This window comes from Carica papaya, chromosome 7, assembly GCF_054855325.1.
Source record: "Carica papaya isolate Zhongbai chromosome 7, ASM5485532v1, whole genome shotgun sequence".
Lineage (NCBI taxonomy): Eukaryota > Viridiplantae > Streptophyta > Magnoliopsida > Brassicales > Caricaceae > Carica > Carica papaya.
Window position 1 is genome coordinate 9925932 of NC_142315.1, and position 53590 is coordinate 9979521.

Genomic DNA, 53590 nt, shown 5'->3' on the forward strand with positions numbered 1-53590 from the left:
GAGCCAAATATTATATGTAAAGAAAGTTGAACAATTACTTAAAAGTTTGAAATTTTCAAAAACTGAATTCATTCTCATTTCAAATTATCCTAGGATTTGGACGAACATTCCTTATTTCTCATAATCTTATATAAATTTATACTTAGGTGAAGCCAAGTCAGAGGCCATTAAGTAAGTGTGATTTGATGAAGACATGAAGTTAAGGATAGTGATTGTTGAAGGTTGTGTTGGCGTGAAGATAAAGAAGATAAGGAAGAGTCATCAATTGTAGAGGTGGCTAAGTGTTGTATTGGTGGATGGGTGGCACAAAGATCAAGAAGTTGTGAATATAAGTATGTAGATAAAGAAAATAAAGTTGAGTCGTGGAGCAGTGGAGGTGGCAAAATCCTATGTTTGCCAGTGGTAGACCTATTGGCGGGCTTATGGGATGGAGATGAAAAAGGTGTGGTGAAAGTGGCGACTACTGACTGGTTATTGACGTGAGTTGTGAAGGAGCAATGATATGAATCATAAAAGATTTTAGTTAGCAAGTTAGTTTTATTTGTTGTAAATCATCCAAGTGTTTTGCATAAATTAGTATGATTAGTTTCTTTCAAATTAGGTTCATGTACAAAATATATATAGTTCTCATGTGTTATATATTAGATATCATAAAAAAAAACATTTTTTTTATTTTTCTTCTCTTTTCAACATGGTATCAGAATAGAGATTATACGACTATGTAATTCAATTATCACAGAACTTGCAATAAAAATGATATAATTACTAAACCTCAATTAAACACATAATCAAGTCTCAAGTTATGAATCTTCAACACATTAGAATCAAGTTAGATGGCACCAACTATGCACAGTGGTCCCAAATTATCGAGATGTATATCTCAAGTAAAAACAATTAGGATACATAAATGAAGATCTTCCAAAACCTCCATAAACGGATCCTGTATTTAAAAAATGGAGAAACAAAAATGCAGTGGTGAAGGGATGGCTAATCAATTCTATGGATCCAAAATTAGTGAGTAACTTTATCAGATTTCCAACAACTAAAGCTATTTGGGATAATATTACTACAACATAATTTGATGGCACTAATACATTAGAAGTATATGATCTCAAAAGAAGAACAATCATACTCAAATAAGGAAGAAGATCTATTGAGTCATACTATAATAATCTACAAAGATTATAGAGAGAAATCAATTTTTTACTAAACAAATCCTATGAAATGTGATATTAATATACAAAAATATAGCTCAATCTTGTAGGAAGATAAAGTTTATACCTTCTTAGATGGGCTTGATGATTGTCTTGACAAGATCTGAGCAGATGTGCTCCAGATACAACCATTTCTAATAATGGAAAAAGCTTACGCGCTAATCCGAATAGAAGATTTGAGGCAATCTATAATGATGGCAAAATAGGATACCATATCTAGTGGTGACATATTTTTAAGGCGAGGACATAAATCTCAACAATAATTATCTTTCCAACTATTTTCAAAGAGAAAGCTAGTTACAAAACCAAAGTCACAAGGGGAAGGAGAAGGCTGCACACATGGTGGGAATACAAAACATATTAAAGAAACATGCTTTAAACTACATGGTTATCCAGATTGGTGGCATGAACTCAAGGCAAAGAAAAAGCATGAAGCAAGTGGAGGAGAAATTCTGGTCATGCAGCTCTTACAAACATAGAGCCTCAACTATCTCTTCTAACAATAAAAATCTCTCAGTGAATAAATTGTTTAGAATGACTCAAGTAGCCAAGGTTGTGTTTTTTTGTGCTTTAAAACGGGGAACCATAATGGTTGAATCATTGATTCTGGGGTAATTGACCACATAAAATTTGATCCCTATTACTTCTTCGAAACCACACAACCGAAATGAACATGTATTACCAATGCTAATAGAGTAACGTATCCAGTAACAGGGGCTGGAACAATTGTTTTTTCTCTTTTTTTTATTACTAAATACTTCACTAGTTCCATCACTTTCTAATAATTTGTTATCCATAAGACAAGTGACTAGGGAATTAAATTATTGTGCTCTAATATATCATAACTTATGTTTGTTCTAGAATATTCTTACCAAGGAGATTATTGGTCGTAGTACTAAAAAGGAAAGATTGTATTATATGGATCATTTCAGTTATGGTAGAACGAATAACATACATTATACTGGAGTAATTGAAAGGTAGATTTGATTATGGCATAATCGATTGGGGCATTCCTTATTTCAATATTTGAGATATTTATTTTCATATTTGTTTATAAAGTCTAATGAGTCAGATTTTAAATGCGAAGCTTGTATTCAAGCTAAGAGTTATTGTGTAACTTATCCGATCAGTTTGAATAAGTGTGATGCCCTTTTTTTATCATTCACTATAACATTTGGAATCCTATTCCACTGTTACATAGCTTGTAATCTTTGTCAATGATTGTATATGAATGACTTGGTTATATCTGTTGAAGAATAAAAATGAAGCATTTGAAGTATTTTGATCATGTTATAATATGATTAAAACACAATTTTCTACTAAGTTATTGATTCTTCAATCTGATAATGGTGACGAATATGATAATGCACAATTTCATATATATTTTTAGGAACATAGTTTATATCATGAGACATCTTGTTCTCAAGTACCACAGTAAAATAACCTTGTAGAGTGCAATAATATACACATTTTGAAAATCACTCGAGCTTTCTTGACAGCGACATATGTACCTAAACATGTTTTGACAGATACAATGATGATTGCTATATACTTGATGAACAGACTACCATCACAAGTCTTAAACTATAAAATTTATCTTCAAATTCTAGCAAAACATGTGACATTACCATCAGTATAATGCTTCTTCAAAAAAATTTTAATTGTGTTATGTTAGAAAATTAGGACTAACCTTAATTCGGAAGCAATAGGACAAGATGCTTAGTTTTCTGTCCATGATCCTTAATTGTTGATGTTGTTTGATTTCTCCCAAATACTATTAGGTTTTGAGTAATCTTCACACCCCAAAAGCCAAATCTGTTTATATTTTAACTTAACGTGAGAGAGAAAATGGTAATATTTTTTTTTTCGTGAATGTTATCTTCTTCCTTGGAATTTTTTACAGAAGCAATTTTTACTCCCTTATATGCTCACCAAAAGTTATATTTTTTTACAAAATGGTTTCTTCCTTTTAGGCTCACGAAGAGTTGTATTTTTTTTATAAAAGGTGTTGTAGGCATTTCTAATTTTATGCAACATCTCTCACTCGGCCATACAAGCCACACTAACCACAATATACTATTATATCAATGTATCTCTCACGCTTCATACAGAAAATAGGGTGTGTGACTAAAAGGTAATAAGTAGTGTTATATTAAGTCACTATCTAACTAATACAATACTTTCATATTTATAATACCTCAGATCATTTGAACATCACCATTAGCATATATTGTCCTTATATGCTATAATTATATTACTTGGTTATATACAAAATATAACTGTCCTAGCTTATATGATGATGTCAAAAATATTCTTCCTTAGACACTCATGATAGTCCAATCAACTTTACTACTTTCTTAACATGATATGCTGGACCGTATAGGTCGTGGCCCTTGGAAACATGTTAAAGTAACAACATCAAATCTTGACTTCATGTGATAGCTCTAAGTTAAAGGGTATCATATAAGGTGGACACAAGAGTCTATAGGTTTCACACAGTGACAAAGTAGGGAATTATTTTGTCATTCCCTATATCAATCGTTACATAACACATACAGTATGATATGTATGTCATAACATAGCTTTCACTAAGTTGTACATGTCACTCTTCTATGTCGTGCGAATCATAAGTTCAGATACTATTCAGTATCTAACTCGAGCCACTTGATCAACATACTCAATGTGTGAGTTCACACTCGATATTTGGCTCTAAGGCTTTAGTATGAAATCAAGTATATTTCATACCCAACTCTCTAGAGTCTCATCTTAAATATACTAAGACAACTATAAAATTTCAATATTTTGTCATTAATAAACACAAGTATAAAGACAGTTCATATTGTATATACTTAACATCAATATGATTTAATCTTATCCTATCTACTACTTAAGTGTTAGGAAGATCATTCGTGTGATAAGGTCAATCATAAAGTCTGGTGATATTATTACATGCTTAATCATGTAATTATGTTCATGAACATTTCATAAGAAAATAACAATTTTTGTTTCATAAATGATCAATACACAAAAAATATATGTCCATTATGTATCAAATCTCACTCAAAAATTAAAGCTTACACAAACATAGACTCTTCACATGACCCCGAAAAGCATATCCAGGTATGGGTTTAGTCGAAAGATAAACAACCATTTTGTTAGTGGATATATACTTAATAACAACTTTTTCTTTTTTTATGGTGCCTCGAACGAAGTGATAACGCCTCTAAATATGCTTAGTTTTCTTATAAAATTTCGGATTTTGAGCATATTGGATAGCAAAAATATTGTCATAATGCATTTCTGTAGGTTCATCAACTTTAGGGGTAATGTCAATATCTTACAGAAAGCTTCTCAACCAAATTGCCTCTTATACAGCAAGACAACTAGTAACATACTCTACTTCTATTATAGATAAAGCAATGCAGTCTTATTTTTTAATACACCAAGATATGGCACTTCCATCAAGGAGAAAAACATATCCTGAGGTCGACTTAGACTCATCCCTATTGCCATCCCGATCTGCATATGAATATCCTTTTAACCTTAAGTCCCCTCCTTGATAACAGAGGACTAGGTCATTTGTACCACGAAGGTAGCGCAAGATTCTCTTTACTGTTTGCCAATGAACAAGACCTGAATTGTTTTGACAACAACTTATCAAACCAATCGTAAAATAAATGTTTGGCCGTGTATACAACATAGCATACATTAAACTGCCTATTGCACTAGAATAAAGAACGTTACTCTTTTTTTTCTCTTCATCTGTCTTTGGGCACTGGTCAAGACTTAAGGTTAAATCCTTCTTAATAGAAGTGTCAACTAGTTTAGAGTAATGCATCCGACATTGTTATAAGACTTTCTTAGTGTATGCTTCTTGGCATAGTCCTAGAAGCTTTTTGAGATGGTCTCTCATTATTTTCATGCAAGGACAAACCTGGCTTTACTCATGTCCCTCATCTTAAAAACAGAGGATAATTATTGCTTAGTGGCATTGATCATCTCCATGTTGTTTTCAGCTAATAATATGTCATCAATGTATAAGGTAAGCAACATAATCCCTCCCGCTATTTTCTTGACATACACACAATGGTCTTCATCTACCATGGATAAGCCAAACGAAGTAATGACTTCATGGAATTTGAAATATCATTGTCTAGAAGATTGTTTGAGACCATATATGGATCTTTTAAGATGACAAACTTTGTTTTCTTGACATTTTGAGACAAACCTAATAGGTTGATCCATATATATTTCTTCCTCAAGTGTATCATTGAAGAAAGCAGTTTTAACATCCATTTAAAATAACCCTAAGTCCAAATGGGCAACCAGGGCTAGAATGAAGCGAATAGAGGCAAATCTCACCACAGGAGAAAAAGTATCTTCTTAGTTTATACCCTCAATTTGGGTAAAATCTTTTGCCACCATTCGGGCCTTAAAATTTTTAATTGATCCATCTGTTCTACGTTTTATCTTAAAAACTCACTTGTTTCCAATTGATTTACAACAAGGTGGGAGATCAATTAGTTCTCAAACCTTATTTTTTATCATTGAGTTCATCTCATCCCTCATGGAATCAATGCATTCTTTACTGTTTAGTGAATTGATAGCCTCCTTAAAGGAGGTGGGTTCCTCAATTTCTAAAGGAGTGCAAAGAAAAATTTCTCATTCGATTTGGAAATATCGTGAGAGAATTTTTTCATGTTCACTCCTTCATATTCTAGGACCTTCATCACTTGTCTGACTAGATAATAAATATCTCCCACTATCATTTGTTGACGTGGAATTTGGAACTTGAGGACTAACCTCATGTTCTAAGCTTGGATCTTGAGGACTAACCTTTATTTTTTTGTGGATTATCATTTATAAGCAAGTTTTCACTATCTAGAATAGTAGGATCACTCCCACTATCTCTTTCATTTAGTGGAATATCATTATTCATGGTGACTTGATAGCTTCTCAATACCTCCTTCTCACCAATAGATAATTGCATGTCCTCCTATAACTCACATAGCTCGAGATTTCCTTTTATTTCACTAATGCTTGGGAACTCATCCTCAAAAAGATCAATATTGCAGGAGTCAATTTCGGTCATACCATAATTCGAGTGTTCTCCAAATATTACATGTTTAGAATATCTAATGAACACCATCTTAATTCTCTTGGACCTAGTTTTCTGTGTTTGTGGATTGGGTTATACACATAGCCAGCCGACTCCCAAGGACATAAATGATCCAAATGGGCTTCTTGTTATTCCATAACTTATATAGAGTGACGAGTACACTTTTACTTGATACACGGTTAAGGATGTAAGTTATTGTAAGCAACAGATCTCCCTAAAAATTATTAGAGTTTAGGATGTGTCATCATTGATTTAACCACGTCGAATAATGTATGATTCCTTCACTCTACAACACTATTTTCTTACGAAGTATGAGAAATTGTAAGTTGCCTATGTATACATTTTTTCTCACAATATTTTTTAAACATATCAAAAAGATATTCACGACCATAATCAGTTCGAAGAGTCTTTACTATTCATCCATTTGATTTTTCACTTCCGTTATAAAATGTTTGAACATATCTAACGGTTCATAACAGTGAGAAATTAAATATACATACCCACATCGTGAAAAGTCATCTATAAAAGTGAGAAAGTATATAACACTATGACATGCTTTGATATTTAAAAGCCCGCAAATATCAGAATGGATTAATTCTAAGAGATTTGACGCCCTTTAAACCTTACCAAAAGGCTTCTTACTCATTTTACCAAATAAGCATGACTCATATTTAGGCAGTTTAACCTTAGTAAACCAGTCTAAAAGACCTTCTTTACCCATTCTACTCATTCGGTCTTGGCCAATATTGTCAACTATAGCATGTCACTTAATAGATTTAAATCACAATCAAAGTGAGAAACATAAACAAACATAGAACTATTATATATATTATCATCCAAGTCAGGAATAAAAAAATTGTTTATTAAAGATCCATGACCAAATACATCGTCATGATATAAAATATTTAAAGTACTAAGCTTAAAGTTAAAAGAAAAACTCAATCTCAATAAAGAAACAAATGAAAGTAAACAACATCATACGGGGGTGCATAGAGAGTATCATAAAGGAGTAAAATATCTTCTCCATGTAGTTTGAGCTGGTATGTTCTGATTCTAAAGACGTCCTCTTTGCTGTCGTTGCCCAATATAATAGGTTGTGAACCCAGCGAAACACGATTGTAGTCTACGAATTTAGCTCGATCTTGAACTACATATTTGTTTGCTTCTGTGTCTACAATCCAATTAGGAAAAGAATTAGCAGCTAATGCATGAGAACAAAAAAATAAATCAAGAGGCAAAATAGAGAAAGGTACATTCTTCGACTCAAAACAATCACGAGCCAAGTGACCCTTGTTGTGTAGTTGTAGCACTTCATACGCAATACATTTTTCTCTCTATAGCCCTTAGCCTTATGTTGTTTGGTCACACTATCTTTAGGTCCATTAGCTTGAGAGGAGCGCTGACTTTTATTAAATTGTTTTGCATTATTAGGCTTGTTTCCCTTGTGTCTGACCCCATGGGCAATAAGCACTACATTGGAAGGATTAAGTGCCTTTTGACACTCAACCTTCATCTCAATGTGCCTAGCAATTTCAGAAAAAATATTAATGTGTTCACTATAAATCATCAGGAGTTTAAAATTTTTTCAACATTCAGGTTTATCTGGAAGTGAACGAATCATATTCAGAACATGCTCCTGATATCTTATGTCACGCCCTCCAACCTTAAGGTCGCAAACCATAGAACTCATGACACATAAGTTTTCAGCTATATTGTGCTTTGGATCCATTTCATAATTCATTTACTTTAAATCTAAGGCACAAAGCCTTGTAGTGAATGCCTGGCCATAAGTGACCTTAAGCTTGTCCCACATATCCTTAGTCATGGAACAACTCTCAAATTCTTCAATGAGATCGTTATACATACAATACAACATAGTATAGCGCATATAACGATCCTTCTTAGACCATTCCTGATATGTAGCCAAATCCTCATTGTATTGGTCACTACTGATATTTTTTTACTCAGGTACAATAGTGGTCAAGGTTTCCAAAACCTTGCACTCATTAAGAAGATACTAAATATTCCTATGTCACATATCATAATTTGTCCCATTCAACTTCTCGTTGGTAAATAAATCAGTAATCATGTTCTTGGTTGTCATTTCTACAAGTATATAAAAAAAATGTTATTGTTTATATCACATATTTGAAAACTTTACTACACTCATAATCATCACTTATTATACAGATTAGAAATATGATAATTTAATTATCATAATAAAATAAAAATTAAATGAAATATATCCATGTAATTCTTTAATTTTGCCAAACTAATTAGCATAAAAAAATCACATAGATATATGTAGAGTTACCTTTACTTAACAAAAGATAAATAACTAACTAATGTACACAAACTAACTAATATACATTAATACAGTGATGATAAAATAGTATAACAAAATATTAACATGCCGTCCAAATAAATAAAATAATATGCATACATGGATTATTATTAAAATACCCATACTGCCAACTAACAAATATGCTCAAAAACAAAAATATTCATGTATATTTCATAGCTTAGTTGATTAGAACACCAATTTAGTCAGCGAAAGGTCTTGAGTTTGACTTTCAATCTCAATATTTAATTTTTTTCTTTTTCTTTCTAAAGAGAAAAAAAATAAAATTGATGAAATCATCATCATGATAAGAGAGAAAAGAGAAAAATAATAATAAAATAGAGGGATTCTTGCTTCTTTTTTTCATGCATCACATAGTGATGCAGAACTCTAAGACCCTTGCTTAAACCTTAGAACTCTTCAATCGATTTAGAACGGAATTTAGATCACAAGTAAAAATAGAATCAAATTTGTTCAATAATCCAAATGGTAGAAGTTAAAGAGAACCCAAGAAAGATAAATGATATCCCTTGAACCCAATCCAAACAAGTACCAAGAACAATTGAAATATGAAATCAAAATTGAAATACAAGTGATAACAATTATATTCCAAATCAACACCTTGTGCATAAAGTGAAAAGAAAGCCAAAACGCTCTCAACTCAATTCTGAAATGTTTGATTACAACTCTTGATGTCCACAAAGAAGAGTTTCTTTGGTATTTATAGCCAAAGAAATCAATGATAAGTTACAATACAATAACTATAATTGTAACTCCCACAGTAACTAGGTTAATTACAATTGTAACTCTAACAATAACTAGACTAATTATAGGCATGTAATTGTTATGTAACTCCTTATAACTCCAATCTTCTTAACCAATACTATTAATTGTTTATGACACTATATAGTTATGAGTTCATTCTTGTAATAACACTAAGATAAGACTTAAGCCCAAAATGAGTTATACTTAACTATATGGGTTTAATTAACTGAAACTAAAATAAAACAATCTAAAATACTTAAAACAACTCAACTAATCCAGCCCATATACAAGGCTTATTCATCTATTATCAATAAGACTCAAACAAGCCCAAATTATCCCAAATCACTTAAATCCAATTAAAGTTACAAATTTGCGATGTTCAAAAAGCTCATATTTGAACTTCTCACAATTGGTCAGCCCATCATCCACATGTTTTTGAGTAAAAACTTGAAGCAACTCTTTAAGCTTCTTTGCTTTTGATGTTGTTACTGGTCTGCTGAAACTTTCCAGGTTTAGAACTCTATTTGTGTTTACATCATTTAAAATTTGCTCCAAGTCACCTTCTGATGCTCTTTGAGTATCTTGAGTGTTTTTACCCTTGTTTGCATCATTCCCCCTCCCCTCAAAAGGATTCGTCCTTGAATCAATTCCTTCTTGAAAGTGCATCAGCTACCACATTTTCTTTTCCTTACTTATATTGGATCACATATGGGAAGGACTCTATGAATTCTACCCATTTTGCATGTCGTTTATTAAGCTTGCCTTGCCTTTTCAAATGCCTCAAAGATTCATGATCAGTGTGAATCACAAATTCTTTTGGTAACAAATAATATTGTCATGTCTCTAATACTCTTACCAAAGCATAAAACTCTTTGTCATAGGTGGAATAATTCAATTGTTCACCATGGAGCTTCTCACTGAAGTAAGCAATGGGTCTTTTATCCTGCATAAGAATAGCACCTATCCCAAGCCCATAGGCATCACATTCAATTTCAAAAGTTGAATCACAATTAGGCAATCTTAATAAAGGCACATTACATAACTTTTCTTTCAATAAGGAAAACGCATGTTCTTGTTCTTTTCCCCAAACAAACCCCTTATCTTTTTTCATGAGTTCAGTTAAAGGGGTAGCAACGACACTAAAATCTTTTACAAATCTCTTATAGAAACTTGTCAAACCATGAAAACTACACACCTTACTTACACTTTTAGGTGTCTGCCACTCTTGAATAGCCTTTATCTTTTCACTATCTACCTCGATTCCTTTTGCACTCACGACAGATCCTAAGAAAATGATGCGATCAATGCAAAATATATATTTCTTCATGTTAGCATATAGTTGAAATTTGTGCAATGTGTCAAACACTTGCCTCAAATGTATGACATGCTCATCAATAGATTTGCTATACACAAGAATGTCATCGAAGTAGACAACCACAAATTTTTCAATAAATTCACGTAAAACATGGTTCATTAACCGCATGAAAGTACTTGGTGCATTAGTTAAGCCAAATGACATAACCAACCACTTATATAACCCTTATTTTGTTTTAAAAGCAGTTTTCCATTCATCTACTGGTTTCATTCTTATTTGGTGATAACCACTTTTAAGATCAATTTTAGAAAATACACAAGCACCATGCAACTCATCTAATATATCATCAAGTCGAGGTATTGGGTGTCGATATTTTACCGTTATTTTGTTGATGGCTCTACAATCAACACACATATGCCAACTGCCATTTTTTTGGGTACTAATAAGACGGGCACTACGCATGGACTTAAACTTTCTCGAATGTGCCATTTTTGTAAGAGTTCCTCCACTTGCCTTTGAAGCTCTTTGGTCTCCTCGGGATTGTTCTTATAGGCTGGTCTATTTAGTATGGCCCCGGGAATGAAGTCAATTTGATGCTCAATCCCTCTCAAATGTGGTAAACCTTGAGGTAGATCATTGGGAAAAACATTGCTAAATTCCTGCAAAACTTCAACCATAACACTTGGCAAAGAAGGCTCAAGTTCGTTAGTTGAAAAACAAGCTTCCTTGCACATGAGTACAATAATTGGATTGTTAGAAAATAAAGCTTTCCTCACATCTCTCATTTTATCATAAAAGCTCATTTTCTTTCCCACATTCTTTTCTATGGTTGAATGCATCTCTCTTTCTTTTTCCTTTTGATCTTCATTTTTCCACTCTAATTTTCTCTCACTCTCTTTTCTTCTCTCTTTTTCTTTTTTTCTCGGTCTCTCTTTGTGTGAATTCATTATGGGACTTTTCAAGCTGTATTTGGTCTTCAAAAAATTGTTTAGGGGTTAAAGGAAGAAGAGTATACTTTTTGCCCTCTTTTCCTACCATGTACCTATTGAGATACCCATCATGCATCACTCTCTGATACCATTGCCATGGTCTACCCAACAAAATATGACTAGCTTGCATAGGAACTACATCACATATCACCTCATCACTATACTTCCTAATAGTAAAAGACACCCTCACTTGCCTATTAACTCTCACCTCCCCACTATTGTTAAGCGATTGTAGCTTATAAGGTTTAGGATGTTTTATAGTTTCCAAACCCAATTTATCAACAAATAAGGTACTAGCCACATTTACACAACTACCCCTATCAATAATCATGCTACACAATTTTTCATTCACTAGACATCTAGAATGAAAAATGTTCTCTCTTTGCAACATAACCCCCTCATCATCATTCCTTACTTGCATATTCAAAGCACATCTAGAAAGCAACAATCTACCTTCCATAGGCGTTTTCCCATTACTACAATCCTCCAAAGGAGGCATTTCATCCTCCACATCATTCTAATCATCTGTTTCAACACCATCACCACGTATCACCATTACCCTTTTATTTGGGCATTGAGATGGAATATGACCAAAACCCAAGCATCTGAAACACTTGATATCTCTATTCCTAGGAGTTTGAGAGTTAGAAATACCTTTGTTTTTTTATTATCATTAACATCTTTTGGCTTGGTTTTGTCATCTCTTTTGAATTAAATAGCCTTGTTATCTCCCCTCCAATTCGGTCTCCAATTGGAATTTTGGGCCGAGTAAGTGTTGGTTTGCCTTGTGTTCCCCTTTCTCTTTAATTGTCTTTTAATCTTTATAGCCATGTGCACCATATCATCAATCTCCACATAATGTTGAAGCTCTACAATGTTGGCTATGTCTTTGTTAAGGCCATTTAAGAACCTTACCATAATAGCTTCCCTATCCTCTTCAATATTAGCCCTTATCATGGCTATCTCCATCTCTTTGTAGTAGTCTTCTACACTCTTGTTCCCTTGTATAAGACCTTATAATTTTTTATGTAAGTCCCTATAGTAGTGAGTAGGAACAAAGCGTCTTCTCATGATAGCCTTCATTTCGGCCCAAATGGAAATAGATCTCTCTCCATTTCTCCTTTTATTTGTGATGAGTTGATCCCACCACACAATGACATACTCTCCAAACTCCATAGCCGCAAGCTTTATCTTTTTCTCCTCCGAATAATTGCGGCACTCAAAAATAAGCTCCACCTTGCACTCCCATTTAAGATAAGCATTTAGATCATTCTTGCCTAGAAACGATGGGATTTTCATTTTGATGCTCCCAATATTTTTATCAAGATTGTTTCGACCCCTACCATAATTTCGACCTTTATTGACCAAAGTAGCTTGATCATCAAATTCTTCCTCCAGTTCCTCATCAAAAGGTGGTGTTGGAAGTCTTCTTGCCCCTGGATTGGTTTGGGAAGCTTCCCCTCTCATGGAATTTAACTCACATTATTGTTTCTCTAGTTTTTCATTCATGTTGCCAATAGCTAGTTGAATCCTCTCAAATTGTTGTTGCATTGCTTTGAGGATGAATTCTTGATCTTTTGATGTTTTTTCACTCCCTTGTGGCTCCATCTTCAAATCTGAAATTTTAATGACAAACAAAATAGATTGCAACCTCACAAATCACTCCTTCACGTGTTTATTCTCATAGTATGGGCACTCGTGTTTCACTTAATTTTGGCTTTTACCCTCTTTTGAGCTCACACTCTCTTGCTTTTTAACACTCAAGCAATCTTTTATAACTTTATACAAAATGGTCAATTCAAACAACAATTAATTATCACTATATACTCAATTTTAATTAGAGATAATAAAGAATTCCTAAAGAAACAAGATACACGAATTCAACTCTAAAAGCAAACTAGAACAATCTAAATAATGAAGAGCACACACTTGATATAGAAATAAGTGTATGATGATTTTTATGTTAATTAGGCAACAACAAATCAATATTATTACCTCAAGATGTAATAAGAAGCAAATAGACAGAAATATTAAATGAAAACTAAAGATGCAAGAAAAAAAAATAGTGAATATAGAATTTAATGCTCGAAACTTGTAATTCTCTAATAGAACCACAAATTATCACCCAAAATACTCAAATTAAGTGAAACAAACAGTTTTTGGATGAAACAAACTCAATTGAGGTGAGTTGTTTCCAAACAGCCCTAAAAATTACACAAACAGCCTTGAAACGAGTTTTCTTTTTAAATTTTAAATGTATTTGAATGTTATATGAGATAAATAAAAAGGAAATAACAGCAGTTGTGTCAATTACACGAGGTAAAATATGTGAAAATGTGTTTTGCACAATTAAGCAAATTATGCTAATCTGATTTTTTTTTTTTGCTGAATGCAAATTTGTCTCTTTTTTTTTTGTAAGAAATAATGAAAATAAAGACAATAAAATAAGGATAGACTAATTTACTTGGTGAACCAATGCTCTGATACCAAATGATGCGAAACTCCAAGACTCTTGCTTGAACCTTAGAACTCTTCAATCTGTTTAGAACGGAATTTAGATCGCAAGTAAAAAATGAATCAAAATTGTTCAATCACCCAAATGGTAGAAGTTAAAGAGAACACAAAGAAAGATAAATGATATCCCTTGAACCCAATCCAAACAAGTACCAAGAACAATTGAAACAGAAAATCAAAATTGAAATACAAGTGATAACAATTGTATTCCAAATCAACACCTTGTGCATAAAGTGAAAAGAAAGCCAAAACGCTCTCAACTCAATTCTAAAATGTTTGATTACAACTCTTGATGTCCACAAAGAAGAGTTCCTTTGGTATTTATAGCCAAAGAAATCAATGATAAGGTACAATACAATAACTACAGTTGTAACTCCCACAATAACTAGGTTAATTACAATTGTAACTCCAACAATAACAGGCTAATTATAGGCATGTAATTGTTATGTAACTCCTTATAACTTTAATCTTCTTAACCAACACCACTAATTATTTGTGGCACCATATAGTTATGAGCTCATTCTTGTAATAACACTAAGACAAGACTTAAGTCCAAAATGAGTTATACTTAACTACATGAGCTTAATTAATTGAAAGTAAAATAAAACAATACAAAGTACTTAAGACAACTCAACTAATCCAGCTCATACACAAGGCTTATTCATTCATTATTAATAAGACTCAAACAAGCCCAAATTATCCCAAATCACTTAAATCCAATTAAAGTTACGAATTTGGGCTGTTCAAAAGTTCATATTTGAACTTTTCACAATTGGCCAGCCCATCATCCACATGTTTTTGAGTAAAAACTTGGAGCAACTCTTTAAGCTTCTTTGCCTTTGATCTTGTTACTGGTCCGCTGAAACTTTCCAGGTTTGGAACTGTATTTGTGTTTACATCATTTGAAATTTGCTCCAAGTCACCTTCTGATGGTCTTTGAGTATCTTGAGTGTTTTTAGCCTTGTTTGCATCACATAGTGTATCATCCTCCTTTTTTTTCAGTTTTATATATATATATGCATACATAGATAGATCCTTAATATTCTTCTTTCTCTCCAAGTTTTTTTTCTTCCTTCATACACACACAGTGCATCCTTTTTTTTTCCTTCACGCACACACAGTACAACTGCTCTCTCTATTTTTTTTTTCTTTTTAATTTTCACCTATGGCTAAAACTCTTTTTTTTTTCTTTTTAAATGCCTCTCTGGGAAAACTAAAGTACCTAGTTTTTTTTATTATCAGTAACCATAACCACCAAAAAGTACCCAGTTTTTGCATTTATGAGGCAAGTCAGAAGAAGTTAAACACACCACTTAAGCGGTGTTTTTTTTTCTTTCAGATTCTTAGAAAGCAATTTACATGAAAAAAAGGGAAAAAATAACATATTTTCTGGATTTATCATAAGAAAATTAATAAACTTAATCCACATTGGAGTATAATTATTGCGGGATCAAATGCAAGCAACTAGGCTCTAATGCTACTGTTAAAAATTATAACTAACCTTAATTCAAAAGTAATAAGAGATTATTGTTTTTCTGCCCACGATCCTTAATTGTTGATGGTTTTTGTTTTCTCCCAAATGTTACTAGAATTCTAAGTAATCTTCACACCCCAAAATCCAAGTTTGTTTATAATTTAACTCAACATGAGAGAGAAAATGGTAATATATATTTTTTTATGAATGTTATCTTCTTCCTTGTTATTTTTTACAGAATCAATTTTTACTCTCCAATATGCTCACAAAGAGTCATATCTTTTTACAAAAGAGTTTCTCCATTATAAGCTCACGAAGAGTCGTGTCTTTTTACAAAGAGTATTATGGGCATTCCTAATTTTATGCAACATGTTACATATGTTCATCTACATAAAAATCAAAGAATGAAGCTAAATCCATGTACTGCCTCGTTGTGTTTTTCTTGACTATGGATTTTATAAGAAATGATATCAACGTTACGATCTAGCTACAAGGCGACTTAATACCACAATGAATATCACTTTTACTGAATCAAAGAATTTCTTCACCTTTTGATCCTCCCCCTCCTATTTTTAGGGAAAGATGATAAGTGAAGAGTATACTTGAAAAAATTGGCCAAGCTTCGAAGAAGTTTTAAATGATTTAAAGGTGGAGGTTCAACCAAGATAACCAATGAAAATGTTGATAGATCAAAGAAAAGAAATTAAAAATGTTGAAAATGATGAGCATGTAGAGGCATAAACATATATAAGTGAAGAATATATAGAATTTAAAAGTGAACAACCCTTCCGTGACTTGATAGTGCCTCAATCGGACCAATCTGCTGAGAATATTCTTAAGGTATAGTTCTAAACTCTACTCAAAACATTTTTGTTGGTTATAAATTACCTTTTTAGGCATAATCGTAGACAATCACTAAATATCTATTCATCTTACCATGGAACCAGCAAGTCAAAACATCCAATTGCCAACCACGTCTTAACTTAAACATTATCTAAACCTCTCAAGGCATTAGTTTATAACTTATTTATAAATGTTGTTCTTAATACAGTAAATGAAGTTATGAATAATCCCTAATGGATCCAAGTGATTGAGGAAGAGATGAAAGCACTACAAAAGAATGATACTTGGGTGCTTATACCATTATCCGAGGGAAAGAAAACTGAGGGATGTAGATAGATCAATTAAAAGATATAAAGTAAGACTTGTTAAAGAGGGATACACTAAGACATATGGGATAGATTATCATGAAACTTTCTCATATATAGCAAAATTAAATACTATAAGAGTACTAATCTCATTTATCGTAAACTTGGATAGCTCATTGCACTAGTTTGATGTTAAAAATGCCCTTCTCCACGTGAATCTTAAAGAGGAAGTGTACATGGATATTCCATCTAGTTTTATTTTTTTGACATAAAAGAATGTGGTTTATAAGTTACAAAAGAAGTTATGTAAATTAAAATAGTCCTATAGAGCATGGTTTAGACGATTTAGCTTTATAATGAGAAAATATAGTTTCAAGTAATTCATATCATAGTCTCTTCTCGAAGCATTAACAGGGGAACATAATAACTCTAATAATCTATGTTGATGATATGGTAATTATAGGGAATGATGAGGAAGAAATCTCTAAATTATAAGAGCATTTAGCAACTGAATTTGAGATGAAAAATCTTAGGGAGCTGAAGTATTTTTTTGGGGGATTAAAGTAGCTCGATTAAAACGAGACATATTTCTATTTCACAAGAAGTAAGTGCTTGACTTATTGTCTGAAACAAGAATGCTCAATTGTAGACCTATTAATAGTCTAGTTGCTCAAAACCATGGCTTGGGAGAATTTCTTAATCAGACCACTACTAATAAAGAAAGGTATCAACACCTTATGGGAAATCTAATCGACTTATCTCATATACAACTGAATATTATTTATGTGTGAGCTTAGTGAGTCAATTCATGCATTATCTTAGCAAAGATTATATGGGTATTATGGTTCGTATTTTATAGTACTTGAAGTCTTCTCTAGGAAGAGGAATGAAGTTCATAAAAAACTAACATATGCAAATTGACAATTATACGAACGTAGACTAGACAGAAAACATTACTTACAGAAAATCTATATTGGGCTACCTCACTTTTGTGAGAGAAAATTCGATTACTTTGAGAAGTAAAAAACATAAGGTAGTTGTTTTATCTAGTGCAGAAATCGAGTTTAAAGGCATGGCTAAAGTGTAATACCTGGAACCAGAATTTTTCCCAGGATCAATTTTAAAATTAAAAAATGTATAAAAATCTAATTTTTAAAATTAATAAATTTTAATTTAATGTGGAATTATGGAAAAAAAAATAGGTTGAGAACGAAATTGAAAATAATTTTGAAAAAAATAGGCGAAAATTTGGGTTCATATTGTATTTTTAAAAGAAAAATCAGAAACTGAGGGTTAAAACATAATTAAAAAAAATTATACCATGTAGGATCACCCAGTCAGCAGCCTCGATGAACTGAAGCACGATCGAACGATTGCGATTAAACACAATGAACGATTCATATTCGTTCGCTCTTTAAACAAGATCGGACGGTCGAGATCAAATCGCGATGAACGGTTTAGATTCATTTTTTCTTTAAATACGATTGTACGGTCAATATCAAACGCAATAAATAGCCCAAATTTAAGCGAGACGGATATAAATATTTCGTATCACACTGAACCCAAACCCTAGCCGCCAGCCTCCTGTTAGAGAAAAAGAACTAGTCACCAGAGAAGGGAGCCAACCGCCGCCCGCAGCCGCGTTGGAGCCACCTCTGACTGCCAAAAAAAGGTAAAAATTATCCTATTAACTCGGAATTTAATTTCGAGCACCCCATGGCCAAATCGGAGCAAAACGAATGGTAAATGAGCCAGAAACTGCGAGCAAAACTCGGCGGCCCTATCGCAGGCAAAACCCGCAACCGCCTCCGATGAACCTCTTCCCGTTTCCTGTTTCGTGTGATTTTTTCATCATTGTATTCACCGTTCTATTTTATACATGTTGACCAAAGAAAAACACCTAGCCACAAAGGTGAGACTGCGGAACCGCTGCACTGAAAAATTCCACCGCCGGTAGATTTTCATTTTTTATCTTTTTTTTGCCAACCGAGGCCCCATAACATGTTTTGTCGTATGGATTGGTATAAAATAACTTTATTCTCTTTTAGTTTTGGGCCTTTACAGTTGGTATTAGAGCCGCGTTCTTCAGAACTATTCCTTATACAAATACTTAAAAATACCAAATACGAACTATTGCCCAACCATTCCTTATGAAAAATAAGTACAAAGATACGAGGATATGAGCTCCCTTACTGAACAAGGCAGCCCGAGACAGGTCGCACCGAGAGGATGTCGATCGGTTCTTCGAGATTTTAGAGAAACTCATCTCTGCCTAATAGGTCAGGGAAGAGAGGAGGGAACTGTCTGACCCTCCACCACTTCCACAATATGAGCCACCCCTACAATGAGAGGATCTAACGCCACCTCGATGCAACCGTGCTCCTCCGTCGTATCATCAACACCGTCACAATACAATTTGGAGCCCCTACCGTATCATCCGACACTGTTACAGGGCCACCCGGTCCCTCCCCAACAACATCTAACCCTTCTTCCACAGGACTCGATTTCACCCATGATGGATTTGATAGAGATTGACACGAAAAACCCTGATGTATTTCTAAGAATGAACTGGTTAGCGGCGTATCACACCACTGTGGATTATTTTCAAGAAAAAAAATGTAATTAAGCCTCCTAGAGAATAGTCATTTACAAGCTAATAAAAGTTTTGAATATTATTCCATTATAGAAATTTCCTTATTACATAGCGCTTTGACTCAGATGTTTTTTCTAACTAGGCAAATTTAAGAAAGATATTTGCACTCGAGAAATTTCGGTACTCCGAGACTTCCCTAATGTGTTTCCTAATGAACTACCCGAACTGCCAATAGACAGAGAAGTTGAATTCACCATAGATTTTTAGCCAAGCACTCAACCTATCTCGATTGCCCCATACTATATGAGTCGTATTGAGATGGAATAGCTGAGAAAACATATCAATGAATTGCAAGATAGTGGATTCATCCGACATAGTGTATCCCCTTGGGATGCTGGTGTCACATTTGCAAGAAATGTGGATGAGACGTTAAGGTTATGTATTGTCTACAGGGGACTAAACAGGATCACAATCAAGAACAAGTACTTACGTTCAGATTACCATCAAGTAAAGATCAAGGCATAAGACATTCCCAACACAGCTTTTCGAACTAGGTATAGACACTATGAATTTCTTGTCATGCCATTTGGATTAATCAACGTATTAGCCATTTTATGGATTTGATGAACAGGATTTTCAGATAATTCCTATATCAGTTCGTCATTATATTTATCGATGATATCCTGGTATATTCAAAAAGTAGAGAGAAACACGTTCACCATCTGACTCAAGTTCTCAGAAAAAAGAAGTTATATACAAAGTTGAGTAAGTGTGGATCTTGACTCTAGCAGACTACCTTCCTAAGGCACATCATATCAAGGGATTGAGTATTAGTGAACCCCGATAAAGTTGAGGCAGTGCTCGTTTAGGAGAAATTGACCTCAATCAAGGATATTCATAACTTTATGGGGATGACAGGTTATTATCGTAGGTTTGTGAAAGAATTTTCTAGCCTAGTTACTCCTTTGACTCGGCTCACAAAGTAAAACGTCAAGTTTAAGTGAAACGAGGACTATGAAAGGAGTTTTTCAGAACTAAAAAAGTGGTTGACTACTGCACCTGTGTTGGCCTTGTCGAGTGAGACAGGTAGATATACAGTTTATAGTGATGCTTCCTACCTGAGGTTGGGTTGTGTTCTGATGCAGCATGGGAAGATCATAACCTATGAGTCCAGACAGTTGAAGAGTTATGAGAAAAACTATCTCACCCATGACTTAAAATTTATCGCAATTATCCACGTCTTAAAGACTTGATGTCATTACTTGTATGGGAAGGCTTTTCAGATCTATACAAACTATAAGAGTTTTGAAACACATATTCATTAAAAAGGATCTCAACATGCATCAGAGACGATGAATAGAACTCCTCAAAAACTACGATTGCAACATCTTGTATCATTCGGGCAATGGCAACATGGTAGCCGACACACTCAGTAGAAAAAGTACAGATATATTAACTCACCTAATGGTTTCAGAATGTAGAGTAATAAGGGCCGCACAACAGGTACGACTTCAAGACTTGAAGAGAGTTACATGTTTGGCCCACCTAACTGTTTAACCTAAGTTTATCCAGATAATAAAGGAAGCTCAATCCACTGATTCCACCCTAGCAGCCCTTAGGAAAGATGTAGAACAGGGAATAAATTCAGAATTTTGAATCTCTGTCGATGGGTTGCTCAGATTTCAGGACATAGTGTGTTTTATGTGACAGTGAGCTGAAAAGGGACATCATAACAGAGGCTCATAACTCAAAGTTTGTCATGCATCCTGAAAGCACTAAGATGTATCAAAGTATGCGACCCCAGTTTTAGTACAACGGGATGAAAAGAGAGGTGGCTGACTTTTTTTTCAAGTGTCTGGAGTGTCAACAAGTTAAGGCAGAGCATCAATTTCCAGGTGGGCTACTTTAACCATTACCAATTCCGGAGTGGAAGTGAGAACACATCACAATGGATTTCGTAACAGAATTGTCTAGGACACGCTCAGGACACGGTGCTATTTGGGTAATTATTGACTGGCTCACCAAGTCCTCTCACTTCTTGGTCATCAAGATGACCGACCCCTTAGACAAGCTAGTAAGAATGTATATTCGGGAGATAGTTAGGTTACATAGAGTACTAGAGATAGTAGTATCCAACAAAGATTCCAAGTTCACTTCTCTGTTCTAGTCTAGTTTTCAGCAAGCCATGGGAATAAAATTGTCTCTTAGTACCGCATTCCACCATCAGACCGATGGACAATCCACACACTAGAGGATATGCTCCGAGCTTGTGTTCTTGACTTCGAGGGCCATTGGGATGATCATTTACCCTTAATAGAGTTCGCCTACAATAACAGCTATCGAGCAAGTATCGTCATGGCTCTGTACGAGGCGTTATATGGCTGCCTATGCAGATTGTCGATTTGGTGAGAAGAGGTGGGTGATAGAAAATTGTTCGGCCCAGATCTTGTGGAGGAGGCTACAGCCAAAATAGTTAAGATCAGGAAGAACATTCAGATAACTTAGAGCATGCAGAAAAGTTATATAGGCACCTAGATGAGGGATTTAGAATTTGAGAAAGGTGATCGAGTATTACTTAAGGTCACTTCTTTCAAGGAAATTAATAGGTTTGACAAGAGGAGGAAACTAAATCCCTGGTTTATTAGGTCATTTGAAATATTAAACAAAATTGGTACTGCCGCCTACAGACTGGCACTAGCTCCAAAACTATCCAAAATTCATAATGTGTTTCATGTATCCACGCTACGCAAGTACAACTTGAACTCTTCTCACATCTTGGCCCACGAGTCCCTTTCACTCTAGGAGGATCTGTCCTATGAGGAGGTACCGATGGGCATTGTGGACTGAAAGAGCAGAGTACTTCGCAACCAAAAAATTTCCTTCGTTAAGGTCATATGGTAGAATCACACATAGAGAGAGACCACATGGGAGCTAGAATCAGATTTCAGAACCCAGTCTTCCAACTATTTGATTGAGCGAGAGATAAATTTGAGGGACTAAATTTCTTTGAACGAGGGAGAGTTGTAATACCTGGTCCCGAAATTTGGCACAAAATTAATTTTAAAATTAAAAAATGTATAAAAATCTAATTTTTGAAATTAATAAATTTTAATTTAATGTAGAATTATGGGAAAAAATAGGTTGATGATGAAATTGAAAATAATTTTGAGAAAAAATATGAAAATTTGTGTTCGAATTATTTTTGAAAGAAAAATTAAAAACTGTGGGTTAAAATACAATTAAAAAAAATTACGCCACGTAGGACCGCCCAGTCAGCAGTCTCGACGAAGTAGAGCACGCTGCATGACAAGACACACTGACTCGGTGCCACGCGAGAGGCCACGCTGGCGATCCGCGTGCCCCACGATCGAACGGCCCGGAAGCATTAACACGCGAGTAGACGGTCCAAATTTGTTCTCTCCCCAGGCACAATCGGACAGTTGTAATTAAAAATGATGAACGATCCAGATTCGTTCTCTCTTTAAATGCGATCAAACTGTCGAGATCAGATCGTGATTAACAGTCCAAATTCATTTCTACTTTAAACACGATCGGATGGTCGAGATCAAATACAATGAACGGTTCAAATTTACATGAGACGGGTATAAATATTTTGCATCACACCAAACCTAAACCCTACCATCCTCCCACCGGATAAGAAGAACCAGTTGCTAGAGAAGGGAACCGACCACTACCCGCCACCGCGTCGGAACCACCTCCGACTGTCAAAAAACGTAAAAATTCTCCTATCCGCTCGGAATTTGATTCCAAGCACTTTCATGGCCAAATTAGAGTAAAAAGAATGGCAGATGAGCCAAAAATTGCGAGCAAAGCTCGGCGGTGCCGTCGCGGGCAAAACTCGCAACCACCTCCGATGGGCCCTTTTTCGTTTCATGTTTCGTACGATTTTTTCACCATTGTGTTCACCGTTCTATTTTTTATAGGTTAACCGATGAAAAACACCCAGCTGCGAAGGTGAGCTGGTGGAGCCGCCGCACCAAAAAATTCCACCTCTGGTAGGTTTCCATTTTTTGATTTTTTTCGGCTAATTGAGGCCCCCCAACATGTTTTCTAGCAGGAATGGGTATAAAACCGATCAAAATCGGCCAAAATTAGTCAAAAACGACTAGGTCGAGGGAAATTGCCGCTGCGAGTGACGGTGCTGCCGTGCTAGAATTTTAAAATTGGCCGAAAAAAGTTTTTAACATCGATTTTGAATTTTTTTAAGAGTATTTTTAGGTACATAAAACGTGTTTTAATCTTTGTAGAAAAATTTAGGAAACCCAAGGATCGCCAGTAGGCGTAATAAAAAGTTCGGTATTTCAGACACCAATTCGAGTAAGAATCCCTCACCTTATTTTCTGTTATGGAATTGAAGCTTAATAATCAATAATATGGTATTTTGTATAATTTAGAAAACTGTAAGAATAATTACAGGTTACTAATGGAGCCAAAATCAGTTAGTCATTTATTTGTTGTCTTGTGTAACTGATTGTTGAATTTATAGGCTTAAATACGTGATGATATTCTGGAATGGTTAAACAATTCAGTTGTGCTTCCTTGATATATATACTGTTTGTCTTGCGTGATTTATGGTTGATTTATGAAATTAGAAATTAATGTGCAAACGAAAAATTGTTTGGTCATCTGAATTAATGAATAGTAGCCTTACTGAATATCCTGAGAGATAGTTGACGGACCGGGTACATAGGGAACCCTACTGTGAACGTTGCCTCATACCGAACAGGGTATCAAAAAATTGTATTTTTAGCGCTCATACCAGACGGGGTATGGGGATGACTCGATTCACCCTCATACCAGACGGAATATCGAGGAATGGTATTTTTGGCACTCATACTGAACGAGATATGAAGACGACCCGATTCACCCTTATACCAAACGGTGTATTTAGAGATGGTATTTTTGGCGCTCATACCGAACAGGGTATAAGGACGGCCGGTTAGTTGATAATGTTGGATATTAGTTCACTCATAGTAGGACATTCCCATGGGCCCCCAGGGATACCTGTAGGTAAATAAAAAGGAAAAATTATTGTTCTGCTCACTTGAATATGAGATTGGAATGTTATTTGGGTTATTATCTCTATAGGTCGATTTTAGAAATCTCGCAACATTAAATTTCCTTATGATAAATGAATTTACTTAAATCAAAAGCTTCATTGATTGTTTTATATTTTTTACTAACCTTCAATTTCTGTATCGGTGAGTAGTGTGATATTCCTACTGGGGTAGTGTAGTTCACCCTTTCATTAACTATTTCATATCAAGATGACCAAGACTCAGATCCTTATCAACAAGAGGGTTGTGAATAGTTCACCACCCGGACTCCCTTCAAAAGTTAGTGAAGGTCGTCCTAGAATGCTCAGTATATTATATTTTATTTATTTCTTTAATTTTTGTTTATTCTTTTAAAACGTACATTCTCATATCCCTATTGGGCATTCTAAATTATTTTGTAAGTAATGTGAACCATAAACTCTATTATTTCGTTTTCCCATTTAATTCATGACTTTATTCCTTTTTAGTTCCAGGCCTTTACAAAAGGATTGTGTAAGCTAGTTTGGCTAAAAAGATTATTGGAAGAAATATGGTGTTCATCTCAATATATGATGAACTTGTTTTATGATAATAAGGCAGCTAGCCATAACAATAGCGCACAATCTAATTCATCATGACTGCACTAAATATGTTAAAATGGATCGATATTTCATCAAGTAGAAGCACGAATACAAAGTAATTCAGTTTTCTTTTATGAAGTCAAAAGATTAACTAGCATATATACTTATAAAGATTACCTCTAGTAAAATATTTCACAATTCACTTGACAAGTTGGGTATTGAAGATATCTACACACCAAATTGAGAGGGAGTATTAACATGAGCTATGAATGAGTAATTATAGGAATAACAAAATGTTCTAGTTATGTAGTTAGTTTTATTTGTTATAAATCATCCAAGTATTTTGCCTAGATTAGTGTGATTAGTTTATTTCAAATTAGGTTCTTGTACATATTATATATAATTCTCATTTGTTATATCTTAGACATCAGAAAAAAAAAAAATAGTTTTTCATCTTTCTTCTCTTCAACATTGATAAGGTGATGTCAATCACTTATTGTGCCTTATATATGTTTTATTGGCGAAAGACATAGTAAGACAATTAAAGTGAGTGAGCATTATTGTATATGTCTTCGTCTGTTGTATTAGCTTAGCTTAAGGTTTTTTTTTTTTTGGTGCACTGGTCAAATGACTATATATATGTGTTTTTATTTTTTATACTTGTTTATTTTTTTTATATTTTAGTCTAAATCATATCAGACCTAATTCAAACCAATTTGGACAAGAAATTTCAATCCCAAAAACTTATGATCAAAGACCATATTGTAATGTATCATGTCTAAATCAGATTAGATAGAACAACAAGTTCAAGTCTAATTTTTCAGTCCATACCAAACTATGAGAACACCTAAGTAGAACTAGTAGTATGTGGTATAACTTAACAAGTTTAAAGGGCTCCATTAAATGAGGGTCCAATTTGAACAAAATTTGAACTATGGGTTTATTTAAACACAAATTTGTGAATGAGCCTATTCCAATAAAGTGTAATAAGTATATGGTTTAGATACCTATTTTAGTCTAGAGATAGTTGAGAATAATTTGACCTTTCACATTTTTTAATTTTTTACAATTAGAAAAGATTAAATGGTTTTATATTTTAGTTCTTCATTTTTTATTATATCCTTTATCTCTCTTATTTATCCATCCTGTCTAATATCTCTATCATTATATACCTTTATATGATGTAGAAGTGCATCCTCCACACTCGAACATCACATTCCTCATGCTTATGAAAAACTTATTAATATATATGTCATCTCTTAGATATATAATTTTACAAGTGTTACAAGAGAGAGAGAGAGAGAAAAAAAAAGAGAGAGAGATAAAGAAAGATAGTATATATGTAACGGCCCCAGAAATTTAAAATGAAATATGTGTATTAAAAAGGTCCAATGCGGAAGCGTAATAAAAATTTTGATTAAACATCCCTTACACTAAAACCAAAAACGTGCTCAAAGTATAAAAGAACAAACTAACTAAAAGAGAAACTCGAAAATAAAAGTTATAAAGATGACTACGGAGTCTTTAGGCGTCCCCTTCGCCGTCTTCCTGCGGAACGGGCTCGGGAACAATGTCTTCCTGATATGAAATGATTAAATAAGGAATGAGCTACACCAGCCCAGTAAGGACATCACACTATCTCACCGTCACGGAGGTAAAGGTGGGTAGAAAACACAAAAAGACCAATGGAGCATAGTTTACAACAAATTCTTTTATCAATAATAAAATCGTTTACTATCAACTTACCTCGGTGAAATTCATAAAACAATATACAAAAGCAATAACATTATCATCATCATGAAATCATAGGAACTGTAAAACATAATACTTATCACGTCTTTTGCATCTCAATCATTACACAACATATTTTTCCTTATTTACCAGCCTACTAGTATCCATGGGGATCCATAGGGGTCCCGCTACCCGTGGACCTTTAACACTTGTAATCAGATTCCAGGGCCGTCCCCATACCCCATCCGGTATGGGCGCCAAAACTATAAACCTCAATACCCCGTCCGGTATGAGGGTGAAACGGGGCCGTCCCCATACCCCGTCCGGTATGGGCGCCAAAACACCTAAGGTCTTTATACCCCGTCCGGTATGAGAGACCACAGTCCCGATAGGGTTCCCTATGGACCCGGTCCGTCCACCATCTCCCAGGATATCTAGTCAGGCTGACCACATTATAAAATTATCGATTTACATAACCTTTCATTCCCCTTTTCCTCAGTCAGCATCATCAAATCACACACAAACAAGCAACCAGTAATTCATGCCAAACAAGCCAACATACAACATCGGGTTCTCAGTCATTCAACCCATAATCAACAAAACAGTGATATATGCACACGAAACTATGAAATGAAAACATCAGACCTCATACTGCATTTAAAACTGTAAAATAGGCCAAACAACAGCTAACCGACAAACACACCAGACTCGGGCTCCATTAGCGACCTTAAACAATTTCACACATCTATTGATTCATGAAATACCGTTTTATCATTTATTGAACTTTAATACCGTGATAGGAAATAGGGTGAGGGGTCCTTACTTATTTCGGGGTCCGAATACGGCTCTACAGCGCGCCTACAGGCTGTCCCTAATTTTTCCTAAATTCTTTCCGGGGAACTGAAATGCACTACTGGTACCTGCACGTGTCCCAAAAAATCCCAAATTAGACCCAAGGCCCCTTTCGGCCAATATCGCAATTCCGGCACGGTGGCTCCGCCGTGCTCCGGCGACGGCGATTCACCTCGGGTTGGCCATTTTCGACCGTTTCTGGCCGAATTCGGCCACACTTGCATCGGTCCCTGCGATAAAACAACCCTAGGGCCCTCGGGGGGCCAAAAATTTACGAAAAACTGAAGCTTACCGGCGGCGGTGCTCTCGGGTGCGGTGGCTCTCCGGCGAGGTTCGTGTTTTGGTGATTTGGCTCCGATCAACCTGTAGAGAAAAGAATGGTGATCACGGTGATATAAAAATTGTATCAAACGGAGGCCGGGAAGGGCCTCATCGGAGGCAAAAACCGAGGAGGGGCGCGGCGGCGCCGCTGGGTTTCGGCCGTGTTTTCCAGTCGTTTGGCCGGGATTTTGGCTCCGATTTGGCCATAGGGAACTCAGCATTGAAAAACGAGTCGGGGGTATGAAATTTACCTCGATCGGCGGTCGAAAAACTCCCCGGTGCGGCGGCGGGTGGCGGCGGCCGGCTTCTCCGGCGAGGGCAGGCGGCTAGGGTTTTTGTGGTCAGGTGTGGGGGTTCTATTTATACCCCTTTGCCTTTTGATCACAGCCATCCATTTTGATTAAATCTAGGCCGTCCGTGCGCGATTGAATCTGGACCGTCCGTGCGCGTGCATCTGGGCCGTCTGTGCACTTGCATCTGGGCCGTCCGTGCGCATGCTTAATCTGGGTCGTTCGTGCGCGCGGGGACGCATCTGGGCCGTCCGATCGCGCGCACGCGAATCGCCCACGTGGCCCATTCCCGGGTCGACGTGGTCTTGCCACGAGGCAGGTCCTAGTTGGCCAGGGCTGCTGACTGGGCCGCTGACGTGGCTGCTGACGTGGCTGCTGACGTGGCGCTGACGGGGTACAATTTTTTTAAATTACGTTTTGACCCCCAGTTTCCGATTTTCTTTTCAAAAATACCCCCAGAATCCTAATTTTCACTCCTTTTTCCCAAAATCAATTTCAATTAAATCCAAATAATATTTTTACCCAATTTTACAATTATTGTTATTTTTATTTTTATTAAATTAAATTAAAATAAACTAAATAAAATAAAATTAATAATAATAATAAAAAAATTTAAAAATTATTGGACGTTACAATATATATAGAGATTTGTTTGATTTTTCAATCTATATACCCTAAAAGATAATATTATGTGATGTAAATAAAACTCAAAAATTTTATTTCACAATAAAATTAAATTGTTCCATTCTACACATGTAGACAACTTTATCGTTGTGTACCCAATAAAATTTAATAACAAAAAAAAAAAACAGTAAGCGAGTCTTTAACATTAACCACTTTAAATTTTATAAGTATGGAGAGTTTATTTTAGACATTCCAACAAAATAAGGTATAAATTGATCAAAGTATGAGATGTCTATTGAGCCATATGCAAAATAATATGGTGTTTTTGGTATTTCCCTAATTTAAAATATGATACTTAGTTTACGAAAGGAGTATATTATTTTTTAAATAATCAACCTCGGTTATAATTATATCATAATATCAAGAATATTTATATAAATTATTAGTATGTAGATTACCTAAGATTATATTATGAATGAATTTGGAAATGATGTACAATTCGTTTACAAATTTATATTTAGTTACAAATTGTATTAAGATGACAAAAAATTTTAGTATATATGAATCTTATGAGAAACTAAAATAATATATTTCAAGTTCCATTAATTTTCATGTAAACTCAATTTTTATTGTCTTATATAAGGCTCTCATAATTTCTTCAATAGAATAAACATGGGTTGAATGAATTTTATACAAACTTTGAATTTGCTCCAAATATAGTCTAAACCTATATTTTTTATAAATTAACAAATTGTATACAATTCATTTAAAGTTTACACTAATTTAACTATGAGAAAATAAATTTTTCTTTATTTTATATGACAACAATTGAGCTCATAAAAGCATCAAGTATAATTTGATATCAAAAATAAAATTTTTGAAATTTAAAATGGGCTAAAATATTAAAGTATCTTATGAATTATATAAAAATATTCAAAATTATCTAGGAAATATTTTTTTGTTCAAAGTTCCCTATAAACTTTTAAGAATGAAACAAAAATCTCCATTTTCATAATTTTCTTTAACGCTATTTGAGCTTATTGATCTATCATGTGACATGATAAGCTATGTAAATATGAGTTTTGAATTTGATGGTGTGGCGTCCATGTTTACAACCACATCATTACCCACGTCAACATTTTTTTCTTATTTTTTACCTACTCCGAACCCCCCTTTACCATGGCCATCATCCTCTTCACAAAATCTCTTATCTTCCTCTATATCCTAAAACAAGAAATGAACACATGCTTGCTCTTACTAATAATGCATGCTTATTTTCTTCATGCAAGCTTCCCTCTTTCATAAAACTCCATCAGCCTCTACAACTAAGAATATTCTCTGAATGAGAAATTATGATCTCGACTATGGAATCCTCCAAGCTCTAGCGGGTTTTAACATCAAAATCATGCTCAATCTCTCTAACCTAAGTCTTCAATAAATCGACTCTAGTTAAGCCATCATTGATGATTGGATTCAAACCAATGTCAAAAACTTCCCTGATGTCTATTTATGTTAGAATGCAATCGGTGGTGAACTCCAATCTTCTGACTTCTCTACATAATTCTTCGCTCATGCAATGGAGAACATTTAGCAAACATTTATAAATGTTAGCCTCACTAACCAAATCAAAGTCTCTTCACAAGCGACAATGAAACCCTCTTCGTCTCTGTCCCACTGTCAAAGGGGTTGTTTAAGAATGATTTTTCGATGATTATTAACCCCCTCATTTGCTTCCTGATAAAAACAACCACTCATCATTACTAGTTAATCTCTATCCTTACTTTACTTTCTTTAATAACATGATAGGTCTATTTTCACTAAATTTAAAACAAAAAAAAAGAGTAATCCATCTCCACCTTCTTCCCTTCCTCACTATCCATCGTCTTTCCTCCATCTATCACCACCACACTCCTTCATTATGCTGCCACCTCCAATGCCTCAGCCCTTAAAATATCCTCTGTTGAGTGCTCTACCATATTCTCAATCATTTGCAAGCTCTTCCCTTGTAACTTCCTCGTCTTTGAACTCATTTCACTAGACTCTTCTCTAGAGATCTCTTAACTTTTTATAAGAAGAAGATGACAATATTGAGGATATGAATTATTTTGCTGAAGGACACAAAGGAGAAAGGGCTAACGTGTACTTGGCAAATGGATTAAAAAAAAAAACTAATGTGGTGTCAACATGTTTGTTGATGTGGATACCATGCTAGCAACGATTAAAACATGATTTGACACATGTCATCCTACGTCAACGAGCCCAAATGTCATTAGAAAAACTTAGAAAATATGATGAATTTTGTCACCTTTTTTAAAGTTCATGGAGAATTTTTAATAAAAAAAATTACTTAAGCGAGAATTTCACACATTTTTGTATAACTAAGGGGATATTTTGATATTGTGTTAACTTTATATGAAATTCCATATGAATTTTACATCCATCAATTTTTGATAATATTTTATTACTTTTAATTAACTTAATAATAATTATAAAATACAATTCATAAAATTCTGATTCTATTATAAACATAGTCTAAATGTTACTTATATTTTGATAATTTGTCCAATAAAACATAGGCTCCAAAATAATTCTAGTGACATGTCAACTCATTTCAATGTTAGCAATTTTAGAAATAAACATCAAGAATTATTCTTTTGTCTCGATTGAAATAGAATTACAAAGAAAACATTCCTAAAATATTAAAATTTTCAATATATTATTTTTTTTTTATCATTTTCTATGAAAAATTTTAAATATATATATAATAACATTACTTAATAAAAACTATTTTGCAACTGAATATACACAAAGAAAGTATTAGAATAAATATACTAATGTATATAATAATTTTCAAAATAAAAATAAAGAAATATCCAAAGAAAACACCAAAAATATGCAAATAATAATAATAATAATAATAATAATAAACAAAAGGAAAAATGAATGAAAAAAGAGAGAAAAAAACTAATTGTACACAAGGTACGAATATAGTGATTTATAGCATCACCATTAGCGCCGATCTCTTTTTTCTTGAAGCCCAATAACAAAAACAACATATCCTCACTACCAGTTTACAAGATTCGATCAGATCCATCTCAAATCACACCTCCAACTTTTCCCTCTATACAATCAACCCCTCTTTCCTCTCTACAGCCAGATGTCTGTGTCGATCGTACTGATTCCTTGATTTTCCAGAAATGGTTTGTAATTCTTACCCCTAATTCAGGTTTTCAACACTCGGTTTTCTTAGATTCGAGATCATCTTCTACAATTCTCTCCCAGTTAGGGTTTCTTCCGTGGTAATGTACAAGATCACGAACCTAGGGTTCTTGTAAAAGTCCAGCCCGTTGCCCGCTCTTGCATGAAGATTTGGTGCTGCCTATGCTTCACCGAAGACGACGAAAAGGAGGATAGACTGCTAGTTTCTGCCATGAAAGAGGATAGCATTTTCGTAAATGTCGGCGACCCAGAGGGCACCGTTGGAGGTGTTGATGAAGACCCAGAAGAGGCCACCCGATTGGGGCTCGCGCTTGACCGGCCCCACGACCGAAACCGACATCACCGGGGCGGAGACAGCCGCAACCGTGATGAATCAGACCCGTTGGGGCTCTTCGAGGAGATGATTCTGGCCATGAACGGCGGCGCCAATTGGGAGAAGACTGCGCACGTGGGTGCCGTTACTCCAGCGTGGATGCGCTTGGTTGGGTGTTCTCGGCGGGCCGAGGGAGAGAGCACCTCGGCCTCAGCAGCCACTGTTGATGGCAGCATAGAGGATTCTGACCACGATTTGCACCATAAACGGGCTAAAGTGTACTCCGGGTTACAGTGAGTTACCTCACTTTTTCTTTGTTTTCCTGGATTTGTATAAATTTATGTTGGTTCTTTGTGAATCTTCTTGTGAATTTTGGTGGGTTTTTTCTCCAGGAATGTTAAATTTGGCTAAGTTGTGCATTTCTTTGGTGTGTCCGCGTTTTTCTTTAGTTAGTGATTAATATTTTATTGAGTGATAGTGATGAGGGAAAGAGCTTCCGCGTGTGAAGGTGACTTCTTAGAGGAAATACATTAGTCCACTTGCTGGCGGGTTGCATTTTCAGAGATATTGCAAGTGGTAGTTTTTATATATTCTGGTTACAATGGACTTCACGACATTGGCATGCTTATGTGAAATTTTACCAAGAACATGAAGTATATATACAGTTGTGTCCATTTCCTGGCAACCTTGGAGGTTGCTGAACTGATGAATGTTATGAAATTTAAACCAGCTTGAATGCAGTAGTGTTTTTAATTTTATGCGTCATAATTTTTTTTTTAGCATGAGAAAAGGATATTCCAGTTCAAGATGTAAAATGATGAATTCAGGAGTGTGCTTATTGTAGTGACTGTGGAGGATTAAGTCTTTAATGTAGTAAAAGTGCATTGAGGTGACGCCAGCTATTTCTGTTTAAAAAAATAATTAATCCTTCCTATATTCTACCACACTACTAAAGGTACTCTGGTTCACCACATTGGCCAGATCTCAAGTACATCTATCAGGGTTATTAGTAAAATTGGCCATCTGGGTAACTTGGTATTGTCATTTTCATGTCTGACTAGGATCAATGATGCACATTGCACAGAATGATGCGGAATTGGTTTCACAAGGTGATTATTATGATTTTAGTAATTCTTAGTGGAAACTATTCCTTGCAGTGAGTGTCAATTTGCAACCACCATGCCTTCAGATGCTGGAAATTCTAGTTCAACTGCAGATAGAGACTATGATTTTGGTCAAGGCTCTACATCATCTCATAATGGTGTGTTTTATCAGAATTTCTTGTTGAATAATGATGGGGATGGTAATCCCTTTGACAAAAGCGGTGGTAAAGGGGATGGAGATGAAAATGGTTCACCAAAGCCAGAAGATTTAGAAGTTCGAATGGATCTAACAGATGACTTGTTGCATATGGTATATACATCGTTCATCATATATTAAGCTTCTTTTTTCCCTTTTTTCCCACTTAATATCTTGTTCTCCCTCTGTCTTCTCTGTCTCAGGTTTTCTCCTTCTTGGACCACGTTAATCTCTGTCGAGCAGCTATGGTTTGTAGGCAGTGGCGAACCGCTAGTGCACACGAGGATTTCTGGAGGTGTTTAAACTTTGAAAACAGGAATATATCTCTAGAACAATGTGAGTGATACTAAAAACTTTTGTGATTACTTACTGCTCCCCTTTTCTTCCCCTCTTTTCAGAGAAGGTTGTGAGGGAATTTGCAGTGGAGATAATAAATTTAGAACGTAGTTTTAGAAAGATGATTATTGTTCTATGAAATGTTCAAGAGATTTGGTGATATTTGAATTATTTTTGGTCCTGTAGCCCACTTTTCCACTTTGACTTATGCTCATTGATATTGTAAGACACCGACTTGGGATCACAGGTTCATTATATTCTAAAATGTATGAACTGGACATTGGTAGGAGAAATAAATTTAAGCAGAAACAACAATCTATTTAGGTTTTAGGGCATCTATGTGTTCTCATTTGTTGTTAGATATCATAGTGAGGTTTTACTTAGTGCATTGTGTATGACATCTGGAGATTGATTGTAGTCTAGATTTTAATGAACATTGATATATGAAATGGTACTGCAATTATATTGGAACATTAAAACCATTCTTATTGTGTTGCACTGTTTTGCTATTTTAAATCTAAACTTATTGATATTTAAGTTTTTTGGAGAATGAAAATGAAATTACTTTCTTGTTCTTTTACTAACATTCAAAACTGTTGCATATGCAGTTGAGGATATGTGTCGGCGGTATCCAAATGCCACTGAAGTGAATATTCATGGTGCTCCTTCTATTAACTTGCTTGCCATGACAGCAGTCTCTTCTTTGAGGTAACTGGTCTTTTTATCATTCTGCAATTAGGTTTTGTTCTAATCAAATAGCTCATAAGGGGCCTGATTAATTTATATCTTTACTGGTACTCAGGAACCTTGAAGCTTTAACTTTGGGAAAAGGGCAAGTGGGCGATGCCTTTTTCCATGCATTGGCAGATTGTAATATGTTAAGGAGTTTGACTATCAGTGAAACCATGCTTGGTACTGGTGTTCAAGAGATTCCTATAAACCATGACCGCTTGCGTCATCTAAAACTTGCAAAATGCCGTGTTATGCGATTATCCATTAGGTAATACTATTCTGATTTTTCATTACGTCCTTGTTTGGGGTTACTCTTATCTTTATGCTGAAACATTTTCTTCTGCAGGTGCCCGCAACTAAGGAGATTGTCATTGAAACGAAGCAACATGGCACAGGCTTTGCTTAATTGTCCAATATTGCGTCTTCTTGATATAAGTTCCTGCCACAAACTTTCAGATGCCGCAATTCGTTCTGCAGCAACTTCATGCCCTCAATTAGAGTCTTTAGACATGTCAAATTGTACTTGTGTCAGTGATGAAACGCTCCGTGAAATTTCTCTCACCTGCATAAATCTCCATTTTTTGAATGCCTCTTACTGCTCTAACATATCTCTTGAGGTCAGTTCTTATAAATCGTTAGAATGTATTCTTTTAGGTGGTTGCTGTTTTGTTATGGTGTTGACAGTCTTCTCTTTTTCTTTTTTTCCTTTTTGTTTTGAAGTCTGTAAGATTGACCATGTTAACAGTTCTTAAGCTTCACAGCTGTGAGGGTATCACTTCAGCTTCAATGGCTGCAATAGCTCATAGTTATATGTTAGAGGTTTGGTTTCTGTTACTTTTAGATACTGGTTTTCTGCAGTCCACTTCATATGTCAGAATTGATATTGTTATCTGTTGCAGGTCTTGGAGCTTGATAATTGTAACCTTTTGACCTCTGTGTCCTTGGATCTTCCTCGCTTACAAAGTATTCGATTGGTTCATTGTCGCAAGTATGCTTGCTGATCCATCTTATTTATTAAGATTCCTTGAATGCTAAGTTACTTTTTGGGGTGGGAGATGTTTACCTCATTTTGTTTCTCTTTCAATTTTTATCCAAATTCAAAGTTACTTCTCTGGGTGGGAGATGTTTACCTCACTTTGTTTCCTTTTCAACTTTTCTATACAGATTTGCTGATTTAAACTTGCGAAGTACCATGCTGTCATCTATTATGGTGTCTAATTGCCCAGCACTTCATCGTATTAACATCACTTCAAATGCGCTTCAAGTATGTAACTTTATGAATCAATCATGTCTCTTTGATTCCTAAATCGCTGATTGGAGCTAGGTTCATGATATATTGTGTAAATTGACTTGCAGAAACTAGCATTGCAGAAGCAGGAAAACTTAACAACATTGGCACTGCAATGTCAATGTTTGCAGGAAGTGGACCTAACAGATTGTGAATCATTGACAAATACTATTTGTGAAGTATTTAGCGATGGTGGTGGATGCCCAATGCTAAAATCATTAGTTCTTGATAATTGCGAGGTTTGTGATATAGGTTCTTTTTCCCATCTAAACTAGTGATGTCATGATGCTTGCAATATGCTTTATGAATGACATATGCACAACACTAGGTGCAACGTTTGGGCATAATATTCAATGTTTTTGTCAGCATACATTTGGGTGACTTACGGTGAATATTCTTGTTTCCTCGCAGATAGATTACTTCTACCAAACTCTTTGTTAATGTGTTACTTCTCCTTTGCAACTGAATTTCTGATCTTTATTTTGGTCAGAGCTTGACAGCAGTCCGGTTCTGCAGTACTTCTTTAGTCAGTCTTTCCCTTGTTGGTTGCCGAGGTGTTACGTGTCTTGAACTTATGTGCCCCAGTCTTGAGAAAGTTTGTTTGGATGGCTGTGATCATCTTGAAAGTGCATATTTTTGTCCTGTAAGTATGAATGTTTCATTAGTGATAATAAAATTCATTTGTCAAAACGACATAAAAAGCGTTCACAGATATCCTATCAACTTTGATCTTCTTTAATAGGTTGCTCTTCAGTCACTAAATCTGGGAATATGTCCTAAACTGAATGCACTCAGTATTGAAGGGCCATGTATGGTGTCTCTTGAGTTGAAAGGATGTGGCGTTTTATCTGAGGGTTCCATCAACTGTCCTCTCCTGACATCTCTGGATGCTTCCTTTTGCAGGCAATATTTCATTTGGTATTTCCAAAGATAATCCTTTCCTTTTTCCTGATATTATGGCTGACTTCCCCTATTATTTTCACATGTAGCCAACTTAAGGATGATTGTCTGTCTGCAACCACTGCTTCGTGCCCGTTAATCGAATCACTGATATTAATGTCATGTCCATCTATTTGTCCTGAGGGACTTTACTCTCTGCGGTGGCTTCCAAATTTAACTCTGCTTGATTTGTCATATACTTTCCTGACAAACTTGCAGCCAGTTTTTGAGTCTTGTCTGCAGCTAAAGGTAATTACTATATATTCCTACATTTGGAGTTTTTGTTCTTCTCATTCAAGAAGGTTTTTTGCAGACTGAATTGCTTGCTTTATGTGCACATTGAAATATGTAATTTGATGGCTTTTCAAGATGCTGCATAAAATTCTTTATGTAGTAGACAAGATTGCCAATGCGTAGCGCTGAAAAAGTGACTGAAGGTTGATAGTCATGGAGTGATATGTTAATTTAACTACCCAGTGTAGATATTTCATTTTATTTTGTGATACTTCTTTTGGAACAAATGTCCTCTATCCATGATGATTCATTGTTAGGTTATTTACTCCCATTGACATATTATAAGTTCACTGGATCATTAGAGAATATATTGTTTTTCTTTTCATTTTTTTGGAGAGCTGGTAATTTCATAGAACAAAACTTATTTACCCCCATAGTGGCAAGCTTTGTAGTCCAATTTATTATGTTGTATTTTTAAGTTTTTTATTTTTTTTCTATTGTATTGAACTTGTTTTTTTGGTTAATCTTCTTTGAGGTGTTAAAATTACAAGCATGCAAGTATCTAGCCGATGACTCATTGGAGCCTCTTTACAAGGAAGGTGCTTTACCAGCACTTCAGGAATTGGACTTATCTTATGGGACCCTCTGTCAATCTGCTATGGAGGAGCTTCTTGCATGCTGTACACATCTAACTCACGTTAGCTTGAATGGTTGTGTGAACATGCATGACCTGAACTGGGGTTCTGGCGGTGGTCAGCTCCTTGAAACTGTTTACCAGTCATCTGTTGATATGTTTACATGTGAAAACATCAATGAGCCGATTGAGCAGGCCAATCGGCTACTTCAGAACCTCAATTGCGTGGGTTGCCCTAATATTAGAAAAGTTCTTATTCCACCAGCAGCTTGCTGTTATCATTTGTCTTCATTAAACCTCTCTCTATCTGCAAATTTGAAGGAAGTCGATCTTGCTTGTTTCAATTTGGTCTTCCTTAATTTGAGGTTTGAATCTTCCTCACTTAATATGATTGGGTGATTTGTTATCCTGGTTTCTAACCGTTTATGTTTTGAATGTTATTCAGCAACTGTTGCTCTTTGGAAATACTGAAGCTAGCATGTCCAAAATTGACTAGCCTCTTTCTTCAGGTATACCTTTTATCTGTAACAGTCAAAATCATTTACTTTTTTGGGTGTTTGAATAATGCCTGGATTGCTCCTCTTTGTGCTTTCTTTTGGCTATGCTTCCATTTAATTCCTGTTTCTGCAAATGTGTTGCTACTGGGGCTTTTTCAGTCTTGTAATGTTGACGAAGAAGCAGTTGAAACTGCCATTGCTCAATGTAGCATTTTGGAGACTTTAGATGTCCGTTTTTGTCCGAAGGTGAGCTTGCCATTTATTACATATTTTTTTTTCAGCCATTAGTATATCATATTTTGTCATCCTATATTTAAATAGCTCAATTGTTGGGGAAAATTATGCATCTTAAATTTGATTTTGTCTTATACTGACTGATAGATATGTTCGATGAGTATGGGGAGGTTACGAGCTGCATACCCTAGTTTGAAGCGCATCTTCAGCAGCCTTTCATCATCATAATATGATTGAGAATTTTGTCTAATTCTTGAGAGCGTATTCGCTTCTATTGCTCGTTTGCAAACCAAGTTGGTGTTTGTAGCCATGATGTGCTCTTCAATGTTGTAAATGATCATCAGTTTGTTGGGTGTGGATACTTAATGCATTGCAGATCTCATGTAATAGTAAAATAAGTAATCTTTTTGTTCTTCTTTTGTGTTTTTGGTCATCTCATAGTCCTTTTAAGAAGTATATTTCTTAAACTGGTATACTTAATCCTTCCTCATGTTCAATTAGCCTTAAAAGCTTTGGTTATCTCTGAATTACTTCCCGACGGCCTTAAAAATTTAGTGACTTACATTAGTTGGTTTGCTAGCTTAGGTGATCTTAGTGACTTACATTAGTTGGTTTGCTAGCTTAGGTGATCTCTGCGTACCAGTGCCCATGTGACGGAAGTGATTATAATCACACAGCCAGTCATGTAATTTGACCTTGATATTGGATTATAATGATTGTATATTCTAATGGTTTAATGTTATAGAAATGAACACAATTTATATCAGCTCAGCGCAAGGCATGCAGATCGAATTGAGAAATACTGAAGTCAGAGTATTGATTCCAACTGCTTTATTTCTGGGTCCGATATCTCAGCTTTTACATCTTCTGTGGTTCTATACATGTCAGCTATTGCTTTCCCTTTATCTAGCACATCGGAGGGTATAGTCTGTAGAAGGCTACAAAAGGGTAAAGTCTATCAGAAAAAATGACCTCATCTGTGATGGTTAAAGAAAATTAATCTAACAACCCAAAAAAAGAGAGAAAATAAATCCCTATGACCTCATCTGTGATGGTTAAAGAAAATTAATCTAACCACCCAAAAACAAAAGGGGGAAAACAAATCCCACAAGCATAGTACCTGTCTAACGCACTTATGGCTGTCGCAATTTTCGCTTTCATGGCGCCTACTGAGGCATCTGGATCCTTCCTTGATGCATGCAGAAACAGGGAATCGAGTTCTTCCAAGGCTCTTCAAACAGAGAGAGCTTTTAGTTTCAAGCCATCAAAGATTATTTTTCTAATACCCTAGTGTTCTTGCAGCAGTTTGATGTTTTGCTTCCTTGACAGTGTCTAACTAATCTCCCTCTGTTTCGTCTAAAATAAATACTAGCTGCTCAACACGGAAAGCTCCTACTCCAGTTTGCGTATGATTTTTTGGGCTCACAAGTTGCACAAAAATGAAAAAGGAAAAGGAAATAGTTTAAATAATTTTGTTATACCTCAGACATTCATCAACATCACTAAAAGCAGTTTTTCCATTTCCAGCATCTGATGCATATTGTGCAACCTGAAGTTCCCAATGCAATTTCCAAAGTTCAGGAACTTATGTAACAAAAGAACTGTGATAAGCAAATGAAAATGCGAAATGAATGGTGTTTGTTCTAATATAATGTGTCATGTTTGACAAACAAAATCAATGGAAGCATGCACAGCTGCGAGGCTAAATAAACACCATGCAAGTGTTAGTCAACATATTTGATTGTCCACTGCTTAATATACACTAACACAGAGGCTAAATAAACACCATGCAAGTGTTAGTCAACATATTTGATTGTCCACTGCTTAATATACACTTACACATATCCGACAAACATGCGAGTGCCTATACACATACAAACATAGTCCTTACTAACATATTACTCACTGACATAATGCTTACTGACACATACACACACGTATACACATATACAAACATAATGCTTACTACAAACATATTTGATTATCCACTGCTTAATATACACTTATACATATCTGATAAACACGCGAGTGCCGATACACATATACAAACATGATGCTTACTGCTCTCTTCTTGGAAAAAGTATTACACCATGCAAGTGTAAACCAGAGAGAACTGGACTGAATGGCGGGTACTGGACCCAGACAAACAATAACCGAACTGGATCAAAGGTCCAGTTAGACTCTAGTCTGAATACCAAGGATTCGAGAAAATTGATTCATTTCGGTTCAGTCCTAGTTCAGATTGAGATAGATCGATTGAATTAGAGATGCTAAATATAAAATAATAATCTTTGTTTAGTTTTATTCTTATTAATTTTTAATTAGAAATTAAAAAAAAAAAAGAAATATGGTTCATTTCGGTCAGATCTTCAATCTGGATCTCTACCCTTAAATCGGTCCAAGATCCAGTCCAGTCCACTAACTAATAATTTAACAACGCCTCTGAGCTTGGAATTGATCAATTCTCTAGTGAAATTATTTCACATTTCTATCTAATTTTTGTCTCTCCTATTTTTAGTTCATACATGATATTCTTCTTTTCTCTCTCTGAAGTACTCACTTTTGTTCCTTTCCCCCTATATCTATCCTTTCTTCTAGCTATTCTTTCCTCTATTTATCACATTTTCCTATAGTAATTGTACTTCTACTGTTAATTATCCTAGATTTCAGGCCCAAAACTCTATCCCCACCTTACTACTATGCTCTCTGTAACAAAAAAAAAATATATTGCACATACTCAAGTCGCCAGCACTCTTTCATCCTCCAACTTCACCATTGAGACACCACCACATAAAGTAACAAAGGCCTTTGACCAGCCTCCTGCCGAAACCTCATCGTCCATTGTTCCCTGAAGCTCTAGCATGCCTTGCATTGAACTATCCTATAGCAGTTAATGTTGTTTTTGCCAGTTCTGACCCCTTCAGCATTGTTTGACCCCATAGCTGGGGAGAGGAGGTACCAATGTACCTCTTGCCAGAAGTTCAATCAGAAATGCCTGCCAGAGAGTTGTACATCAACTTCACATATTGATTCCTGTGACTGAAACAAGTAGCAGAGACACTAAGCCATCTTAGTTGAGCTGACTATATTGAGCCGAGCCGAGCCAAGTTGCTTGAGATAAGGCAATCTGCCGAATTGAATGATGATGGGATTATTGCTCTCAAGAAAGGCACAAAAGCATAGAAAGACTAGATGACATAACTAAACTCTTGAATAATCCATCATGGGACTTTATGGCAATCCTCCATTCATCATCTAGTACAACCTTCAAATCATGCACCCAAGTACAAATATCTTTATTGAAAATCCAACTTGTGCCTACTAACTTATCAAGTATATCCTTAAAGTTAGGGATTGGAGACCCACTATTGATGGCAATCTTATTGATAATCACAAACACATGTTCATAATCATATTCCTTAAAAGGTCAACGGGATAGATTCCTCAAGTATAGGCTCATCTATATTCTTCTTGAACTCATCTCTCTCTTTAAGGTCCAATCTAGGATGTGAGAGATTAGTTAACTGAAAACTAGGAACTACATCTACCAGATGTTGTATGCCCCTCATTGGTGGTAGCTAACTAAAATACTTTTTGGGCATCCATTCAGGCAACTTACTAATTGATTATACTTTACATCATTTGACTCATTTGTTGATTGAATTGACTCCGAAGCAAAGTCGGACCTAAGTTTAGATGAAAATGAGACTTAGATCAAGAGGATCTAAACATATCAAATCAGAAACTTCATTCGTCTTTGAAACACTAGTCAATAACATAAGATCAAGCTAGAGACTTTTGGTTCAAGAAGGTTAGAAGGCAAAACATCAGAGAGTTTATTAAGGTCCTGAACATTATTACATTTATTAGGACAGTCTATAGAGATTATATTCCAGCGAGCATAGTGCACTATCCCACTTGCCATCCCTCTCTTCTTTCTCAAAATCAACTTGACTCAAAATGTAAGGACCAGGTCCTAAGCGTGGGTAACTTGGGGAATAATCTCAGGTTTGGATTCAGACTCCTTATTGATACATCAAGAAGGTTCAACAAGTATCAGCTCCCCATTACCCTTTCATTAATAGTCAGCCCATGTCATAACACTAAGGGTGACCAAAAACAAAATAAGTGGTTTTCTTAGGTAAAATCACATTCAATTTTATCCTAACTCAACCTCAACAGGAATATTATACCAACGAGTGACTATGAAAGTGGCTCCATCATCAAAAACAAGTCTTAAAAGATTTGGATGCGGCTCTATCTTAACATCTAACTTAGCTGTAAAAAACTTAGAAATCACATTAAGTACGCAAACCTTTCAATGATTGATTTGCACCTTTTATGATGATACCTAAGGGCAATCTGGAGCTTGGTAATCCATGTCGATTTTCCAATTCCTATTGACTTAAAGACTTAGAACTTGAAGATTAGCATCTCTTTCTGCTTGAGATCCAAGATTAAGAAGTGTGTTACAGTGACGTGAGAGTCAAGTCTTAATAGGAGGGCTCAAATTCTTATCCTACTTGAGAAGTAATTCAAATCCTTATTGTATAAGGATTCCTCTCTCATGCACCAATATAAATATTATCTTACGGATTATGCACAAGAAACAACACAACAAAGGAGTGTGAGAGCAAGAATAAATTTGAGAGTTCCTTCTCGTGAGTCTAGTCCCAATTTTAGGAATTTTTCCTATTGTTGAGCACAGTAAAATTCTGTTTAATCTCTTATTTTACTATGCTAATTATTCGAGAGATGCGCAAACTGGGTAGAACTGGGTTCAGGATTTGAGTTTACTCTCCTGTTCTTCAATTGCTTTCAGTTTATTAGTAGATTTTCTTATCCTCTTTGCCCGTGAATGTAGGCTTTTTATTTTGTTCGTCGCATTGGTTTATCCAAATAAAAATTCTATTCGTATGGCTACAATTATCCTAACAGTTTATTCTAATATAATTCTATTCAAGAATCAAATCTTGTCCCAAATTTTGCATCTAAGTTTGCCTTGAACTATGGTTGGAGTTTGCTTATTTCAACTTGTACTTCAGTTTCGAGTTCAGTTTTAGACCTAGGGTGGTGGAACGAAACATTCTATGATGGTTTAAGAAATAAATGAAGCAAATAGATAATGAGATTACGCCAACTACTATATACTATAAATTATAAAGCTACTGGGTTGAACTAGTGAAAGCCTAAGAATTTAATACTCGATGTGTATGTCATGCATGGCACTAAAGGAATATATTAGGGTAGAACTAACGCTATAAATATGGATATGTAAGTAACTAAGAGAGAAAACAGACAGCTAAAAATGGACAAGAAACTCATTTATTTTCTTCCTTGGTTATTGTGTTTTTTTCCTTTTCTTCTTTTTTTCAATAAAAAGAAAAAATGCTAAATAAGGAACAAATAGGAACTAACCTAGTAACCTAGTTAAAATGTAGAAGACCTGTAGCCATTTAGAAGAACGAACAAACCTCTAGTTTATCATAAAAGTGCATGAACAGATTCAAGATAGGCAGTACAGTCTGAATTTGCCAACAAGAACTTGGAAAACAGAAAAAGTACTTCCAAAAACCTGGGGAACTAATGTGAACTAATTGAGTGCCTGTTTGGCCAACTTGCTATCAAAATGCAGAAGCTTGGCTAAATGTTAGAAAACAGAAGTGCTTTTAGGTAAAGTAGAACTGTTTTTGCCTTTTGATAAAAGATGAAGCAATTATCAATTTAATATTTTTAAAATAAAAATTAAATATTAATTCCTCATTAAGAAATTTATATTCACTATAAATTATGTACTTTTAAAATTCAATAATAATAATTTGAAATTAACATCTATATTGAATCAAATAAATAAAATAATTAAATTAAAATAAATATTTCTAAATAATTTAAATTATTAGAATAGTTTTTAGACAAATAATATTATTTAAGTACTTATAATAATTAATTTTAATTCCTGTCCAATTTTTTTTTTAATATTTTCACATTTATTATTAGTTTCATAAAAGAATTAAATATGAAATCACATCTTATGTTAAAAACACTGTTTGTATATTGCTTTTCACTTTAAAGCTGTTTATACTAAAACCCATTTTCAGAGCATTTTTACAAACAGATAGCAGAAGCACCAACCAGACCAAACAAACTCTAAAAATCAATGTGGCGATAGCTAAACTGGGCTGGTCAAACCCGAAGGGTCAAATTTGTTTTATTAGGTCAAACAAAACAATTTCACTTGTAGAAATGTGCTCCTGTGATCCACAGGCCAGTATCTGACTGGTGCTGGTTGTTAGGGGTTCTGGCTGTGTGGTCATATGTGGCGTTGGTAGTTATTGACATGACCAAGGGAGGTGGAGTCCAACAAGACAGTGGCTAGTGCAACTTTGAGCAGAGAGTGTGGCAGTTTTCTGCTTAGACGGACACTGAGACTTACTGAAGGAGTTGATCAGATTCCTCTAGAGCCAATGGAAGGGTCAGAATCGACCACCTCCTAATGGTGGCTGGAGATTAGGTTGAGGCCAACATGTATTTATGTTTCTATTCTCTTATGATTTCTAGTTTTGTAGGGCTGAAGTAGGGTTCTTTTATGATATTGAAATGTTTGGAACTTGTGGTGTGAAAGCATGATAACAGAAGCATGTATGCTCCCGTGCCAAATTGAGGTAGCATAGAGTTTAGAAAACAAAAAACTTGAAGAAAAGAAAAGAAAAATCCACTACACCAATCACAAGGATTGGCAACAACCACAATTAGGGTTATAACAACTTACAGGGTTGTTAGACATTCAATTCAATGAGAATTAATCAATATATTTATTCATAGGTGGTCTTATTAATAATGAGAATCACCAGGGTGCCGACAAAGCCTAATATGATAATAACTCTTAAATAAGAAAATAATAATAAAAATAAGTCTTGCAAAAATATCAAAGTATAAAAAAAACCATCAAAGTATAAGTCTTGCAAAAATATTATAATAGACATCCTAATAAAGAAACTACTAGATACACCTGCATCAAGAATGCTCCAGAGTAAGAAAGCCACAACTTACTGCTCGAATATTTACACGTAAGGAAGCAGCTGGACCATAACGTAGTAGAGATCGGCAGTTATCATACCGGGGTTGATCGACCTCCAAAGTTTTCTCTACAACGAGTGGAGAAGAAAAGTACATTACTAAAAATGTTTCTTTATTGTTTAACTCATAAAAATTAAAAGAGTAACAAAAGCATTTTGAAACGTGAGAAATTCAAGTTTAATAATGACATTATCTTGACATTAATTTATGACATTAGCTTATTTTAGAAAAGTTGAAAAAATAAATTTACGAAAAAGTTATTCCTTACAGCTTTTAAAATACACTCTTGAAAGAGCGTATAGATCCCTCAACTTATAACTTTCACGTCAAACATGTCAATACAATTATACTCTTATAGAACTTAGAATATCTCATGAACTATAAACCAAGATTTTGCCTATTCTACTAACAACACAAATTCGGAGGACCAAGATATTATGAAAATGAAAATTAGACCAAATTCATAGGGCTGGACCAAAAAATCAAATAATGTAAACGAAATTGATAGAATTACCCAGGTCTTTAATCTGCAATTGAGTCAATATAACCGCAGGTATATAGGACTCCAGAGGATCAAGTTTTTTCCTATTTATTTACATTACAGTAACCCACAAGTTAGTATTCTCAATCCAACAAGGATAAGACAATTACCAAATTAGGGAGAGATTTAGATTGAACAAACTACTTATCCACAAAGTTTTTCCAGTAATCTAAAATGCATATGAAGGTTCTTCAAGTGAAAAATTATATGGCTCGACTTCCATGCTTGATAGAGAAACTGGAAAATCCTGTAAATAAAACCATTTAAATTTAAATAATGTAATTACTTACCTTTTCACATACCTGTCAAAAAGGCTGCTAGCCATCGCACCTGCAGAGCAACAACGACTAATTCAATAATTAAGAAAGAAAATAATATTCTGAAAATTTCAACCGCTTCTACCTTTTTCTTGTTTGATTGGACACGTTTGAATGTCATGGAAAACACTTCAATTCTAAGGCAAGGTTGTATAACAGAAAAAGTGAAGAACGCAATCATTCAACTTTACGTTTGAGCTATATGTTCAAACACGGCCTCGATTATTACAGGAACTCGTCAGACCAAAAAGAAAAGAAAGATGAAAGTGAAAGTAAAGGGGACGCGCTTACGATTAGGGGCATAGAAGAAGCAGGAGAAGAGGAGAGAGATGGACACCAATCGCCTGCTTTCCCGCCATTTTGGGGGTGACAGTGCGCACCTTGCTCCACAGAGCTTGCTTGCTTTCCGATTTGAGGAGGAGAGTAATAAGGAAGAGAAAGTAGAAGGTACAAAAGGACTCCTGCTAACGTGCGCCGCGGAACTGAGAGTGGCCATTCCGATATACCATTAGAGTTCAGACCCTTCCTCTCGCTATATACACTCTCGGCCAAAATATTAAATCGTTATCTACATCGTTGTAAAATATTTAAATGTATTATATTATGGTATTTTTAAAATTTTTTACTGTGCATTAATAAATAAAAAATTAAATTTAAAATTATTAAAAATAAATAAATTATTTTGGCCGCAATAAAATGCTCTTTTCCGTTCGTTAGTTTCACTTTTTTATTTCTTTTTAATTTTTTATTTTTCTACCATGAACAAACAGAAGATCAAATTACCAATTTACCCTTTCCAACGTTTTCCGTCTCCAAACGAACTTCCAGAATACCACATAAAAAACATAATAATTTATAAAAATATTTTTATAACTTAAAAATAATTACAAAAATACTATTATTATGTTTAAATTAGAATAATATTTCCGTAAAAATTCTGAACTACGATTTTTCAAATTTATTAGTATTTAAAATTATTGATAAACATATATATACACACTTTTTAAGAAAAAGATAATTCCTTATAATATATACTTATGCATGATTAGATAAATATATTATAATATACACAAAACTAGAATAAATAATTTATTTTATCATAAAAATATCACTTTTATTTTATTTTTATTTGTAAATGAAAGAAAATTGAAAATTGAAAATTTTGAAATAACTATTCTAATTTCGAGATTGTAATATTAATTTTTAATTATTAAAAAAATAATGCTTATAACTAGTGGTTGGTGAATGAATGCAAAAGACAGAACGCAAACAACTGGATTCTTTCTTTATTCCTTTCGAGAGAAACAACTGGATTTTAAATTGTGTCTTTCTTTTTTAAAAAAAGAAATTGAAAATTTAGCAACCATTAAATTTAAAATAATAATAATAAAAAAATTATAAATAGTAAGTTTACAAAGATGATTATAGTTTTTGCTAGTCTGTAACCATAAGTAATGAAGTCGGGTTAAACCCGCAATCCGAATCTGAGCATGTCGGCAATTCAACTTTGAAGCATCCGAAAGGAACTGGACGTGTTACTCAACTTCAACTCTTAGATTCTTCTTCTCTCTGCCTTCTTCCTCCCTCTCTCTCACTCTGTCTAAAGAAGATACTGAATGGCGATGCACTTGTGGTTTGTTTTAGCTCCATTTCTCTTCCTATCTGCTTGTGCTAATCCCCAAGGTATAACTCACTTCAATTTCGTCTTCGCACTCACTCACGGATAGATTAGTTGATTTTCAACAATATGCATTGCTTGTAATCGCTGCTTGATCTGCGCAGACCTTTTTAAATTTGCTCATAAATCCGCATTGATTGTTAATGCGCATCTTGCTAAATGTATGGATTGTCTGCTTTGTTGGTTGCACGTTCAGATTTGAGTGAATTTTTGGTTAAGAATCGGGATGGATCTTCTCTGAAATCGTTGTGGTACTAGATCTCCTGTTTTTAGACCAAAACTCATCCCTTCACCTCTTTCCGGACTCTCATGCTTGAAACTCCAAGTATGTTACGCCTAGTTACTGAGAGATGATGGAGAAATGAAAAACAAATTTGGTTAACCAAGAAAAACGCCCACGCCCACATTGTATCGGCTACCTCAATATTAAATATAGAATATAGAATATAGAATCATATGACATAATACTCCCATTCTACTAGTTCCTCCCATGAATGCATCAAAGTCTCCATCTAGCCAACTCTGCTTGAATATATAAATATAAGATATAACCTCTTAATCTTGTAAGGTTAATTGTTGGATTATAAGTAATTAGTTAGGCTGTTTATCACAAAGTTTGGTGGATAAATGCTTGATCTGTGCTTTCAGCTTAATGGAAATTCATGGGCGGATAGTAGCAAGTTAGAGGGTAAATAATTAACTGGTTTCTTTCTTATCACTTAAATCTTTGGCCTTCGTTGGTTCAATTAATTACTTAAGATTAATATATATGTTAAATGTCTTTATTTATTAGATTATGTGCGGTAATTACAGTGAAGGTAACTGATAATCCTGCGGATGAGTTGGTGAGTGTGCTTAACAAGAACAGAACTGCACACAAAGGAACAGCCCTCTTTGACAATCCAGGTCTTGGCTGTGTTGCTTTGCAGTATATAAAAGCATACCAAGGTGACTGTGATGCTGTTGGAGGGCCCAATGCCAAGAAGCCTCTTGATTCTGCATTTGCTGAAACTTTTGCTCCCAACTGTGGTGTTGAGCTCTCAACCCTTTCACCCATCACAGGGCGCCTGCTCGGCTGCCAAACCAAATATGTTCCTCCTCCCGAAGCATTCTCGCAAATTCTGATGCAAAATGAAAAGAGTTTACAGATTTTGCATGATAAGAACCACACTGAAGTTGGTGCTGCTGTAAGTGGGAGTGATGGTGGATCTCCCTATTTCTGGTGTGTGTTGTTCAGCAATGGTAAACCTAATAGTAGCTTTGCTGTGGAAGGAGGAGTGGCTAAGATAAGCAGGCCCGGCTGCTTTAGTGGAGCCAATGATGAATGCAGTAGTGCTCATAGTTTGTCTCTGCCGTATTATCTCTGGGCATATATTGCCGCAGCTTTAATTCTTGTAGGATACAATTTCAGTTGAACTATTTTTACTTCCCACTCAAATTTTCTTTTGTTTTTCTTATTGTCTTGGTCTCCATATCTTCCCTTCTCATGTTAAATGCAACAGTAAATCATTTGTGCCATTGGTAGATTGCTGTCATGTTGATGTCAGTAAATCCATATCTTCCCTTCTCATGTTAAATGCAACAGTAAATCATTTTCTACCTGCTTTTCAAATTGATGTCTATACTCTGAATACGTTACCTTAAATTTATTATTGTGGGATTGAGAATATATATATATATATATCAGATTTTATTCCCCCGTGTCATTGGTAGATTGCTGAAGGGGGTTGATGCTGCAAAACTTGTTAGAAGCACACGCAGTTGTTCCGTTTTTTGGTTAACTAGGTGAAGGTAAAAGAAGTGGTAATGTTGCTGCCCAAGAATGAACGGGTTTGAAGATGTTGACGGGTTTGACTTTCCTAAGGATAATGTTTCTAAAACCATCGGCTTAGATGGGGAGGATTTACATATTCTTTTTAATATTCTAATTAACTTGTAAATATTGTACTTGTTGCACGTTTTTTGTATCAATATCAATATACTGTTCACGCTTTTTATTTTAAAAAAAAATTAAGTAGAAATAAATATTTTATTTTAAAGTTTAAATATATAATTTTATTTTAATCAAATTATTATTTATAATATTTTTTTATTTAAATGAACTATATATATATATTTTTTAAAAAGACTCAAATAAACATCTCTTGATTATTTTCTTTTGATGTTATTCACCTTGATTCTGCGTGGTTAATGATTTAATTTTTTTTATTAGACACATGTGACAATTTATCTTGAAAAATAAGTGTTCATTATAAAAATTATTTTTATTGAATTATAATTTGTAACGGTCCCAGAAATTAAAAGGAAATGTATATATTTATTTTAAGTGTGGAAACGAAATAAAATAAATTATGATTAACATCCCTTACGCAATAATCAAAACGTATAAACGTATTAAAGAATAAACTAATTAAAGGAAATACCATGAATGAATATTATAAGGAAAACTAATAAATTCTTAGGCTTCTACTCGCCGTCTTACTGCAGAACGGGTTCGGGAACGAAGTCCTGCTGATCTGAAATAGTTAAGTAAGGAATGAGCTACACTACCCCAGTAAAGACATGACATTATCTCACTGTCACAGAAGTAAAGGTTGGTAGAAAACAAAAACGACTAATTGAGCATAATTTATAACAAACTCATTTATCAATAATAAAAATTTTTACTGTCCACTTACCTCAATGATATTCATGAAAATAACTTATGAGAAACAATAACATCATAAGATCATGCACACTTTGTAACGTAACACATATCATGCTTTTGTATTTCAATCATCAGACAATAAATTACCTCTTTTATCAGCCTACTAGTATCTATGAGGATCCATAAGGGGTCCCCGCTACACGTGAACCATTCACATTAATAACTTAATTCCAGGGCCGTCCCAATACCCCGTCCGGTATGGGCGCCAAAACCATAAACCTCAATACCCCGTCCGGTATGAGGGTGAACCATCTCTATACCCCGTCTGGTATGGGCGCCAAAATACATAAAGTCTCCATATCTCGTCCGATATGAGAGACCACGTTCCTAGTAGGGTTCCCTATGGACTCGATTCGTCCACCATCTCCCAATATATCTAGTCAGGCTGTCGACATTATCCATTTATTAATTCACATACCTTTTTCTTTTTTTTTTTAATCTCAATTATCCAATCAAACATAAACACATAAACCAGTAATAGACACCAAACAAGGCAACACAACATCGAGTTCACAATAATTCAAATCATAATAAATGAAACCGTGATTCATGCATACGAAACCATAGAATAAACACATCAGGCACCATATTGCATTTAAAACTGTAAAATAAATCAAACAACAATTGACCGAAAAATATATCAGATTCGGGCTCCATTAGCATCCTTAATTAATTATACATAAGTATTAATTCATAACATACCATTTTATCATTTATTAAGCTTTAATGCCGTAATAGAAAATAGGGTGAGAGATCCTTAATTATTTCGGAGTTTGAAATTGGGTTCTCACTGTGCCTACGGGTAGTCCCTAAATTCCCTGAATTTTTCTTCGGAAATTGAAACACACTTCTGATACCTGCACATGTCCCCAAAAAATTCCAAATCAGACCCAGGGCCCTTTCGACCAATTTTGGAATACCGGCACGGCGGCTCCGCCGTGCTCTGGCGACGGCGTCGCCGCCCATGGCGGCGATCCACCTCGGGTTGGCTGTTTCTGACCGTTTTCGACCGAATTCAGCCAAACTTGCATTGGTTCCTGTGACAAAACACCCCTAGGGCTTCGGTGGGCCAAAAAATTCTAGAAAAATGAGACTTACCGGTGGCGAAGCTCTCGAGTGCGACGGCTCCTCCGGCGCGAGTTGCGATTTGGTGTTTTGCTCCGGTCAACCTGTAGAGAAAAGGACGGTGGTCACAGTGGTATAAAAATTACATCGAATGGGAACCGAGAAGGACCTCATCGGAGGCAAAAATCAAGAAAACCTGCGGCGGTGCTGCTGGACTTCGGCGGGATTTTCTGGCCAATTGGCCAGTGGTTTGGCTCCGATTTGGCCACATGGAGGTTCAACATCAAAAAACGAACCAAAGGGATAAATTTTACCTCGTTTGGCGGCCGAAAAATCCTCCGGTGCGGCGGCGGGTGGCGGCGGTTGATTCCTCCAGTGGCTGGGATGTCTTCTCCGACGAGGGTTCTGGCGGCTAGGGTTTGGGGTTGAGTGTGGATGCGATTATTTATAACATTCTCTTTTTAATATGAGGCGTCCATCATGATTTAATATGGGCCGTCTGATCGCGATTAAATTGGAAATAAATCTGGACCGTCTATCGCGATGCGATCTGGGCCGTCTGCACATGTGAAATCTGGGCCGTCCGTGCGCGCGGGAACGAATCTGGGTCGTTCGATCGCGCGCACGTAGATCGCCCACGTGTCTCCATCCCGCGTGGCTTCCCGCGTCAGCGTCCCTGCCACACGGCCTTCTGGTTGGTCGGGGCTGCTGACGTGGCACTATTTTTTAAAATTACGTTTTGACCCCCGATTTTCGATTTTCTTTTCAAAAACACCTCCAGAATCCAAATTTTCATCCCTTTTTCCCAACATCAATTTCAATTAAATCCCAAAAATAATTTCTCTATTTTATTATTATTATTATTTTTGTTTCTATTAAATTAAATTAAATTAAATTAAAATCTTATAAATTAATTATTAAAATAAAACAAAATTAGACAAAATTCCAATAAAATTAAAATAAAATAAAAGAAAAATTTTGGGTGTTACAACTCTCCCCCCTTAAAGAAATTTGGTCCCCTAAATTTGTCTTTTACTCTTGATCGAACAAATGGGGATACTGGCATCTAAAGTCTTATTCTAGCTCCCAGGTAGCCTCCCTTGGCGAGTGGTTCTGCCACACTACCTTTACAAATGATATTTTCCGGTTACGGAGTATTCTGCTTTTTCGGTCCGTAATACCGACCGGTACTTCCTCATAAGATAAGTCCTCTTAGAGTGGAAGCGGTTCATGAGCCAAGACATGAGAGGGGTCTGGGTTGTACTTATGTAGCATGGATACATGGAACACATTGTGGACCTTAGAGAGCTCTAGAGGCAGTGCTAGTCTGTAGGTGGCAATGCTAATCCTGTCTAAAACTTCATGTGGTCCAATAAATCGGGGGTTCAGTTTCCCCCTCCTGCCAAACCTACTAATTCCTTTGAAAGGAGTGACCTTAAGAAATACCCAGTTGCCTTGTTCAAACACTAAATCTCTCCTCCGGGTGTCCGCATAACTCGTCTGCCTGCTCTGAACTGTCTGAATGTTCTTTCTGATTTTAACTATTTTAGAC

The 53590-nt window shown here is 35.1% G+C and overlaps 3 protein-coding genes across 6 annotated transcripts; 2 read left to right on the forward strand and 1 right to left on the reverse strand.

The window, feature by feature from the left end:
- The first annotated feature begins 31932 nt into the window (after positions 1-31932).
- On the forward strand, positions 31933-39067 carry SLOMO (F-box family protein). Its single transcript, XM_088206923.1, has 17 exons — positions 31933-32753; positions 33618-33873; positions 33963-34095; positions 34704-34803; positions 34898-35095; positions 35174-35444; positions 35548-35646; positions 35727-35815; positions 35992-36091; positions 36184-36354; positions 36606-36758; positions 36858-37018; positions 37105-37303; positions 37824-38287; positions 38368-38431; positions 38579-38665; positions 38801-39067. Exons 1-17 carry the CDS (start codon positions 32290-32292, stop codon positions 38879-38881), a joined length of 3090 nt encoding a protein of 1029 aa, XP_088063049.1. The 5' UTR covers positions 31933-32289; the 3' UTR covers positions 38882-39067.
- Positions 39068-39334: 267 nt separating this feature from the next.
- LOC110809244 (uncharacterized) lies at positions 39335-47139 on the reverse strand. Of its 4 annotated transcripts, none has more exons than XM_088206924.1 (8): positions 46880-47020; positions 46674-46786; positions 46574-46601; positions 46245-46315; positions 45704-45798; positions 40135-40202; positions 39774-39884; positions 39335-39591 (listed from the first exon to the last, which is right to left on the reverse strand). In XM_088206924.1, exons 3-8 carry the CDS (start codon positions 46594-46596, stop codon positions 39462-39464), a joined length of 498 nt encoding a protein of 165 aa, XP_088063050.1. In that variant the 5' UTR covers positions 46597-46601; positions 46674-46786; positions 46880-47020; the 3' UTR covers positions 39335-39461. The 4 variants fall into 4 exon arrangements, with proteins under 4 accessions (XP_088063050.1, XP_021890702.1, XP_021890701.1 ...); XM_022035010.2 differs by having other exon boundaries at positions 46562-46601; XM_022035009.2 differs by lacking the exon at positions 46674-46786 and having other exon boundaries at positions 46880-47139.
- An 873-nt stretch (positions 47140-48012) lies between these two features.
- Positions 48013-49865, forward strand: LOC110809247 (uncharacterized). Its single transcript, XM_022035014.2, has 2 exons — positions 48013-48271; positions 49080-49865. Exons 1-2 carry the CDS (start codon positions 48205-48207, stop codon positions 49679-49681), a joined length of 669 nt encoding a protein of 222 aa, XP_021890706.1. The 5' UTR covers positions 48013-48204; the 3' UTR covers positions 49682-49865.
- Positions 49866-53590: the final 3725 nt, after the last annotated feature.

What these genes read in the sequence shown, in the direction of transcription:
- SLOMO (XM_088206923.1), top strand. Translation starts at nt 32,290, where the DNA reads ATGAAGATTTGGTGCTGCCTATGCTTCACCGAAGACGACGAAAAGGAG. An exon ending in ACAGCAGTCTCTTCTTTGAG is followed by an intron (nt 34,804 to 34,897) that starts GTAACTGGTCTT and finishes ACTGGTACTCAG; the next exon opens with GAACCTTGAAGCTTTAACTT. An exon ending in AGTCTTGTCTGCAGCTAAAG is followed by an intron (nt 37,304 to 37,823) that starts GTAATTACTATA and finishes ATCTTCTTTGAG; the next exon opens with GTGTTAAAATTACAAGCATG.
- LOC110809244 (XM_022035008.2), bottom strand. Translation starts at nt 47,084, where the DNA reads ATGGCCACTCTCAGTTCCGCGGCGCACGTTAGCAGGAGTCCTTTTGTA. An exon ending in CTTCTTCTATGCCCCTAATC is followed by an intron (nt 46,602 to 46,879) that starts GTAAGCGCGTCC and finishes GTTGCTCTGCAG; the next exon opens with GTGCGATGGCTAGCAGCCTT. An exon ending in GATGTTGATGAATGTCTGAG is followed by an intron (nt 39,885 to 40,134) that starts GTATAACAAAAT and finishes CTCTGTTTGAAG; the next exon opens with AGCCTTGGAAGAACTCGATT.
- LOC110809247 (XM_022035014.2), top strand. Translation starts at nt 48,205, where the DNA reads ATGGCGATGCACTTGTGGTTTGTTTTAGCTCCATTTCTCTTCCTATCT. An exon ending in TGCTTGTGCTAATCCCCAAG is followed by an intron (nt 48,272 to 49,079) that starts GTATAACTCACT and finishes CGGTAATTACAG; the next exon opens with TGAAGGTAACTGATAATCCT.